General features: G+C 43.9%; 1 protein-coding gene across 1 annotated transcript; it reads left to right on the top strand.

The window, feature by feature from the left end:
• The first annotated feature begins 16,739 nt into the window (after nt 1-16,739).
• Nucleotides 16,740-38,518, top strand: RP1L1 (RP1 like 1). Its single transcript, XM_007938766.1, has 7 exons — nt 16,740-17,348; nt 30,468-30,609; nt 33,264-34,058; nt 34,359-34,585; nt 34,802-34,933; nt 35,462-38,093; nt 38,226-38,518. The coding sequence occupies exons 1-7, from the start codon at nt 16,740-16,742 to the stop codon at nt 38,516-38,518; spliced, it is 4,830 nt and encodes a 1,609-aa protein (XP_007936957.1).
• Nucleotides 38,519-58,113: the final 19,595 nt, after the last annotated feature.

Here is a 58,113-nt window from a genome sequence, read left to right on the forward strand (position 1 = left end):
GGTGGTTCAAACTTATCAGCCACTCCATGGAAGAAAGATGAGGCAGTCTGCTTCCATAAAGATTTACAGCCTTAGAAACCCAATGGGGTCCCTTTAAGTTGGAGTTGACTCAATGGCAGTGAGTTTTGGTTTATAGATATATAAATACGGAGTTCTGGTGGCTTAGTGATGAAGGCATTTGAAAGCTAGTGGTTCAAACCCACCAGCCACTTCCCGGAAGGAAGATTGGGCAATCTGCTTCTGTAGAGATACTGAGATACTGCCTCAGAAACCCAAGGAGGAGTTGCTATGAGTCAAATTGAGTCAATGGCATGTTTAAAGAGTGCTTTAGTTTTTGTGAACCCTTACTGTGATGTGGCATATTCACTATGTATTGTAAAGAAGTGTCCTTTCTCTATTGTGTGTGTGTGTGTGAGAAACACTCCCCTGTCTGGGTATTACTCCCCCAATCCATACTGCTGGTTGATCTTGAGTGATTGCCCCTTTCACTGGGATTTCTCATACTGTGAAATCATGTGGGTATAAAGCCAAGGTAAAACTCTCCTTTCACAAGAATTTGTCTTGAAGCTGTCTCTTTACCTGGCCTTTATAGCCCTCAAACTTTCTGACACTTTTTCTCTTCTCTCTTTAAATATCCGTGATGGCCTAGAGTGTGGGTGGTAATCATGGCAATAGCTTTCTCTCCTGCCTGCTGCTAGGCCATTTCCCAGCTTCCATGCAGATATGGATGGATGGTTGTGAAACAGTAAAGATGCAGGCAGAAGTTATTAAATGGGGGTTTTAGTAAGTACTTTTGCCCTTTTGCCTTTTACCCTGCCTCTTACGTGGATGGAGTGGCATAGAGAAGAAGGATGCAGAGCTGGAGGAAAGCAATACAAGATTCTGGTTTTCAATTCTCAGACTCCACTCCCAACTTGAAGCTCAGTGAGGGAGCAATGGTGGTGGGGTGGGGAAGAAACATCTAGATAAAGTAAGATACACTCTATGGGCAGAAAGCTTTTGCAAAACCAAACTCCATGACATAGCTCTAAAGGGAGACCTTTTTTTGGACTCTATCCCATCGTCTTCCACAGCCCCCACTTCCACTTGGTATAGGGACCCTTCCAGGGGAAAAATGGATTGACAGGAGCCTCTGATGTTCAGCTTTCTTGAGCTCCTCAGTGTCCATGGCCTTTAGACACGACCTTGCAGGAACTGTGAGTTTGGCTGTGAAGCTGTGGTTGGTGATCTGAGCTAGAACAGAGACTATGAGACAGACCATCAGTGCCAGCTGTATGAGATTTCAGCCTAACTGTGGGTTCAGAGCTGCCATCTTGTGACTGTGAGGAGACTTGAGGAGGGAAATCAGCAGTAAGGATAACAGGGCAGAAAAACAGAAGGAGACTGGAATATTGATGGCATCACAGAGACCCCAAAGAAGCTCAAGAATGTCTATCTGTAGACTTTTTTTATGTGAGAGGAAAATAAACTCCTGTGTGATTTAAGCCATTTTGTGGGAGAGTCTCTGTTACTTGTGACCAAATGCAATTCCTGCATTTGGCATCCCAAGTCATCTTGGGACCACTCCAGTTGTTTAAAGATTATTTTTTAATTTGAGCTGAGATCAGCCTTAGAACCCTAGGGAATTCCTGGCCACTTTTAACTCCTAGTTCTGCCTTCTAGGACTGTTCTAGGGGCATCTAGTCCCTTTCTCCTTTCCAGTTTCTCCCCAGTTCTCTCCCATTTTCGTTTTCATTTTGACAGTTTGCAATCCATCTCTCTCCCTCTTTTCCTTTTTTCCCCTGCAACTGTTTGTTTGACCACAGGCCCACTTAGCTACTTTTCTAGCTGCTCAGGGCAATAAGGCAGCCTAAGGGTGCAGTCCCTTTCTATGATTTTACAGGCCCTCCACAGCCACCTTCCACGTTGCTCTTTCCTTGGCTACTTATATGTTCCCTCTGTGCACTGGCCCATGGCAACCAAGTGAACTTTCTGCCCTTGGACAATTCTTCCCTGATTTTATCATTATTCTATTCTTTGTTGACTATACTTCTCACCCCATCCTTATGACTGTACTCCCAAGCATTCTCTTTCATTTATTCTGTACACATGTATCAAGTGCTTATGATGTGCCAGGCACTGCCCTTGACACCAGGCACAGGGATGAACCAACTGCACTTTATATTTTCAAGGAACTCAGGCAAAGCTGCGTCTCCCAATTTGCATTTTGAGCTCTGTAAATCCAGGCTATTCCCATGAACCTACTTCCCTTGTTGATAAATTGTCTGGAGAATATTAGCAACTGTGTATGGGGCCAGAAAGATCTTTGAATGCCTTTTTTTTTTTTTTTTTTGAGACAGCTTCCAAAGATTTTACTTCCTGCATCAATATCAGGTTTCTTCTAGTCCTAAGTCTCTTTTCCTGAGTTGCCATGGATGCATCGTTCTTTTATCACCAGCTAGAATGGAAACTATCTTTGGGAAAAATTAACCCAGTGGCTATAGGGGTAGTGGTGGTTCAGGGGCACAACTCACACCTCCCACAGAGGGAGGCCTAGCTTTCTTTCCCGGCCAATGCACCTCATGCACAGCCCCCCACTCCTCTGTCCACTTATGACTTGTGTATTACTATAATGATGAATCGGTCTCTGTAGAACTTCTGGACTAAGATGGACTGACTAGGAAGAAAGGCCTGGTTATCTACTTCTGAAAATCAGCCAATGAAAACTGTGTGGGTCACACTGGTCTGATTTTGAGTGTGGAGTCAACATGAATAGGGAGCTGACAGCTAACAATACATTCACTCCTTACTTATTGACATGGTTAGGCTCCCAAAGACCAAGTCATTGTGCAAAAAACCTATGTTATGGGAAACTTCAGCTCCTCAGGCTCCAGGAGTCATTTATGAGGTGGCCCTCCAGGGCTGTTCCCTCCCTTGTAGCTGCCATTTATAGCTTATTTTCTCTGCACTATACTTCGTGCTGGTGAGTCAACTGGTGCCATTTCAAACCACAGGCAGAGCTGATTTGCAGCCAGGAGGGAACCTGTTCTACCCCAACCCACATGGAGTTCTTGCTTTCCATGGAAACATTTACCCACCTGGGACTGCCGCCTGCTGGCCCCAGTGTTCCTAGTGTCCCTAAGTATGTAAATGGTTCAGGGTCTGTGAAGAAGAGACTGCCACCAGTCCTGTCTGAATCCCTCTGCTGCTTTCTCCCAGACTCATCAAAGCTGCAGCTCAGCTCACACAGCAGGCCAATCACCAGCTGGGGGCCCAGTCAGGATTTAATGAAGCCTCAGAGCATGTGTGCAGGTTAATGACCTGAGGCTCTAGCATCAGACATTTGTTTTTTTCTTTTTTAACTTTTTCACATTCATGACTGGGGAGAGGGGTGGGATAGGAGGGATCAAGGATTTAGGGCCCAGGAGAGAGGCATTCTCTCCCCCAAAACACATGAGTCCTTACCTGGCCTTAAGGTGATTTAAGCAGATTTTTTTATATTTTGAAAATGCAAAATGTCAAATAAGTGAAATAGCGTGAGAGCTAAAGATGTGTATTAATGCAGCTGGGCCATGATTCTCAGTGAAATTATGATGCAGTCATTCCCCATGATGAGATACAATGTAATCACCTCCATGATGATATCTACTGTGAGCAGCCAATCATTTGAAAGGGAGTTTCTTTGGGGGGTATTGTCTGTTTCCAATATATATGAACATTTTGGCAAAGCATCTCTGGCTGTTTGCTTGATCTGGATCCTGCTTCTGTCTCATCATCATATGCCCTCTGATTCTTGGACTTGAACTAGTGGCCTGCCATATTGCCTGCCAATCTTGGGATTGTTGCCTTCGCAGCCTGTGAACCAGTGGTATGGCATCTTACCTGCCAACTTTGAATTCATCAGCCTCCAAAGCCAGCAGCCTGCTATTGCCTGCCACTCTTGGGTTTATCAGCTCCTGCAGCTATGTGAGTCGGGAGAAGCCTCCAGCTTGACATTTGACCCATGAACTTAGGACCTACAACTTGCCAACCTCTGCAACTATGTGAAACATATCTTTGAGATAAATCTCTCTCTCTCTCTCTCTCTCTCTCTCTGTCTCTCTCGGTTTTGTTTCTCTAGAGAATCCAGCCTAAGACTGTCAGTAAGTGAGGAGTAGGTATAAGAACAACACAGGGTGAACAAGAGAGTTTATATTTACAAACTTAATTTGTTTCCAAGTCAAGCCATCAGTATACACTGGTCAGCCTAGAGTGCCATTATCGTTTTCTCTCTTGTTCCTCCTTGTCTACCCCAGACCTCAATTTTCTTATCTTCAATGACTAGATCAAACGTACTTAACCTGATATCCATGGATCTTTGTGGGGGCATCTATAGGTGGTCTTTAGAGATGCATGTCCCCTGAAATTATACTTAATGTTTTGTGCATATGTGAATATGCTCATTTTCAGAAAGGGAGTTCATGGCTTTCATCATAATTTTGAAAGGAGGGAATGTTATCTGGAAAATTTAAGAACTAATTTCTCAATAGATCTTGATTATTCCACATTCAAGGCTAATCATTTCTAGCACAGCTTCATGTGTTATCTTTTCCTATAAACTCTTAGTTACTAAAATAAACCCTTTAGTTTAGTCCTTTCATTATATAGTTAAGATAACTGAAATGCAGAGAAGTCAGATAGCTTGACCACGGTTTCCAGCTAGTTATTGGCAGAGCCAAGACAAGCTCATGAGGCTGGGATCCCCTGGAAGCAACAGGTACATGCATGCATCAAAAGATGAGGACCTAGATGCAGAAGATCTGTCTTCTTTTCTGGATTATATATATTCTATGAAGCCTGAGCCACAATCTCAATCGCAAATGTCTAGCACTTAGCAGGTGCTCAGTGTTTGCTGCTAGATTGCTTTAAGCCTATTAATTATAAGTACCACTCTTATATCCTGCTTTGACATTTGCTCTTGAATGGAAAGTAACTAAAGCAAATGAAAAAAAAAAATGAAATTAAAGTTAAACAGAAGATTTCAAAGGGTGGCTCAAGAAGACAAGTAAAGTATCATAATGAAATGTGAAAAGACCTACAATTAGAAAGTCCAAAGGGAAGAATACACTTGACATATCTCAAGGTGAAAGAACTGAAGAAAAAATTCAGGCCTCAAGTTGCAATATTAAAGAATTCTATGGGCAAAATATTGAATGATGCAGGAAGCATCCAAAGAAGATGGAAGGAATACATGGAGTCACTGCACCAAAAAAGAATTAGTTAACATTCAACCATTACAAGAAATAGCATATGATCAAGAATCAATGGTACTGAAGGAAGATGTCCAAACTGCATTGAAGAAATTGGTGAAAAACAAGGCTCCAGAAATTGATGGAAGACCCACTGAGATGTTTCAACAATTGGATGCAGTGCTAGAGATCCTTACTCATCTATGGCAAGAAATTTGGAAGACAGCTACTTCGACAATCAATAGATGAAATCAATATTTATGCCAATTCCAAAGAAAGGTGCTTCAACAGAATGTGGAAATTATCAAACCATATCATTAATATCACACACAAATAAAATTTTGCTGAAGATAATTAAAAAATACTTGCAACATTACATTGACAGGGAGCTTTCAGAAATTTAAGCCAGATTCAAAAGAGGACATGGAATGAGGGATATCGTTGCTGATGTCAGACAGTTCTTAGCTGGAAATAAAGAATACCAGAAAGGTGTTTACCTGTGTTTTATTGATCATGCAAAGGCATTCGACTGTGTGGATCTTAACAAGTTAAGGATAACAGTGAGGAGAATGGGAATTCCAGAACACTTAATTGTGTTCATGAGAACCTGTGCATAGACCAAGAGGTACTTGTTCAAACAACAAGGGGATACTGAATGGATTAAGATCAGGAAAGGTGTGTGTCAGGGTTGTATATCCTTTTATTTTACTAAAGTGCTCTGTATGCTGAGCAAATAATCTAAGTAGCTGGACTAAATGAAGAAGAACACAGTATCAGGATCATTAACAATCTGTGGTATGCAGAAGATACAACGTTGCTTGCTGTAAGGGAAGATGACTTGAAGCACTTACTGATGAAGATTAAAGACTACAGTCTTTGGTATGTATTGCACCTCAACATCAAGAAAACAAAAATCCTTAGAACTGGACCAATAAACAACATCACAATAAATGGAGAAAAGATTGACTTTGTCAGAGATTTCATTTTACTTGGAAACACAATTAACACCCATGGAAGCAGCAGTCAAGAAATCAGATGGCATATTGCATTGGGCAAATCTGCTGCAAAAGACCTCTTTAAAGGGTTACAGAGCACAGATGTCACTTTGAAGACTAAAGGTACACCAGACCCAAGCCATGGTATTTTCAACAGTCTCATGTACATGTGAAAGCTGGACAATGAATAAGGAAGAAAGAAGAAAGATTGATGTATTTGAACTGTGATGTTGGTGAAGAACACGGAAAATATGGTCTGCTAGAAAATGAACAAATCTGTCTTGGAAGTACAGCCAGAATGCTTCTTAGAAGTGATAATGGCCAAACTTCATCTTGTGTACTTTGGTCATGTTGTCAGAAGTGACCATTCCCTGCAGGAGGACATCATGGTTGGTAAAGTAGAGGGTCAGTGAAAAAAGGGAAGCCCCTCAACGAGATGGACTGACACAGTGGCTACAGTGATGGGCTCAAGCATATCAAGGACTGTGAGGATGGTGCAGGACTGGGCCATGTTTCATTCTGTTGTACATAGGGTCGCTATGAATCAGAGGTGACCTGAGGACACCTAACACAAAATTGTCTTTATTAAAAATTAATTAAGTCATTCCTCAGGGCGTTGCTGGATGGTTTAAAAGACTAATGAGCTCAACTGCCAGTCAAAAGGTTGGATGTTTATGTCCACCCAAAGGCGCCGGGAAAGAAAGGTCTGGCAATCTACTTCCCCCCAAAAAAATCAGCCAATGAAAACCCTATGGAGCACTGCTCTGCTCTGACACACATGGGCTCGCCATGAGTTGGAGTCAACTTAACAGCAACTGGTTTCCTTACAGCCCATGGCAAACCAGGGTCACTGAACAATGGTATTGATAATGTCTGCTAGGCCCCATCACCATAGTAGACCCCTGTGGCTCTGCTGAATGACAGCAGTCCTGTCCTCTCTGGAGGTTATGTGCTGTAAGCATATTTTTCCTGTGGACTTGTACTATTCCGGTCAAATTTTACTTCTTTCAGTTGCTCATGCCAATGTCAATTAGTCCTTCAAGGTTTCCATCAAAGGACTATATCCCTCTTCTTCCTGCTTACTCCCTCTTAGGTCTAGCTTTGATATTATTTCCACTTGCATTTTTTCTCCTGTAAAGCCCAGCCTCCATCCTGCCTGTGCAGATTTCTCTCACTCTATTTATTCTCTTCCTGAACCCATCCTTCTTGCTGTCAGTCTGGCAGCCATCACCTCACCCTGGCTGAGCCCATTTCCAGGACCACTGACAACAGCTTCCTTTCCTGCAGACCCACCCCCGAAGCAATGCCTCCATAGGAGCTGTCACCTTTCTGAGCATTTCCTGTGACTTCTATTTTTTCTCACTCTGCCCCTTAATCTGTTTTTCTCTGCCTCCCTCCCCCACCACCCACACACAGCTGGAATGCCTCCTCTGTTTTCTTTCCTGGCTTCCTCCTGAAATCCCCTTTCACCCTTCCCCCTCCTTTGCTGCCCTGAAACTAAAAGCACAGTTGCTGACCCCAGCCTCCATCCAGCTCAGATGGTGCTATGGACCTGAGATTGGCTGGGATCCATTCTGCCTGGTAGGCATGGTCTGTTCCATGGTATCTTGCTCACCAAGACCACTTACCACTGCTTTGCAGACAGATTTAGCTCCTGCATGTCCTGTCCACACCCCAAGGGTGCTGAGTACTCAGGAAAACTGAACATCACAACTTCCTGCCAATCCATTTGGGCCCCACATACTTGCTGGGGTCCTGCCCAAGTGGGAGTGGGGGCTGGGCAAGGGGGAGTACAAAAGGACCACTCATGGAGCTTGGCTGGGCAAAAGCTTTCTGCTCTTATGGTGTCTCCCACTTTATCTAGATGCTTTTACCTCTCTCCATTACTCCCCCACTTGACCCTCAGCTGAGTGTGGAGTGCTGGACACCAGAACTCTGCCTTGTTTTTCTCCAGCTCTACACTTTTCTTCTCTTTGACTTTTCTCACCAATAGTTCCTTGCATCCAGAAGGGTCAAGCTCCATCCTTAGTTCCCATCCTTCCCTTACTATCCTCATTTTCCCAAGTGAGTGTTAATAGTAGAAGGGTCATAGTCTCTATTGTGGTGGAGGTTCCACGGTCTTATGGCCAACCTGGCTCAAGATATGGTAAAAAGGATCTCAATGGATTTAGCACCTTCTCTCTGGTAGACCTGGTATTCTTCCTAGCTTGTCTTGTTCAAGAGGTCAAGTCCCCCACTTCTGGTTTTGAAAGGGAGGAGAAAACAATGAGGCTAATAAATAATACATGCAACCTTATGGATCAGCTGATTGTTAATCCTTTGTGCCATATTTGAAGGCCTGTGTTATATTCTCTCCCTCTCTTGTCCTCACTGGAATGTAAGACTTGAACATAGGACTAAGACAGTTGTCTCCTATTGTCCATTACACAAAGTGAGGGCTGGCAGGTGGCCTGACAGGGGCCCTAGCTCCTTCCTCTCCAGGTGCCTGCCTAACACAGAGATCCAACTTCTGAATCATCAGGCACCCTCTGCTGCTCTCATTGGCTGGCCTGCCTCTCAGTGAGGGCTCTTTGTTTTAAGTGACAGAAAACCCAACTCAAATCCATTAATCAAAGAAGAGAATTACTAGCTCATGTAACTGAAAAGTCCAGGGATAGTTCTGGTTTCAAACTCAACAATGCCATCTGAACTTGGTTTCCCATCTTCTGTGATGGTGTCTTTTTCCAGCTCCACATGTAGACCCCTGGCAGGGCCAGTGGAAGAAAGAATCTCTCACCCTGGAGAAGCTGCACAGGCCCCACACCACAGTTAGCTTCTCTGATGGCACCCAGAGGGTTTGGTCCACTCTCTTGTGGACTGTGGAGTTTCCTGGGACATGGTGCTTCAATGTTAAGACTGGGTCAGTCTTAGGTAAACCCGAATGATTTGCCACCCTAACCAGCATGACACCTGTTTCTTATTTCTTCTCTCTTTTTCTGCCAGTCTTTGTTACCATTCCCCTCTTCTTTATTTACCTGTCCTTAGGTTTTAATTTAGGAACCTACTGAGTTTATGTTTGCAATCTTTTAGCCGCTCACACTTCAGTGGAAAAAGGCTTTTGGTTCTATTGTTGAGGTACCTGGCACCACAGCTGGTCTCATTGAGTTTATGGTGTTTCATTCTGTTTGACAAACCCATCATTTCTATTAATAAAGTGGTACCAAGCTTACTAATATACTGTGATCTTGGAGAGAGGATGTTGCTTCTCACCTCTCCCTCACCCCTTCTTCCAAAGTGGGTCCTCCACTCATGCCCTCCTCTGGATTAATAGGCTCTCATTCCCCTCAGTTCCCTAAACTTGAGACTTGCAAACCATCCTGGCCTTCACCCTCTTCCACATCACCACTATAGTCCTTCAGTCACCAAGTCCTGCTGAGGCATCTTCTCAACCTTTCCTGAGTCAGCTTCTGGTCTTCATTACCTTGCAGTTACCCTTGTTCAAGCAATATCTCTCCCCTGCTCTTCTAGGCCCCTGTCCAGCTGCAAAAGGAGACTTTCTAAGATGATTGGTATGAAATCTAAGGGCCTTCATGACCTATCATCTGCAGACCTATCTCATTACCCATCTGGCCTCATCCCCACACACAGCTTTGTGAGTGGTATCCTGAATGACCTTGCTCTTTCCAACCCCCATGCTTTTGACCTTGCTTCTTTTGCACACACTCCCCCTCTCTGAACAACCAATGCAGGGATGGCAGGTATCTAAAAGCTGTGTAGCCCTTCCCTGCCCTGACTCTATGGCAGCACTGATAACTGGTCACAGCATAAAGGCCTCATTGTGATCCACAGCCTATACAACTATGAGACCAGAAGAACTAGATGGTGCCTGGTTACCACTGTCAACCACTCAGAGGGGGATCTATGTAGGAGATCCTGGATAGAGAGGGAGAACATTGTAGAGCAAAACTCAAAATCATTTGGGGAAACAAAAGGGAGGTACCAAGTTTGTGGTCTGATAGAGCCTGGTGGAATCACTGAGACTATGGCCCCTAGCTGCCTTTCAGGTCTGGAATTGAACCCACACCTGTTCAAGCCAAGCAAAAGACAGGCATAGGAGTTGAACATGTACCTGAGATAGATATACTCCTTGGAGAGAACAATCATGGGAGAAAGAAGGGCTGTTTATGCACAGGGAGACAGCTCAGGGGGCAGGGAAGAGGTGACTGTTAGGAGCAAGTGGGAGGGGAGTTGTTGCATTGCGGTGAATTGTGGTCAATGTCATGAGACAAAGTGTATGTGAACTTCTGCATGGAAAGTGAATTTGCTCTGTAAATTTTCAACCAAATCACAACAACAACAACAAAAAGAAGGCCTCATACCTTTTCCTCACATCCATACAAACAACCCCATGTATCCAGGCTACATCTATTTGCCACACCTGTCATAATTTCTTCCTTCTCTGGCTAATCCCTAAATGGTACTTTATCCCTTAGGTCAAAAGGCTCCATATCACCTTCTCCAGGAAATTTTCCATGACTTGCCATTACTCTTCATCTGCTTCCAATCATGTATATCATCATTAGAATATGTATTATTAACATTTATTTTTAATAATGTGTTTACTTTTCACACTAGAACGTGAAAGTTTTGAAGATGAGTGCTATGTCTTATTAATCTTTTTATTCCTAGGACCCAGCATAGAGTGTGGTACACAATAGATATTTAGAAATTTTTGTTGGATAAATGAGTGAGTGAAGGAAGGAATTATCAATGAATGAATACCCTAGTGGGGCCAGGTTGTTTAGAAGGTGAAGGAATTGAAAGTTCATTATGTTTCTTCAAAGGAGAAAACCAGTTTACTTTTCCCTTTCCAGTGGCTGCAAGAGAAGGTCCTACCTCATGATAACTCTCCAGGACAGGGAAGTTACTGGGTGTACTACACTTGTTGAAGTTAGGGAACACTTGCCTCATTTCCCAATGACAAGTGGTGTGGTGTGTGTAGCCTTACATTACCCCATCTTGCAGAGTTCCTGGGTCCAAACCATTCTTGCACCTTCAGCTTGTGCTCCTGGGTTCTAAATTCAAGTTATTTCAGAAATTTATTAAACTTGGCTGTGTGTTTGTGCAAGAGTTCTGGTGGCCCAGTGACTAAATAATTTGGCTGCTAACCAAAAGTTTGGTGGTTCGAGCCCTCCAGCCACTCTACGGGAGAAAGATGGTTCTGTAAAGATTTACAGCCTTGGAAATCCTATAGAACAGTTCTACTCTGTCCTAAAGGGTCACTATGAGTTGGAATGGATTTAATGGCAGTGAGGTTTTTTTTTTTTTTTTTTTTCAGGGTGTGTGTGTATATGTGTGTGAGAGGACCTGCTGAAATTATATACTGAATCTTATCAATTATACCAGTGCAAGTACATTTTTTCAGGGGAGAAAATTACTGTGGTAGTTAAAGTTGAATGTAAACTTGTCAGGGCTGGGGTTTTGAGTGGCTTAATCAGTTGAAGTTTGGAAGGAAGGCTGGGCAATCTACTTCCGTAGTGATACTGTCTCAGAAACCCAAGGAGGGGTTGCTATGAGTCGGGTCCGACTCCACGGCACATAACGACAACAATCAGTTGAAGGAGTGTTGCCTTCTGGGTGTGGCCTGCTTCCAGTATATACAGAAAGGATTCAACATTTTGTTCAGTCTTCATCTCTAGTTCCTGGACTTGAAAGAGTGGCCTGCTGTGTTGAATGCTGATCTTAGGATTGTTGCCTTTGTAGTCTGTGAGCCAATGATCTGCCATTTTCCCTGCTAATGTTGAGTTTGTCAGCCTCAATAGGCAGCAGCTGCATGAGTCAGGAGAAGCCTCCAGCTTGCTCCCATGGGCCTGGAAGGCAGAGCTGAAGCCCAAGGTCAAGGGGCCTCCACTTAGCCCCTAGAGCTGGCACTCTGAATTTGGACTTCTAGCCTCCTAAACTGTAAGGGAATAAAATTCTGTTTGTTGAAGCCATCCACTTGTGGTATTTCTATTATAGCAGCACTAGGAACAAAGACAATTATCACTTTTCATCAGCTACTCTAAGAATTAAGGATCCATGGTGGAACAGTGATTAAAGTACACAACTGTTCACCAAAATTTCAGTGGTTTGAACCCACCAGCTGCTCTGTGGTAGAAAGATGTAACAGTCTGCTTCTGGCTGCTATGAGTTGGATTTACAGCCTTGGAAACTCAATGGGGCAGTTCCACTCTGTTCTGTAGGGTCACTATGAGTTGGAATCAACTCACCAGTAGTGACTCTAAATGTTACGTGTTTCACCCTTAAGAACAATGGCTTGGTGGGAATGTCAAGAAGGAGACTTTGTGCACACTTCGGCCACTAAACCTGATCTTAGGCACTGAGAATCTCTCAGGTCATGCTTCTCTTTTTATTTCAAAAGACTAGTAAGAGATCCAAGAATTCCAGTTCAGAAAATAAATTATTTTCTAGAAAAGCAATCCTAAGAAAAAGGATCTATCAGCCACTTGAGTATGAGCTGTGATGTTTTACTTTTGTCTGGGTCCTCTAGCAGCCACAGAATAGTTTTTCCTTTATCCGGGAAGCCAGTTTTCTGCTGTTGCCTTGAATGTATCCCTTCACTCTTCAGAGCTGCTATTGGGAAGGTTTCTGGAGAGACTCTCTGCTCAGGAGGGGGCTACAAGGAGCAGGAGCACTTGGTGGCAGTGGAAATGATATGAGGACACAGTGATTCCCCTATCAATTCCTCAGTGAACCTAGAAGGATTATCATGATCATATATTAAACTAAGCAACAAATGAGAAGAAAACTTAGTCCTTAGGGAAGAGTGTCCTGAGTAACAGCTTACTACAAACTGAAGGGATGTTAGCAGGAGGTCCAAGAAGAGCAGCTTAAAGGGATTAATTGAGAAGGAGGGTATTGAAGAAGCTAATTATAAAGTTTGTGTCAGAGATGAGAGAGGATTATAGGCCATTTTGTGCACCAAGATTTTGGAAATGAGAGATGTATTTACCTTATGAGTCTGGGGATAAATGAAGAATAAAGGTAAGAAAGGGAAATCTGGGCACTGAATATGCCCATAAATATGTATCAATGGCTGTAACAGGGAAGGCTCATTGTTGTTAGGGGCTGTTGAGTAAATTTTTGACTTATAATGACCTCATGTGGCAAAGTAGAACTGCTGCTCGGGGTTTTCTAGGCTGTAATCTTTACAAGAGTAGTTCTTTCTCTCAACAGAGATACTGGGTGGGTTTGAACCTCCAACCTCTTGCATAGCAGTGAAGATACCACATTAACCAGTATGCTGTTAAGGTTCTGAACCACATGTAAGTGAAGAAAAAGATCCCTTACTCGATCATTATTGCTCTAGTGTAAGGTTATAGAGAGACCTGGGTCTCTGTTATAAGGCAGTGTGGAAAATAAGCATTATAGTATTTTCAATATCCTCATATATGTGAAAGCTGGTCAATGAGTAAGGAAGACCAAAGAACAATTGTTGCCTTTGAGTTGTGCTATTAGCAAAGAATACTTAAAATACTGTGGACTGACAAGAGGACAAACAAATTTGTCTTGGAAGAAGTACAACTGGAATGGTTCTTAGAAGCAAGAATGGCCAGACTTCATCTCATGTACTTTGGTCATATTGTCAGAAGGGACGAGTTCCTGAAGAAGGATATTATGCTTGGTAAGGCAAAGAGTCAGCAAAAAAAGGGGAAAACCCTCAACAAGATGGATTGACACAGTGGCTACAGTGATGGGCTCAAGCATAGCAAGGATTGTGAGCATGAAGTAGGACCAGGCAGTGTTTTGTTCTACTGTACATAGGGTCACTATGACTTGGAGCCGACTTGATGGCACCTAACAACAACATTAGTAACTTGCATTTACTAGATCCTACTCTGTGCCAAGAGGCAGTTATGGTCCAGTGACAGAATTCTCACTTTTCATGTAGAAGACTTACATTTGATTCCCAGCCAATGTACCTAAAGCACAGTCACCACTCATCTGTCAGTGGAGGTTCACATGTTGTGATACTGAACAGGTTTTTGCAGAACTTCCAGACTACGACAGTTCTACTCCTAAAAATCAGCCAGTGAAAACCCCATAGATCACAGTGGTCCAATCCACATCTGCTCATGGGGATGGTGCAGGTCTGGTCAAAATTTTGTTCCATTGTGCATGAGGTAGCCATGAGTTGGGGGCCAACTCCATGGCAGCTAACAAGAACAACTTGTGCCAACACAGAGCTAAGCACTATGGGGAGTGCAAAGATATGTAGGCCAGATTCTGTCTCCAAGGGCTGTAAGTGTGGTTGGCCAGGGAGGACACAGATGGAGGAAGTGGGAAATGAGCTGTGCTGAAAGTGGAGATCATCACAGGCTAGGTGGTCTGGGGAAGGCTCCACAAAAGAGGAAAAACCAAGGCTGGGTGCAGAAGATGGATGTGGCTAGCCATGCAGGGAAACCTCAGAATCAGACCAGCCTGACTGAAGCGGAGAACCTGTGGGAAGAAGTAGAATATGAGGCTAAAGGGGGTGACTGGGAATGAATTGGAGAGGACATTAAAAGGTGCGATAAGGAGCTTGACTTTTTCTGTAGACAATGAGAAACATCCCAGTAAAAGTTTTGGAGCATAGGAATGTTCCAGTGAAAGCAGAGTTTCAGGACAACTAAGCTGGTAGGTGTGCAGAACAGTTTGGAACCAAGTGACTGGTGACAGCAAGAGCCCCTCAGGAGGCTTTTCAAGAGTTCATTATGAGGCAATAAAGCTTCACTAAGAGTTGGGAAGTAAGAATAGAAGCACCTAGTTGAATGAATGGTCTTGATCTTACCACAGAGTCTCAGCCCCAAGTCTTGGGCAGGCAATAGTACTCCCAGGTCTATAGCAATGGGTTGGTGCCTTAGTTATCCAGTGCACAAATGGTGGCTTTAAAGAACAGACATTTATTGTCTCATAGCTTTAGAATCTAGAAGTCCAAATGAGGGCATCAGCTCTAGGGGAAGGCCCTTCCTTGTTGGTAGTCCTGGGAGCTCTTGGCTTATAGATGCATCTGTCTTCACCATCACATGGCGTCTGTCTTCTCCCATGTCTGTGTGTTTATACTCCCCTTTATAAGATAATACGTAGAAGGGATTAGGTTTAGGACCCACCCTAGTCTGATATGCCTGAAACTGCATAACTGAAGAAAACTTTATTTTCAAACAGGGACACAATTTACATGTACAGATGTTAACCAAAACCAAACCAAACTCACTGCTGTCAAGTCGGATCCTACTCACAGCAACCCCTCCTTGTGTTTCCAAGGTGGTTATCACTACAAAAGTAGATTGCCCAATTTTTTTTGGGGGGGGGAGGATACAATTGAATCCATCACAATTGGTGTACTTAAACCACAGGGCACACCACATCTCTTGCAAAATTTTGGGGGGAAGGGGTAAGGGAGTATTATTTTTAATATTAAAGTTAACATTACTATATATGAAGACAAAACACACAATATAAATGATGGCATTCTCCTTGGGTTACAAGCCCAGGCTCCAAGTTCCTTCTCTGCTCTCCCATCTGAGAGTTTGGGATGGATGATTTTATTCCAGCCCTCTCATCTGACAGCTACAATGCAACACATTACCATCAAGTTGGATCCAACTCATAGCGACCCCTCCTTGTGTTTCCGAGGTGGTGTTACTACAGAAGCAGATTGCTCAACCTTCCTTCCAAGGAGTGGCTGGTGGGTTTGAACCACCAGCTTTCTGGACAGCTAGAGAGACTGAACTGAGAGCAGTGGGATAGCACTGCCGGCCAATCTGAGACTGAAGCATAGAAGCCGGGCTCTTGACTTCTGGCTGATGTTCCTGCTTCTGTGTTACATAATCTTCTCTATATTTACCTACCTCTTTAGGACATAGCTCTGGTAGCATAGTGGCTAAGACACTTGCCTGCTAACCAGAAGGCTGGCGGTTCAAACCCACCAGCCACTCCTCGGAAGGAAGGTTGGGCAATCCTACTTCCGTAGTGATACTGCCTCGGAAACCCAAGGAGGGGTCGCTATGAGTCGGGGCCGACTCGACGGCACATAACAACAACAACAACAACTTAGGACATAAGCTACTAAAGTATTCAAAAGAGTTCAGGGCTTGGTAGAAGAGGGTAAGAGAACTAGCAAGGGGAAGAAAAGGAAAAAAGATTTATTAATCTTTGCTCTGTGTCTACGTGTTTTATTTACATGTCATTTGATCATTATAACCACTACGCAGAGAAAATATATCTGCATTTTACAGATGGGGTGCAGCAGATTATGTTTTTAACCACCTAGGTCACACAGCTAGTAAGTGGTGGGGTTAGGGTTTGAACTCAGGTCTGTCCTATGTCAACCCCCTGACTTTCCTTCTATTTTATACAAACATATTAACGTATCTCTACATAGTTGAAAGTGGAGCAAATTTGGTTGGGCAGGAGGCAGCTCTATAAGGAAAGGAAGGGACAGGAAGTACAAAATCCCTGAGTTGCTCTCTTACTCTCCTCTCCCTTTGCTCCTTACAGCCACCTGAGCCTCCAAGCCATGAACAACGCCCTGAGGGATACCGAGGCCCGGAGTTACCGTGAGTGCCTCCTTCCCTCTATGGCTCGGACTTCTTCAATCACCCAGGTCATGCCAGCCAAGAAGATAACCTTCTTCAAGCGAGGGGACCCACAGTTTTCTGGGGTCCGGCTGGCGGTTCACCAACGCACTTTCAAGAGCTTCACTGCCCTGATGGACGAGCTCTCTCAGCGCATGCCTCTCTCCTTCGGGGTGCGTTCTGTCACCACACCCCAGGGGCTGCACTGCCTCACCACTCTGGAACAACTGGAAGATGGAGGGTGCTACCTCTGTTCTGACAAGAAGCACCCCCAAGTCCTCAGTGGATCTGGTAGGTTACAAAGGAGACACCTCTCTGCTCAGCCATTGGAGGATTTCAAAGGCCGGTGTGAGGTGCCAGGAACATCCTCTTCCTGGAAGGACCCTAAAGCCCCGAAGAGAATCATACTGGTTAAGAACACAGACCCTAGATTCCAACGGACTGTGGTTCTCAGTCACAGAAACACTAGGAGCCTTACAGCCTTTCTGAGCAAAGCCTCAGATCTTCTGCACTTTCCCGTGAAGCAGGTGTTCACAATCAGTGGGAAAAAGGTAGGTTCTTGAGTGAGGTATGATATTTACTTAAAATAATTCTTGGGAATTTAGGTAAAAATATTTAGAGGAGCTCTGGTGGTGTCGTGGGTAAGGCATTTGGCTGCTAACCTGAAGTTTGGTGGTTCAAACCCATCAGCTGCTCCACAGGAGGATGATGAGGCAATCTACTTCCATAAAGATTTATAGCCTTGGAAACCCAATGGGGATTGTTATGAGTTGGAAGTGACTTGATGGCAGTAGGTTTGGCTTATTTTCCTAGGGCTCCCGTCACATACTTGGTTGCTTAAAACTGCAGAAATTTTTGGTCTCACAGTTCTGGGAACTAAAAGTCCAAAACCAGGGTGTTGGCTGTGTTTATTCTTTTTGAGGGCTCCGAAGGAGAATTTGCTCCATGCTCTCTCCTAATTTCTGGTGATAGCTGGCAATCCTTGTAATTATTTGGGTTGTGGCAGCAGAATTCCAGTCTCTGTGTTTATCTTCACATAGCTGCTATCTTGCTTCTCTGACTGTGTCTCTTCTCTTTTGATACACCAGTCATATTATATCAGAGTCACTGTACTCCAGTATGATCTCATGTTAACTAATTACATCTGCAAAAACACCATTTTCAAATAAGGTCACATTCACAGGTATTGGAGGTTAGGATTTGAAATGTCATTTTGGGGACATATTTTAACCCACAATGGATGGAATGAAAGAGTTATTCCTTAAAAAGTGGTCACTGATTTCCCTGCTACTAACTTGACGGCAAAACAACAACAACAACAACAACTAAAGGTGACTAGAGGGGAGACATTCAGTTAGTTAATCAAACAAGCTATTGTTATTCACACTTTTAGTTGCCATTTAGAGAACACTGACTACATGCAGGCACTGTGCTTTGTACCCTTTGCATTATTTTCTTATTCAATTCCTCTTAGCAACTATTTCAGTAAGAGTTGTTAGGAGAAACAGACACTACCTGAGATACCTTAAGCAGAATGCAGTTTACTACAGGATGTTAGAAGCTTCCAAAACCTTAGAAAGCCGGATGATTGAGCTCTATCTAGACCTGAAGGAATGACTCCCAGAATCCTGAAAGAAGCTGCTACCTGTGCTTGAGACTACTGTAATTCCAGTGTTGAAGAACACTTCTCTGAGATCCAACAGATGTACCATCTCAGGACCATAGTACTGGGGGACACAAGTCTCAAGTGGCACAACAAAATGCATAAAAGTCTTGTTCCTCATCCTACATTGGTGAGTAGTGACTGGGGTCTTAAAAGCTTTCAAGCGGTCATCTAAGATGCAGCTAATGGTCTCCTATAGTCAGAAGTGAAGAGGAGTGGAAAAAAAAAAAAAAAGGGCATTTGGAAGCAATCAGCCCTAGGACACGATGGCCCTCGAGACCAAATGAACTAGACTGGTTTCTGGCCACCAATGCCAATCACTCAGGAAAGGATCAAATCTGGAGATCCTGGATAGAGTGGGAGGAAAAATGTGAAACAAAATCCAAAAACTCAATAATGACCAGAATTACTGGTCAGATGGAGTCTGGTGAGTCCTCCAATACTATGGTCCTGGGATACATTCTGGGCCTAGAATAAAGCTCACTCCCAGGGACTGGCTCTCAGCCCAATAGTAAACAAGATGTACATGCAGACCAGTCAACCCAGGATGATGCACCCACATACTCTATGGAAATGCATCCCTTGGTGCAATCAACCACAGGGCATCAGAGGGGCAACATTCACATGGATGAAATGCAGGACAAACAGGAGTGCATAACTATGAGGGGCAAGGGAGGGAGGGTTAATGGGCAGGGAGGGGAGGAGACTGGGTTAGGGCTGGGCATGGTAAATGGGGAGTGAAACTAAATGTACAAGTAATGTTGAGGTAAAACAAACTCTTAAAATAAAAAATTTAGAAAATAATAATAATAAGAAGAACACTTCCCTGTAGGTATCCAAGATTATGAAGCTGGGATCGGAAAACTGCTGCAGCTGCCTTTTGACACCAGGAACTCTGGAGTGCTGAGTCTAGTCCCTTCAGCCTTAGCTGTTATAGTCTCCTAATACCCACACACTTACCTGGCAGCAAATACTGTGAGAACGAAGAAAAAAATAATACCTATCTCATTTCTAACTTCCTAATGTTGACCAAGGACACCAAATTGGTGGGGAACTTAATCTGCATCTAGCCCTAACTGTAGAGGAAGCTAGTTAATATAATTTTTGCCTTTCCAGGTCCTTCAGAACATGAATGCCCACCAACGATGGGCAAGAGGAATGGATGTCTCCACACAACCCAATCCTATAGCTATTTAACATCTGTGTACACCACTCTACTAATGCCAACAGCAGCATATTTCCACCTAATGGAGTAACTTTCTCTCAAAAAATCAAAAACATTCTAACTTTCTTCCCCAATGTCTCATCAATTACCATCTAGTTCTAGTTCAGTCACAATTCCATCTTGATATCCTGTATCTGAAGGTCTAATTATCAAGTCCACCACTGCCAAAACACCTTATATAAAATAATATAGGATAACAAAAGAAAAAAAAAATTAAAAGTTGGTTAATATGTATATATGTAGCACAGCTGTGAAGAAACTTAGGTTATCTACCACAATGCCATTATTTGTACTTAAAATTTTCTTCCACTCTCCATTTCATGCTCACTCTGCCCTCAGACAACACTTTAGCCAGTTGTGGTTATGTACCTGGTGCGATGACTGAACTACCATTCTTGGGGAGTCTGAGCTTTTAGTGGTTTTCCTTATATTGTGTTATTGTAGTTTTGTATTAACTTTTACTCACTGGAAATGGTGGTATTAGTTGTTATTGTTGTTATGTGCCATCGAGTTGGCCCCAACTCATAGCAACCCTTCCTTGGGTTTCCAAGGCAATATCACTATGGAAGTAGGTTGCCCAACCTTCCTTCCGAGGAGTGGCTGGTGGGTTTGAACCACCAGCTTTCTGGTTAGCAGTCAAGTGGCTTAAGCACTATGCTACCAGAAGGTGCCCCAAAAGCTTCACTGGGCAGTAAATGTTTTCTTCTCAGTCCTCATTGTGTAATAACAATCCTATTTCCCCTTGATAATCAGAATCAAACATCTCATCTAACACAGAAAACCTCTTTTTATCTATTGGTTCAAAGTCATAAAGAGCTCCATATGGTCAGGAGGTAGTTTCACCTTTCAGATCCATGGAAGCACTGTTGTGTCTCCTGGAGGGAACATCCTCCCCTGGGTTCTGAAACCTCTAAGCTAGCAAAGTCCAAAGTTGCTGGAATGCGAAGGAAGAGTTTTACACCTTGGTCAGTAGCTGCAATAGTGAGAGGAGTCACTCTCTTTCCTGCCCCTTAATTCCCAAGTATCTGTTGACTCTGGAGAAACAGCACTTGTATTGCTTGCTATTTTGGAGCACATATCACATCCTGTAAGACAACACCTTAACATCATAAAGTGATGTCTTCCAGCTGGTGCCAAAGTTGAGTATTCCATAGGAGATTTTATTTTTCTATAAGTATGGCTGCTTTTTGGTGATGAGATATATGGTTACATGGTGAGTTCTATGAGTGTCTTAATATTGTTCTACTTCTTTTGCTATAAAATCAATTATTTGGATAGAAGTAATCTTCCCAAGTTCTGGCAATGATAAATAAGGCATTCAGTAAGTCCATAGATAATGACACTGGCAAAAGAATGATAGGAAAAGAAGGAAGTCTATATCCAAAATAAGTGTCTATTTCAGTGAATACAAATATCTAATACTCTTCCGTTTTGAAGATGTCCGATGTAATCAGCCTCTCACCAGTGGCTGGCTGATTCCCTCAGATATGTTGCAGAGCATAAGTTTTATGATTGGTCTCTGCTGTTGGTAGCTTGAGCCCTCAGCAACCTTAGCCAGATCAACAGTATGAGGTGGAGTTTATGTTGTTAGTTAATGCCATTTTGTCACTTATTCCGTGAGGTGATCAAGCATGTCCTGGGTGATTGGAGAAGAGAATGACTGACATTCACTGAATAGTTAATTTCTCCACATGATTGTTGGGAATCCACCCTGTAGTGGATACTCTTTGGGAAGCATTCAGATAGGCCACATTCTGGGCCTATTCTGAGAGATTATTTCACTACTCTTTTTCTTGTCATCAATTCTCCAGTCTTGTTCCTTCCAAGTTCCTGATTACCAGGTTGAGCCATTAACCACTACCCACAAATTGGTATAGACCTTCCCTCCATTGCTTCTTCTAAGAAAAAGAGTCAATCAAATAACATTTTCACCTGGACTTTTCTTCCTCTGATTCCCGAGTTGGTTAGTAATGTTGAGCCACTCAACTTTTTGCTAGTGTCAGCACATCCTGTGAAACTATCTGAAATCCAGAAGCAAACATTTTCTTCCCCAGCTAACTGGTCATGGGAATTTCCTGAGAAGTCCTAAGTGTGTGCTGAGCAGAGGTGGCAATGCAGTAAGGCAAATGAACTTGAAGTGTGAATTACCTGCTCACACAACTTGTATCTTCAGGATCAGCTTGCCTCTCATCACTAGTACATGTTACCTCCACCTGAGGATTGAGTGCTGTTTCAACACACCTACTATGTAGCTCTGGTAGCATAGTGGCTAAGACACTTGCCTGCTAACCAGACGGCTGGCAGTTTAAACACACCAGCCACTCCTCGGAAAGAAGGTTGGGCAATCCTACTTCTGTAGTGATACTGCCTCGGAAACCCAAGGAGGGGTTGCTATGAGTCGGGTTTGACTCGACAGCACATAACAACAACAACAACACTATGTGACTTATGAACTATATGACACCCAGTTCAGTTGTATTTCAGCAACAAGCAGAAGAGTTGCTGTTACAAAATGAAGACAGGGAGGAAAACATTTATTGCTCAGGGAAATTTTGGGGATGCCCTCCGATGCTGCCATGTCCAGTGGGTAAAAGTTAATATAAGAGCATAGTTACACAATATAAAAGAACCAGCCATGTCCCTATAAGAGATAAAACCAAAAACCAAATTCACTGCTATTGAGTCATTTCTGACTCATAGCAACTGTCATTGAGTTTCCAAGGCTATAAATCTTTAAGGAAGTAGATCTCCCAGTCTTCCTTCCATGTAGCATTTCATGGATTTGAACCACTGACCTTCCAGTTTGCAGTCAAGTGCCTTATCCACTACACCACCCGCGCTCCTATAAAAGAGACTCTTTCATAGAAGTCAGAGAAGTTCTTAGGTCTTCTGGATGACCTTGAACTGAGAATTTAAACCTTGAGCTTGCCATTTTCTTTGAGCTTTCCAGAAGCATCCAGATTATTCCACAATCTTTGCATTTTTTATTCTCATTATAATATCTATCTTGGCAGCCAATGATGGATCAAACTTTTGCTGTTAGTGAGCTCTGCATTCTATCATCAAACGTAATTATTTAAGAATTTATTTTGTTACTGTATATCATGAAATGCAAGTGTCTCATTGTAACAAGATTATTACTGCCTTTAAACCCAACAGGGTGAAATAGCTAAAGTCATCCTGGATGATCTATTGCCTGCAACCACCTCTAATACCATAGACTATATTAGTACAGGTTCAGCACAGGAAAGAGAAAAGTCTCTAAGTGTCTTAAGGAGGAGGGAATTATATACAGAGAGTTTGACGCTTAAAGACACATTGATTTGCATCACAGGTTTGAAGGGAAAAGCAATACAACAAAAGCATGTGACTAGCACAATATCACTAAAGGAAAGGTAGACCCAGAGAAGTGCACAGAAGAAGAAGAAGAAGAAAAGAAGAAGGAGAAGGAGAAGAAGGAGAAGAAGGAAACAATGCTAGAGGAATGTTGGCTGGATTCCTGGAAATGAATCACAGAATTAATTTGTGAGGGTAGACACCTCTGACATAATAAGGTGGGTGTTGGGAAGTACTCACTGGAATTATTGATTTTAGTATCACCCCATCATTGCTATGATCCAGAAAAAGAAAGCTGATGCCATCACAACTGTCTTTTGATATGTAGGAGGCTGGTGACTGGGTACTGGAGCAATGAGTATGGCTTTTGTTGTTCCAGGTACAGATCCCCTTTACACCTTTGACCTTTTTTGCTTTGGCAAAGCAAAAGGAAGAAGGCTTCCACTTTACTATCATTTTCCATTTCTTACACAAGTGCATCTAATTGGTGTAACATTTTTCACATTCAAACCATAGGTAGAAAGGAGTCCAGGAAATGTGTTTATAGCTTTCTGAGCTCTGCTGTACTAGACAGCACACTAGAAAGAATGTGGAATAAATACCGACCAATTGTGTGCATAGTGCCCACCACACAAAATTATGAGGTAGTTAATGTTGTTGTGAGGTGCCACTGAGGAGGTTCTGACTCAGCAATCCTACACACAACAGAATGATGTGCTGCCCAGTCCTGGGTCATCCTCAGAAACTTTGCTATGCTTAAACCTATCATTGCAGCCATTGTGTCAATCTATCTCATTAAGGATTTTCACCTTTTTCACTGCCCCCCCCCCATTTCACCCAGTATGATAACCTTCCAGGGACTGGTCCCTCCTAACAACATGATCAAAGTATGCGAGACAAGTCTGGCCATTCTTACTTCTAAGGAGCATTCCAGCTGTATTTCTTCCAAGACAGTTTGTTTGCTTTTGTGGCAGTCCATGATAATTTCCGTATTCTTCATCAACTATGCAATTCAAGCTCATCAATTATGCTTCAGTACTCCTCATTCATTGTCCAGTGTTCATATGCATATGATGCTATGGAAAAGACAATGGCTTGAGTCAGGTGAACCTTAGTCTTCAAAGTGGGACCTTTGTTGTTTAAAACTTTAAAGAGGTCTTTTGCAGCACAGCATTCTCTTTAGGCATTACGCCACCAGAGTTCCTTTTTTTAAAATTTTTTTTTATAGGTGTTGATTGTGTTTCTAAGTAAAATGAAATTCCTGACAACTTCAATCTTTTCTCTATTTATCGTTATGCTGCTTATTGGTCCAGTTGTGAGGATTTTTGTTTTCTTTATGTTGAAGTGTAATGCATACTGAGGACTGTAGTCTTTGATCTTCATCAGTAAATGTCTCAAATCATCACTTTCAGCAAGCAATGTTGTGTCATCTGCATCTTGCAGATTATTAAGGAATCTTCCTCCAATGCGGATGTTATTGGTCTTCTTCATGTAGTCTCAGATTATTTGCTCAGCACAAAGATTGAATCAGTATGGTGAAAGGATGCAACCCTGATACACACCTTTCCTCATTTTAAACCATTCAATGGTTTAAACTTGTTCTGTTTGAATGACTATTGTTCTATGTACAGATTCCTCATGAGCACAATTAAGTGTTCTGGAATTCTCAGTAATTAATGATCCACACAGTCAAATGCCTTTGCATAGTCAGTAAAACACAGCTAAATATCCTTCTGGCATTCTCCACTTTCAGCCAAGATCCATCTGACATCAGCAATGATATCCTTCATTCCACGCCCTCTTCTGAATCCAGCTTGAATTTCTGGCAGTTCCTTGTCAATGAACTGCTGCAACCATTTTTGAATTATCTTCAGCAAAATTTTACTTGCAAGTTGCTCCAGGAATTTTCCAGGGCACTTGAAATAACAGTTTGGATGTGTTTGGAGAAACCACAAAATCTATCAGGGGGTCCTGTTAACAACATGAGTTTTATTAAGAATAAGAGGGAAAAAACAAAATCAAGAGAGAGGGAGAAAGAGAGAGTTTACAAAGTGCTAGATAGAAGGTAGACACAGGCTTACACAACTTGTTAGAAGCTTCTTTTGATCCAGCATGCTGCTGGGCTGGAATGAATCTGGTAGTATCCACATAAACCCACCCATCTTTTGGGAATATTTAAACCTGAGTCTGAGGGATTGAGGCCGGGGTCTATGTGAACAGGACTGGAAAGCTATGTGACCAGTTTCCAATCTTAGTGGTGCCCAGGCCACTCTGGAGTGGTCCTGCACAGCACTTTAGGAACCATCTATTTTTGCTTTGATAAAGCGCTGCCAGTTTAGGGCTTTAATTGCCTGGGTCTAGCTAAATAGGAAGGTTGGGCAATCCTACTTCCGTAGTGATACTGCCTCGGAAACCCAAGGAGGGGTCGCTATGAGTCAGGTATGACTCGACGGCACATAACAACAACAACAACAGCTAAATAGGAAGGTTAATCCCTAACAGGGAGGAGGTGATCAAAATGTGACAGAAAGGGAGAAGAGAATGGCTAGCAGTTTCTTACAAGCACAGCTAAATGTGATGGGGTTTAAGACCACTTTTGGGGTGTTGTAGTCACTGACCATACATGTGTAATATTAATGATATTGCTCAATAATTTCTGCTTTCTTGTTAGATCACATTTAGATCACATTTCTTTGGAATGAGCACCTATATGGATCACTTCTTGTTGGTTGGCCAGGTAGCTATCTTCCAAATCTCTTGGCATACCTGAGTGAGTGCCTCCAGTGCTGCATTCATTTGTTGAAACATCTCAATGGGTATGCCATCAATTCCTGAAGGCTTAATTTTCATCAGTTCCTTCAGTGCAGCTTGAACATTTTCCTTCAATATCACTGGTTCTTGATCATATGTTTCCTCCTGAGATGGGTAATATGTCAACTTGTTCTTTTTGGTATTGTGACTCTGTGTATTCCTTCCATCTTCTTTTGATATTTCCTGCTTCATTCAATATTTTGCCCCTAGAATCCTTCAATATTGCGACTTGAGACTTGAATATTTTCTTATTTTCTTCAGTTATTTCAGCTTGAGAAATGCTGAGCATGTCCTTCCCTTTTGGTTTCCTAATACCAGGTCTTTGCACATTTCATTATAATATTTCCCTTTGTTTTCTCAAGCCAACCTTTAAAATCTTCTGTTCAGCTCTTTTACTTCATTGTTTCTTCCATTTTGCTTGAGCTACTCTCCATTTAAAAAAAAAAAAAAAGTTTGAAAATCTCTTTTGACATCCATTTTGGTGTTTTTTTCCTTTCCTGTCTTTTTAATGACCTTTTGTTTTCTTCATGTATGATGTTATTTATGTCATCCTACAACCAATCTAGGAGCTCTGATGGCATAGTGCCAAGGACACTTGACTGCTAACCAGAAGGCTGGTGGTTCAAACCCACCAGCCACTTTGTGGAAGGAAGATTGGGCAATCTACTTTCGTAGTGATATCGCCTCAGAAACCCAAGGAGGGGTCACTGTGAATTGGATCTGACTCGATGGCAGTAAGTCTTGTTTTTTGGTTTTTGACAACTCATCTGGTTTTCCGTCATTGTTGTTCAAAGTGTCAAATTTATTCTTCAGAAGGTCTCTAAATTCAGATGAGATAAAATCAAAGGTTTTTTTTTTTATTATTATTATTATTTTCTCCCTCATGGACTTGTTTTAATTTTCTTCAGCTTCAACTTGAACTTGCATATGAGAAATTTATGGTCTGTTCCACAGTCAGCTCCTAGCCTTGTTCTGACTGATGATATTGAGCTTCTCCACCATCTCCTTCCATAAATATAGTCTATTTGATTCTTGAGTATTCCATCTGGTGAGGTCCACATGTGTAGTCACCATTTATGTTGTTGAAAAAAGGTATTTGCAATAAATAAGCATTGGTCTTGCAAAATTCTATTAAGTCGTCTTTGGCAGCATTACTTTCACCAGGGTCATAGTTTCCAACTACTGATGCTTCTTTTCTGTTTCTACCTTTCATGTTTCAATTACTAGTAATAACCAATACATCATGATTGTATGTTTGGTCCATTTCAGACTGCAGAAGTTGGTAAAAATCTTTAATTTCTTCAAATTTGAATAGTAGTTCCATTAACTTGTCTTACTTGCAGATGTATAGATATTTTTCTATCACTGAGGGCATTGTATTCCAGGATAGATCTTGAAATGTTCTTGTTGATAATGAATGTGATGCCAATTATTTTTAATTTGTCATCCTCAGCATAGTAGATAATAGGGTTACCTGATTCGAAATGCCCAATACCAGTCCATTTCAGCTCACTAATGCCTAGGCAGTTGATCTTTATGTGTTCCATTTCATTTTTTAAACAACTTGTAATTTTCCTAGATTCATACTTCATACATTCCATGTTCCAATTACTAATGAATGTTTGCTGTTTCTTCTCATTTTGAGTTGTGCTACATCAACAAATTAAGTCCTGAAAGCTTTACTTCATCTACATCAATAAGGTCGATTCTACTTTGAGGAGGGAGCTCCTCCCCAGTCACATTTCAAGTGCTTTCCACCCTGAGGCGCTCATCTTCCAGGACTATATCAAGCAGTTTCACCACTATTCATAAAACTTTCTCATCTCTAAAATGGGTATGCACTGCCATTGAGTTGGATCCGACTCATGGCAACCCTTCCTTAGGCTTCTGAGGTGGTATCACTACGGAAGTAGATTGCCCAACCTTCCTTCTGAGGAGTGGCTGGTGGATTTGAACATCAGCTTTCTGGTTAGCAGGCAAATGCCTTAGGCACTACACCATCAGAGCTCTTCTAAAATGGGTATAAGTTAATATTATCCCATTTTATAGATGAGAAAATTAAAGCCAAGAGATTAAGTCATTTACCTATAGTTGTATTATGGCTGAAAAATTGGAGAGTCAGCATTAATTATTTAAAAGTCACTATACAATAATACTTCTGAATAATTCTGCAACTGCCATGTGCTAAGCATGTGCTATGTACAGAGTATACAGACAAATAGGGCTAGATCCCTATCTTCAATTAGCTCACAGGTTAGTGAGTGTATTGAGAGAGAGCAGGTACAGTTAATTGGAGAAAGAGATATTAGGGTTCTCACCTTATTTTTCATATAGACTTACTGGAGGGCTACTAAAGTTTCTGCAAACATAATAATCTCACTGCTCCCCAGAAAGGGCTATGTTATGATTATTAATTTTCACACACTCTGCTGATGGGTAACCTTAATAATGATCTTTCATCGTGGATCCTAGACCTTTTCCAATTTTGGTGAAATATTGTTTTACAATTAAAAATGGGAACATCATTTAGTTCTCAATTCCTTTCTCTTCCTGGAGAGTCTGATTCTTTAGTAGCATGGCTATGTCTATACATTGATAGACTTGGATCATGTTTGGCTTTTTTGCTGGACTAGGAATCTAAATCAGCAAAAGTTAACTGCCAGCTTAAAACAAACTTGTAATAAATATATTGAAAGCTCTGGTGTACAATAAACTTATATGCCATGTTTTGGGAAGATGGTGTAAAAATTTTCTCTTTTTTCATGTCCTTATTAATGAATGCACCCTTCTGATTTAAGAAAATGAAAAACAATATATTCTACATTTTAAAGATGGAAATAACCCCTACCTAAGCCTTCTTCTTAAATGTGAAGATGGTGAGACTTCGTCTCTCATATTTAGATCACGTTATCAGGAGGGACCAGTCCCCGAAGAAGAACATCAGACTTGGTAAAGCAGAGGACCAGAGAAAAGGGCAAAGACCCTCAATGAGATGGATTGACACATTATCTGCAACAATGAGCTCAAACATAGCAATTATTACAAGAATGGCACAGGACTGGGCAGTGTTTTGTTGTTTTACATAGGTGTGGTGTAGTAAAGTATCTGTTATGGCTTTTCTAGCCATAAGCCTTTGTAAACTCCAAGGTGGTATTTGCTGTGAGCAACTGAGGAGCTCCTGATTGTTAAAGTTATCCACCTGGGATATTTTTGTTGCGAGTGCCACAAAGCAATGTTCTGGGAAGTTTGCTCTCTCTCAGCTGCTTAGAATTCTGATGTAATGATTGGTTAGTTTGCCCACTCTGCCAGGCTCAAAAGGAGCCCTCCTAGAGACAGAAGGAGTCTCTCTGACTACTGGCTGAGAAAGATGTGCTGCTGAGAGAAACATGATCCTGAGAGACACGCTGCTGAGAAGAGACACTGAGAGACACACATTGCTGAGAGAAACACACACATCGAGAGACACACACTGCTGGGAGAGAGACTGAGAGAGACTGTTGGCTGAGAGAGACTGAGCGTTATCTCTGAACTTGAATTGTAACCTGGTGCTTCCTTAATAAACCCCATAAGCTGTGAGTTCTGTGTGGCCACTGAAGTGAATTATTGAATCCAGCAGAAAGGTGGTGGGTGCTGTGGGAGGAACGGTTGCTGTCAGGGTTCATGAAAGGGCTGGAAGGAGGCAGCATGTTTCACCTCATAGGCCTTGATGAGCTATTGATGGTGATTCTGTCTTCATCTTTTGTGGAGTTAGAGGAGGTCAGAAAATGCAGCCTCCCTGCCCCTTTGGCAATAGGATTGCTGTGAGTTGGAGCCAACTCAACAGCACCTAACAACTGCTATCTACAGTGTAATGCTATAAATAGTGGAAAACCTCAGATGTACAGGGGCTTCTTGCACCAGGTGAGATATTCTAAAAGCAGGGATCTTTTTCCTGGCATGGAATCCAGCACTGTTTTCCTACTCTACTCCTAGCCTAGCAGTGGGCTGGTGAACATCCTGCTGAAGAGGGCAGTAGCAGGTGAGAGTGAGAACATGGCAAAGTATCTGGGCAGGATCCTAGAGAATTATTGAAGGAGCCTGGAAGAGAAGGGCTACTTATGAAGAGAATGGTGCCTGCCCCTCTTTGTTCCATTAAGGGCAGAAATAGAGGCAATGGCCTCGACTGAACTGGAAAACATAGGTCAGACACAAGAGAGGACTCTCTACTTTGGAAAAGAGTAGATAGTGAGATAGTGAATCAGGTCTCCATACAGAAGCTAGAAGGCTTTCTTCTCTGCTTTAAAAACCAAATATTCCTACATAAATGAACATGTAGGAAGGCAGGTAGGCTAACAGGCTTTTTAATGTCTTTTCTATCTGAGGCACCCAGTGTAAATTCTAAATCACAGCCTCATATCTAGTGGAGAGAAGGATGTAGTTAGAGAGAAAATCATTGTGGTGGACCTCAGCCCTCAACTAATGATGGAGGTGTTTCAGGGAGTGAGTGGAATTCTTCCCTTGGATCAGGAATCTGGGTTGAGCCATGCAAAACTCAGGAAGAGGCTGGAGGCAGTGGGTTAATCATCTGCTTGTGTCTTCCTGGGAAGGAGCTAGTTCTGGAGACCAGGACACCTAACTCCACACTCTCTTCTTCAGGTGGATTCCCTGCAGAATTTGCTGAACAGCCCGTTGGTACTAGTATGTGCTGGTCATGAGTCATTCAGACCTCCTTCAATGGAAGATTCCAAAAGAAATGGGACTGAAACTTTATCTGGGCTGACTTCAAGGAACAAAAATGGTGAGTTAGTTTTGTTTATTTCCCCCAAAATCTTATTTGCATTGAATGGGCAGATAATTGCTTCCAGATAGTTTGTTGCCTTTGGCCTAATTCTTGGTTATCTCAGTTGATTTTGGGTCGCTCCTGTCTCATCTTCCTCCTTTTCATTGATCAACTTTAACTAGGTTGGTTATCTCACTGCGGTATGAGGAGTATGGTACGTAAAGGAACTAGAAATTAGAAGATCATCAGCTCTAAGTTTGTAGGTTCTAAAATAACCTTTATAGAGGACATGACATTATGGAGGCAATGGACCATGGGCATATAACACTTGCATGGCTGGGGGTGCAGGCTTGAATATCAACCAAAAACCAAAACACTGCTGTTGAGTCGGATCCAACTCATAGTGATTCCTCCTTGGGTTTCCGAGGCAGTATCACTACAGAAGTAGATTGCCCAACCTTCCTTCTGAGGAGTGGCTGGTGGGTTTGAACGGCCAGCCTTCTGGTTAGCCTTAGGCACTATGCCACCAGAGCTCCCACTTGAATAACAGGACCTGATATTGTTTGTCCAGGTCTTTTAAGAGTCAGTACTCTTTTAGACAACAATGGAGGACTAAAGAGAGATTGAAAGGACTAAAACTAAAAATCTTTGGTCTTCCGTACATCCAACCATACATCCATCCAATATGCCTATTATGTGCCAGATATATTATATGCATTAAATATATAACCAAATCTGGTTTTATATATATAATACATACAAAATTTGCATATATATGTGGCATAGTGCCTAAAGCATTTGACTGCTAACTGGAAAGCTGACGGTTCAAACCCACCAGCCACTCCTCAAAAGGAATATTGGGCAATCTATTTCTATAGTGATACTGCCTCAGAAACCCAAGGAGGGGTCACCATGAGTCAGATCCAACACGACAGCAGTGGGTTGGGTCTATACATATATGTGTATATATATGTGTATATATGAGAGATCTGGTAGCATAGTACCTAAGGTATTTCACTACTAACCAGAAGGCTGACAGCTCAAAACCAGCCACTCCTCAGAAGGAAGGTTGGGCAAGCCACTTCCAAAGTGATACCATCTAGGAAACCCAAAGAGGAGTCGCTATGAGTCAGATCTGACTCAACAGCAGTGTGTCGTTGTTTTATCTATCTATTTCTCTATATATGTTGTTGTTGTTATATGCCGTCGAGTCAGACCCAAATCATAGCGACCACTCTTTGTGTTTCTGAAGCGGTATCACTACACAAGTAGATCATGCAACCTTCCTTTTGAGGAGTGGCTAGTGGGTTTGAACCGCCAGGCTTCTGGTTAGCAGTCAAATGCCTTAGGCACTACGCTACCAGAGCGCTCTCTCTCTCTCTCTATATATATATATATACATATATATATACACACACACTATATATATATATATATATATATATATATACACACACACAAATACAAAAAGTGCAGAATAAAAGTTGAAGAAAATTACTGCAAGTGGCACTGGGCATTTTGGTGAGTGAACAAAGTAATATCCTTTGTAAAAAGCTGTTAAGAAAATACCAATAATTTTTTTGATTGCTCCATGCCATGTACTAGAGGTGCAAAGACACATTAGCCACACAGTGCCTTCTTTGGTTTGGCACTTATGGAATATCAGGGCTCTGCAAAGCCTTCTCCCACCCAGATGCATTCAAAGGCAATCTGTTCTTTTGGTGGTCATAGACTCAGCTTTTGCTAGCACTTCCTGTAGTGCCTAAGGCATTTGACTGCTAACCAGAAGGCTGGCAGTTCAAACTCACCAGTCACTCCTCAAAAGGAGGACTAGGCAACCCACTTCTGAAGAGACACCACTTTGGAGACCCAAGGAGGGTCGCTACGAGTTGGAACCTACTCGATGGCAGAAAGTTTGGTTTTTGGTTTCCCTCTTACTAAACATTAGCTCAAGAGGTGAGATGAGAAAGCACAATGGGCTTCATTCCTTATTAAGGTTACTTTCTATTCCCAAGTGGCCTGTTACGTTTTTCATGGATTGGGTTGCAGGCCTGAATGTCAGGACCCAATATGGTATCTGCAGGCTCTTACTTGAAATCATTTATCAACCCAAGATCTTGATGAGTGTTAGGATAATAAATCACTTCTAATCATTGCAAAGCATTTTACAGCCTACAATCAGTTCATGTGCACCGGGTTATTGATTACCCCTTCTTTGCTGGGGGTGGTGTGAGAAGAGATAGGAGTTAGCTCTGGGCACTGCTGTTCTGCCTGTCATCTTTGCTGTCCAGAACTTACTGTGTGCTAGAAACTGCAGAAAGTTTTACATATATAGCTTCAAGTCATTTAAACAAACAAACAAACAAACAAAACACTACCAAATAGATATTCTTATTTTACAACTCAGGAAACAGGGTCTGCCTAAAGCTATACAGCTATTAAGTGGCAGAGTTGGGATTGAATTCATACTTCATGCTCATCTCATTAAGCTATGATGGTTCACAAACTAGAAGCTCTGTGGATATTCTTTGTAGAATATATTCTGCCCTCCTGCTGTTTTGGAGGTGATGATAGTGTTGGGTGGTGAAAGGCTGGTGACCAGCCTTCATGCTTTTACCACGATGGTTGCTTACCATTTTTCCTCTTTTCTCTTACTCTTTGCTGTGCACCAGGGAGCTGGGGGCTGAAGACCAAGCAGAGTATTATCCACTCGAGGTCCAAGTCAGGCAGCAGATCACGGCGGTTCTCCTTGCTGTCGGAGAAGTCCGGTCTCAGTGACCCATCAGTGTCTTTGCATCACACCTGGATGGGCTCTGCCCTTCATTGGCACCCACGGGATACACCTGTCCACACTGGCCCTTTGGTGGCTGATAATGACTTTGAGAAGAAGGTCCACATGAACGAGGATGGCAGCCTGTCTGTGGAGATGAAAGTCCGTTTCCACTTGTTCAACGAGGACACACTCCTATGGTCCACGGGGGTCAGGAGGGCCAGCACCCTCACGACAGCAAGTGGGGAGCGTGTTGACCAAGGGGAGGTAGACCACCTACATTGTGTGTGGAAGGGCAGCCCTGGTAGCTTCTCAGAGCCTGGGGCACTGGGACTGAAGCCCTGTGAGTCGGGAGGTGAGGAGGCCTTTAACCAAGGCCAGCAAGCATGGCCCAGCTATGAGATCTGGACAAACCCCCTGTACAGGTCCCAGGTAGAGGAAATAGATTCTGGGAAGAGGGCTCAGCTCACCCAGCACTCCAGGCCTTCCTGGAGCCAAGGAGCTGCCAGCAGAAAAAGAACCAGTAAGGCCAGTGTCAGCTCAGCCTCCAATGACAGACCTGCAGCAGGCTCAGAGCCAAATTCCTATTGCCCCAGGAGCCTGGAGGGCAGCATGGGCAGCTGCAGGGAGCATCAGGCCTCCAGGGCTGCCTCCAAGAGAGGAGCTGAGCAGGAAGCTGGCTGCATACCTCAGGCTGGTAGGAGCCCAAACCTGGGACCCAACTCATGTCCAAAAGGAGCAGAGGGTAGCTGGGAGCAACAAGCCCAAGAGGAGGAGAATGAAGAAGCACTGTCACTGGGTTGCCTGGAACCTGGTCCCTGTGGCATAGAGGGTGCTCTTCCTGACTCATCAGTGACTTCCATGTTTCTTGAGCAGCCCAGTGACAGGAGTGAGCTGTGCTGGGGCTGTGTAAGAAGGAGAGAAACTGTGACTTTGCAGCAGGAGCACACCCAGGAAGGCAGCACCTATTGCCGTGATTTGCATCCCTCATCTTTAGGGAATGGAGACCTACAGGCAGAGGAGAGTGGACAGAGCACTGGGAGCCACAAGGCCAGATGTGGGTCTGTGAAAAGGCTGCCCATGGCTTTGGGCCACTCTCGCTCATGGGATGCTGAAGGATGCTCTTTCCCACTTTCCTCCTGTGCCTCAGTCCAGAGGAGGAGGAGAAAGCAGAAGAGCCAAGCTAGTGCTGTATCCTTACCCAATATTTCTGGCTTTGGCAGTGTTTCCCAGAGAAGTTGCCACAGGCAGCACCACCACCAAAGGCTCAGCCATTGCTTACTGGACTCAGTGACAACCAAGCAAGCATTGAGTCTTGCTAATAGAGGAAGGGCCTGCTCAGATGACTCAACAGAAGGTTTTCCTGAAAACTCATCTAGTGCCAGGAAACAGGTCTCCAAGGACCCAGGATCTCCCTCCTCTGGCTCTCTTCACTCCCAGAACCCACCAGCAGTCATCAGTGCCATCATTACACCTGTTAGTAATTCAGATCCACAAAAAAGAAACTGTGCTTCTCATTTCTACCACCCACACTTCACCTCTGCTGAGAGTGATGGGAACCCTGATCTCGAGGTGAGCTCATCAGCCCCAACACCTTCTAACACATCAGACTCCTTCAGTTCTTATGTTAGGGCTGGTCACCTGGATAAAAAGTCAGGAGGCAACATTCCCAAGCTCTCCTCACCCTTGATTCGGCCAGTTAAATGGCCTGACAGAGTGAAATTAGGAGACCACCGAGGCAGCTGCTGTTCCCAGCTTGATACATCCCAGGTCTGCATGACCCATGGTGGTAAAATGCTGGCTCTCCAGGCTTCCCAGTCACAGGACAGGCCACAACCTATCTCTGGGGCCTGCTTGAAATGCAGCAGGTACTGCCCCACACCCCCAAGGAGACAATCCTTCATTAAGAAACACTCTTCAAGCAGCAGCAGCAATGGCAATATCAACCAAAGTGCTGACTGGGGGCCAGGTGGAGGTGAGCAGGGGGAAGAACAACTTAATGGACTAAGAACACTGTCCCTGGGCTCAAAATCAAGGGCCACAGAGAGAACAGTCAGAGCAACTAGGAGGAGCAGCCCCAGCCCCAGTGGGATGTCACAGGGGAAGATTTCTGGTGAAGAGGAAAACCTTGAGGAGCAAGAAGATAGTGTCATGATGCTTAGTGCTCTGCCCCACATCTCACCAGAAATCCTTGTCTATGAATGGCTTAGCCACATACCAGAAGACCCCATACTCCTGAAATATGAAATGATGGAAGAGAGCCCAAATGTGGCTGGAAATGGCCCAGAAACTACCCAGGATGACCCTGTTTATAAGCAATCTCTGGAAGATCTTGGGGAGTTAGCACAGTCCAGAGAACAGCCCCTGGAAGGGGAAACCAGTGACAGACCAGAACTATACGAACCGCCAGTGACTGATGATGCTAGCTCCAAATCAGAGGAGGCTCTTTCTCAAAGAGAAGCTTCCAGATATGTTTCAGATGCATGTGCAGAGGCCAGAGCCAGCAATAGAACCATAGTGGGCCATGGTGTGGGTGAGGGTGTCTTGCCCAGCAGGATTCCTGCCTCCATACAGATCATGAAGACATTGATCAGCTCAAAGCAGGGCCGGCCCAGCAGCCTGCCTGAAGTGTCTAGTGTGGTGGGGCAGAGGCTCAGCCACTCTGCCTGTGCCCTCATCACTTGTCTTGCTAGGCTCCACTTCTTTGATAAAGACTTTGGGTCTCCTTCCAAAGTGAGGTTCACAGACTCCCCTCAGTTCCAGGAGCTCCTAGCTACCTTTAAATCCCTGTGGCCACCGTGTAATGAATTGGATTTGGACCACCAGGAGATCAGGTCATGCCAGGTTCTGCCAGGTTTTACATCTCACGCTGTGACTGAGGACTTCACCCCAACATCCTCCTCAGGAGTGGATGTCAGCAGTGGTTCTGGAGGCTCTGGGGAGGGCAGTGGGCCTTGTCCTGTGGAATGCACCCTGACCTCTGAGAGAATGGAGCTGCCCTTGAAAGTGGTGACGGGCATCATTTCCTATCAGAGGCCTGACTCCAGAACCTCAGAGCACCCAGAGTATCTGAGAAACCAACACCTGAGCTGTTCTAAAGCCTCTTCAAACTCTCAAGCTTTGGCTTGTATCACAAGCCAGGATGAAGCAGGAGAAAATAGCAGGGAACAGATGTTGGGCAATAGCCTAGACCAATTAGTTGAAAACACAGTGCATGAAGAGGGGGTACAAGAAAAGAAAATAAAAGAAGAAATAGAAAAAGAAGAAATGCCAGAAGAGCAAAGTAAAGAGGAAGAGTTTCCAGAAGAGAAAAGCATCAAAGAACAGGAATTATCAGTGAATGATACTCAGGATGGAGAGGGCACACAGGAAGATATGAAAATGCAGAAAGAGGAAGCAGGAAGAGACCCTGATTCTGTAGACCTGTGTCCTCCAGAGATGAGCAATAAACTAACAGAGTCCTGCACTAACCCCAGTGAGAGTGACTCTCATGTCAGTGAGCATCAAAGTGGTCCCACATGTGAGCCTGATTTGAAAAAGCTGCCCAGAAATGCTGAGATGGCCAGGGAACAAACCCAGGTCAGTTCCACTCAAGGGGCTGGGGAGAAGAACAGCTCCATTGCCCACAGAGTGTCCCTGGATCCTGACCCCATCTGGGTGTTCAAGTTGCTGAAGAAGATGGAGAAGGCCTTCATGACCCACTTTGCCAACTCCATGGTCACCATCCGGGCCCGCTGGGGTCTGCAGAACAATTATGAACTGGATCAGATGGTGGCAGAGCTGGAGCAGGATGTGAGCTCGCGGCTCCAAGACAGTGTTAAGAAGGAACTCAGGAAGATTCAGAGCAGGGCCGGAAGGAAGGAATCCAAGCCACTCCGGGAAGCATTACAGTGGGAGACATCATTGCAGACAGAGCAGCGGAGGCGCCGCCTCCATGACCTGCGCAACCTCTCTGCCTTCACAGAGCAGACACGAGTCAGTGGACTCCTCTCCCTCGCCCTGCAGGATGAAATACCCCTCAATTGTACCCCAGGCACTGAGTTGACTGGGAAGGCTGAGGAGGAGGAGTTCTGCCCCTGTGAGGCCTGCATAAGGAAGAAAGTGGGCCCCACATTTCTGAGAGACACAATAGGAACAGGCAGTGCACCAATCAAAAAGGCCTTTGACTTGCAGCAGATTCTACAGAACAAGAAGGAAGGATGTACGAATGGGGAGGCAGCAAAGAGGACTTTTGAGAATGGAGAGTTGGGCCTACTTCACAATTCCCCTGCAAGGACCAGAACTGTCCAGGGAGCTGATGGAGGACTGGAGCCTGGATTAGGCCTTTGTTCTGGGTCAGATGAGGGAGATAAGGATGAAGGGAACCAGAAACTCAGTCGAGTTGAAGATCTTGAACTAAAGGAGGCAGAAGGGGCTAGTTACCAAGAGGGAGAGGAAGACCCAGGGGCTCAGAAGAGAGACAGGAAAACAGATACCAGCATTGGCAATGATCTGGAGGAAGAAGAATGGGAGGAGCAAGGTGTGAATGAGAAGGAAGAAAACTTGAATGAGGGCTCTGGGAATGAGGATAATTTGGAGGGTGAAGTGTCAGGAAAAGGTGAGCGAGGTTCAGGCAGAGAGGGTGATGGAATAGATGCTGTCAAGGCTCAGGAAGCTGAAGGAGAGGAACAGACAGAGTCAGAAGATAAGAAAGAAGATAGTTCTCCAGTTAGCCAAGAAGAGAGTCAGCTGGGTGAGGCCTCTGAAAACAGCAGTCCAGACCAAGAGGGGAGGCCCACACCTCTCTCTACCTCAGGTAGAGACACACCCCACCAAAGGTCAGCCTCCGAAACAGGCACCTCTTCCTCTAGCTTCTCATCTCTAGGAAACTGTTCAGAGGTCTCTCAGAAAGGGTCAGAAGAAGAGCATTCCAGTGGAGACACAAGCAACACTGCAGATGAGCCCAAGGAAGTCCCTCATCCAGATAGAAAAGTCACTCGGATGTACTTAGAAAGCTCCGCCTCTGAGCAAGAAGGAGCCCATTCAGGCCCAAGCACTCTAGACCAGGAAGCAGATGAAAACCCTGACTTAGAAGGCAGGAAGATAGTTAAAAGCCTCACCTTTACCAAGTTAGTAGACAGGACAGATGAATTTGGCCAAGACGATTTAGATTTCTAGAGAAGGTCAAGCTGCAAGATGATCATGAGTCTTGTAACTTTGCTTTTATTAATATTTTGTCTACAAATCTGAATGAGTCTCAGTCACTTGGAAATGTATAAAGAACATGAGAGAAGACCCAATGACTTGCCAAGGACACAGCATACACCATGCTTTTTCTCTGGTTTCTACATTCTGAAGTTTCAGTGAGCCTTGGTGTCCTGGTCCATACACAGTGTGAAGGAGGGTTATCCTCAAAACTGACTTGTATTTGAAGGTCATCCATTCCTCATCCATTCGGCTGCTGAGCCCAGGGTGATGGACCAGATTGGAAGTGTTCCATTAGAGTTTTTGTATGTGTGTTTGCTTTTTGCTAGCAAGTGTTTCTCTTGTCCTTTTGTTTATTGATCTCCTGTTATTTTTCTCCTTGGCTTCTCTTGGTACTCACCTCATTCGACTTTGAGGTATATTTTTCTGGTCTTGAATATATTTGGTGACTCTGCAGATGTGAATACTTGGGAAAAGCAGATAATATAAAGGCCAGTTGATAAAGTTTGTTCTTAGCCTAAAAGTCAAAGTGTGTTTCCTTAATTCATATTTTTGTAATGGAAAAATTGGAAAATGCAAAAAAGCAGGAGAAAGGAAAAGAAGTCATCCTAATCCCCTCACCCAGCGATAGCTTCTGCTAGCAGTTTGATGCATTTCCTTTCCATCCTTTTTCTAAACATTTTATACTTGAGGTAATTTTTTATATACAAATTTATATACTTGTTACAAAACTTAATATAGAAATATTTCTCCCATTTATCATAAAAGTTTTATAAAATAATTTTAAATACCTAAATCATATTCCAGATCAGAATATAAAGTACTTCACTTTTTTCCTATTGCTGACCATTTAAATGGTTTCCATGATTTTGTTCTTAAAATATTTTTTTCTGAACTTCAGTTTACTTCTTTAGGATATATTCCCAGGCATGGAATTACTGAGTCAAAGGCTATCAGCCTTTTTAAGGCTTTGGATATCTTGCTGCCAAATTGTTTTTCAAAATGTCTGTACTAATTTCTATGATCAGCAGCATGTAGGAATGTCTGGCCTACCACATTCTCATCAGTGTTTGATATTATCATTAAAAATTAAAGCTCTTTTGCTAATTCTGTGGGCAAAGAAATAGTACCTCAGTTTAATGTGGTACTGTTTTAGATATATTTGATTGCAAATGAAAGAAAAATTTTCTAGATTTTTAAAAAGTATTTGCATATGAATTATATGGGTTTGCCTTTTGCTCATTTATCTATTGGGACCCAAGGTTTTTTCTCCCCTCCACCCCCAAGTAAATTAATTGCATGGTCTCTTTATAACTTACAAAAATGCTATTTTTTATTTTTGAGATTAAATAATGCTCTACCTCCATATCCTTCTATAGCTTATCTTGGACTGGACCCTATCTGGGTAGAGAAATCTTCAATGGGGAAGGATTTCTTTGATTTTCACTGGCTTCCTGCTCATATGTGACCATTTTGTGTTATGCAAACTTATGAAAATATGTGCTACAAATAAAGACATTGTTACTTCTTGTTTGAATGTATCTGTGCAAAGCAAATACGGGGTGTGTGTTGTATCTGTATGCCTGCAGCATCTGCTCTGCTCTGCTCTGTTTCTGAGCACTGGTGGAGGTGGTCTTAATAAAATATATGTTTTACAAATTCTTTGATAGTGATTCTTTGAGATTTTTGCATGCATGTATATATACATAAGAGCCGTGGCAATGAACTGATTAAGTGTTCATCTGCTAACCAAAATGTTGGCAGTTTGAACCCTTCAACCACACTTGCTGCAGGAAGGTCCTGGTGATCTGATTCTGTGAAGATGATGTTCCAGGAAACCCTATGAAGCAGTTCTACTCTATTATGTAGGGTCGCTATGAATGGCACACAACAACAACAAACATGCATACATATTTTAGCTTTCACATATTTTGGGATAGAGTGTTGCTAGGTACTGGTTACAGGGCTAGTGAAGACTCTGACTCATGAGGCACCTGTCAGACATTCAGAGTAAAATACTTAGATCTCAGCCAGGAGCCCCAAATGGAACAGAATGCACTGTGAACTTGATTTGGACATGGTGATCTATGAATTTGGAGAGTTGTCCAGCATTCGTCGCTATTTTTTGGGGAGCTCTGGTAGTGTAGTGCCTAAGGCACTTTACTGCTAACCAGAAGATTGGCGATTCAAACCCACCAGCCACTCCTCGGAAGGAAGGTTGAGCAATCTACTTACATAGTGATACTGCCTCTGAAACCCAAAGAGGGGTCACTAGGAGTTGGGTCCAACTCAACAGCACATAACAACAACAATGTCACTACTGGTGTACATGGAGCATCCACCATTCAGCTCTTTTATTATTTGAGGTCCCCAGTCATTCCCTGAGATGTTCCAACTCCTTTGTAACCCTAAATGTCACAGCTGTCCCTGACATTTATTGACCTGGCACTTCATTAAAATGGGATTGTCCATCTTTATAAAGAGTACAATGGAAAGAAGACCTGAGTGCAAACCCAAACCACAACCACTATTATCGAGTCAATAGTTATATCACCCAAACCTCAGTCTCAACATCCATGAAATGGGCTAAATAATGTTTTTCTCACTATATTGTTAAGAGAAGTAAATGAGATAACATATGAAACATCACTGAATGTATTTTTGAGAAAATATTGTATTTTAAAGTATTCATATTAATTATAACTGCTACTTACTCAGTGTCTACTCTCTGTCATTGTTGTTGTTATGTGCTGTCGAGTCAAACCCGACTCATAGCGACCCCTCCTTGGGTTTCCGAGGCAGTATCACTATGGAAGTAGGATTGCCCAACCTTCCTTCCGAGGAGTGACTGGTGGGTTTTGAACCGCCAGCCGTCTGGTTAGCAGGCAAGTGTCTTAGCCACTATGCTATCAGAGCTCCCACTCTCTGTCAGATACCATATTAAACTCTTTACATAAATGATCTCATTTAATCTACCCAACAAATCTGTGAAGTAGGCATTATCATCCTCATTTCACAAATGAAGAAATGAAGGGTTAGGAGAGTTACCTAAACTTTCCCAACATCACACAACTAGTTAGGGACAGAGGCAGGGTTTAGACTCAGATATTTCAAACTCAAAAATCCATGTTCTTTTCCATTGCATTATATTTTCTTTGTTTCAGTTCAGGCCCTATAAATAATAAATAATAATAAAGTGGTCAACACATTGTTAAATGAATTTACTACAGAACTGCTGACTTAGGAAAGTAAATTAGATGGGATTTTGTTGCTCAACTGATTGCATTATGTACAAGTATCTGGAGTTGGAGATAACCTGGTTTTATACAGCTGAGTATTAAACTGAAAAGTTATCTGTACATGGGATTCTCCCTTTAGGTACAAACTTACCTGCTTTAATTCTCTAAATAGTTCCGCTGTTAATGGACAACTCTGTATTTTCTTCTGATTTAGAGATAAAGAATATCCAGAGGCATTGGTAGGGTAGGATTTTGTGTCTCCTCCTCCACACTTTTTCTCTATAGCAATATATGGTTATATTGCACAGGCCTCTAAAATATAGTGTCTCTTGAAAATGTTGGCGTTCCTTTAGCTTTAGCCCACCCTGATTCAAAACTTGAGTCATCTTTCACATATGTTGTTGTTGTTTGTTGTTATGTGCCATTGAGTCGGACCCGACTCATAGCAACCCCTCCTTGGGTTTCCGAGGCAGTATCACTACGGAAGTAGATTGCCCCATCTTTCTTCCGAGGAGTGGCTGGTGGGTTTGAACCGCCAGCCTTCTGGTTAGCAGTCAAGTGCCTTAGGCATTATGCTACCAGAGCCCCCATCTTTCACATAAAGTGTTGCCAAAGTATTTATCAGTGTAACTCAAAAGCCCTTTAACCAGTGGGATTTCTCCTTGGAGTAAGTGGGAATAGGGAAGTAGGTGGTGGAGGAAAGAAATTGAGCCCTTTCCCCTCTCCCTACTGCCCGGCTGGGAAGGCTCAGAGACCCAGCTCAAGGATCAGGTTTCAGTGTCCTCATCCCTGGCCACACATGAGAATCATCAGGTTCTAAAGTCAGAAATTCTGATTTTATTGGTTGGGGTTAGGGCTCCAACACAACTATTTTTCAAAACTCCCCAGATGATTATGATTCAGTCAAGTTGGCCAATCCCTGATTTAGTCCAACATCCTTCTTTTCCAGGTTAGAAAACTGTGACCCATCTTGAAAAAGTGAGCTGTTCAAATCACAGATAGTGTTGGAGGATGAGCAGAGACCAGAGAGCAAGCACTGGAGCTAAGAGAGGCTCTGCAGAGAAATGCATCAGACAGCAAGGCTGCTCTCCTCACTTGCACACCACCCTCACCTTGCCTCTGACCCAAATGCCTCCTGCGCTGAGCCTCTTGCTGAGATCCAGGCTTTGTCTTCAGAATGTGTATGGGATAATCTGCCCTAAGTCAGATGAAGCCCTCAGTGCAAGGGCACACTTGGAAGACGAGGCTTACTGAAGTTTCTAAAAAAAAAAAAATCATAGATTTATTCTACTTTTTCACTTTAATAAGCAAAAGTTGCTTAGAGAGCTTGATTAAAATGGACACTTCATTCATATGAAATTCTGATTCTGTATGTCTGAGGTAGGGCCCAGGAATCTATATTTCGACAAGCACCTAGAGGAAAGCTGGCATACAGCCGCCAGACTCCTGTATTCTGTAGTGGACTTCCCACCAGGACTAAAGCTCCTTGTAAAGGCTGACTGTCTCTCACCAGCCTCAGCCCCAACACACACACAAAGACCCTACTGTCAAAAAAACAGCAAGCTTTCTTGCTTTCCCTTCATTTTGTGGCCTCCCTGAGGGACAGTTTGGGTCAATCCAAACCAACCTACCTCTTTCTCTGCCTCCCTCTCCTGAGAGGCAATTAGGGTGGGTAAAGAGAAATGTCCCTTTCTTTGCCTTCCCTCCTCAATCCTAATGTCTAGAGGCAAGGCCTGATGCTCAGGCCCCCTGATTGTCTATGGGAAGAGAGCACACCTGGAATAGCCCTAGGACCTGGGCTTCAAAGGTCCTTGAGCTCATTCCAGGACTAGCATCTGGTGGGGTTACAGCTCTTTCATCCTAAACTTGTTCCTTTTCCCATGCATTCAAATACAGCACCACCAGCTGTATTTGTACATGATCATTATAGAATAATATCCCCCCACCACATCCATCAATCTGGTTTAGTCCATATCATGACCATCACCTGCCTCCTAAGGAGGTGTCTTCCTACTTCTAGACTTGTCCAACTCGAGTTTATCCTTACCACAGCCACCGACTATCCATCTAAAAGATAAATCTCACTATGTAGTTGTTAGTTATTAGTCAATTCCAACTCATGACAACCCCATGTGTGCAAAGTAGAATTGAGCTCCATAGGGTTTTCAAGACTATGACCTTTCAGAAGCAGATGTCCAGGTCTTTCCTCCAAGGTGCCTCTGGATAGATTCAAACCATCAACCTTTGGACTTGTTTGTGCCACCAATGTGCCAAGAACTGCCTATTGCACAGAATCAAGGCCAAGCCCCTTGCTTAGTTTTATTCAGTCTCATTCCTCCCTTCCTCTCTTTCTCTCTCCCTCTTCCCTTCTGTTCTTTCTTCCTTACCCCTTCCCTTTGCTCCTCTTCTCTCCCCTCCATTCTTTCTTGTCCCCTCCCTTCTCCTCCCTCCCTCCTCCTCTCTGCCCTCCCCTTCCTCCTTCTTTCTGTCTTCTCTTCCTCCCCCTCTCCCTCTCTCATTCTTTTCTCCCTTCTTTCTTCCCTTCCTCCCTCCCTTCCCTATTTCTAGTGAGCAAGCAGCTCTGGGGATACAGGCAGTCTGTCCACAAGGAGTTAGACTCTGGCAAGAGACATCTCAGTTTTAGGGCCTTTGTTCTGCAAACTACTCTGCCTCTTTGCTGGGACCCAACACCCATAGGCTACCACCACCATCTTGGTAGTCAGGGTTGTCCAGTGCTACTCTTGCTCTTGACCTGCCCACAAATTTCCCTGCATACTATCAATTTACCTGCTTTTTTTGGTTGTTGTTAATTATTTTGAAAAATCAGAAGATTTTATTAAAATATTTTGCAGAAGCTTTGGCAATAGGCCATTTTCTTCTTGATTAGTTTTCCCAGGATTGTGGCATGAGCACATCTTTGCCTGGACTCTTCGATGGAAATAACACCTGTGAACTGGCAAAGCACAGTGATCAATACAGGTGACATTGTGCATTGTCACCTGTAATCCTTGCCACAGTCCTCCAAGGTTGTCTTATCACCACTTTATCAACCACCATCAGAAACAGATTCCAAATTGGGAGCTCTGGTGGTGGACAGAGGGCTTCCAGTCACCAACCACAGGCTCCACCATAGGCCATTATTTACTAGCTTCCAGGAAATTCTTCATTTGGAAAATGAGGGAAATAATAATATCCAATACACGTGTTCTGCTGTGAGTTGTTGAGAAGGTTCAGAGACATGCAGGCAATATACATGGTGCTTGATATCTAGCAAGTCATTGATACATATCATACATCAGTTGTTGTCATTTTGTTGTCGGTTTGTAGCGGAGTCAGATATGTCAATCAAAGAAAAGCAACTTAGGACACCATTATTTTTAGTGAAGGAGCTTCCCCTAAAACAGAGGCTGGTACAGTCCAGGAAGAGGAGATTGTGGTGTGAATAAAACACTATCAACACTCTAAATGGGAAGGGTCCTTCCCAGCTGGTGGACTCAGGAAAGCACCTTGCCAACAGTATCGCTTGACTTGGGCAAGATGAGTTTTGATGTGGGGAGATAAGGAGGAGGATATTCCAGATGAAGGTGCCTTCAGGAGCAAAGAAACAAAAAACCCAGGTAAAACTTGGGCCTGAATGATGACCAGTAAATAGTTCAGGTCAGTGGAACCAAGAGCATACAAGTGAAGAGGGCATGGGCTGGGCATGAATAGCCCATAGCTTAGGCCACTTGAATCTCTGGCTCCAGGACAGCCTGACCTTTGACCAAAACCAAAAAACCAAACTCACTGCCATCGAGATGGATCCAATTCATAGTGACCCCTCCTTGGGTTTCCGAGGTGGTATTACTACAGAAGTAGATTACCCAACCTTCCTTCTGAGGAGTGGCTGGTGGGTTTGAACTGCCAGGCTTCTGGTTTTGAAACAACCCTGGAATTAATTTATCTTTGATCCAGGTTTGTATTCCAGTAACTTCCCCCCCTGAGCTTGGATCCTAACCTTGGGAACTCAGCTATGTCTGGGACTCCCCTGAGTGGAAAGTCTTATTCCTGAAGGTATCACTCCCCTTCCCCTAATAAAACTTGCTTTCACTTACAGAGCTCCTAATGTGTATCAGAAAAAAGTTCTTATGTACATTGTCACCTGTAATCCTTGCCACAGTCCTCCAAGGTTGTCTTATCACCACTTTATCAACCACCATCAGAAACAGATTCCAAATTGGGAGCTCTGGTAGCATAGTGCTTAAGGCACTTGACTGCTAGCCAGAAGGCTGGCGGTTCAAACCTTCCAGCCACTCCTCAGAAGGAAGGTTGGCCAATCTACTTCCATAGTGATACAACCTCGGAAGCCCAAGGAAGGGTCAACTATGAGTCGGGTCTAACTCGATGGCACACAACAACAACAAGATTGTACAGCTGGTAGATGTTGAATTGAGAATTAGAACCCAAATCTGACTGTCTCCCAAGCCCACGATTCCTCATGCATATGGTCTGGCCCTGAGCTCCAGGGCCCTGAAGCCAGCTCCTGATCCTATAGAGTCCTCTCTAGCCTTGCATTCCCTGGGCTGGGCTCTATCCCCAGCAGGACTTCGAGCCTCCCACTTGCCCTGGGAACCCATGACCAGTGGCTGGTGTAGCTGTGAACTACTAGCTTGGGGCCACATTCATGTCCTGCCCTTGGTTTGCTGGGCTGAGACTTTCTGGGTTTTCACTTTTTATCTCCGGCTGGTGTCTACCTCCTCCATCAGGGCTGACTCTCCTCAGTAGTGTCCCTGACATCCCCACTGGTCTGTTTCTTATAAAGAACAAGGAATCTGTGGTTTGCCACAGTGGGCAGCCCCTTGGGAAAATTAGGAAAAGTGTTGAGTGTTTCCATTGTCACAATGACTAAGAGAGAGAAAGGGAGCACCTGTGATGTGTTGTGCACAGGGGCCAGGATGCTGAACATCCTGCAACATGTGGGACAACTTCTCACAAGGGAAGAATAGTCCCATCCCAAATGCCTGAGGTACTGTTATTGCTCCCATTTTCGAGCTGCAGAGACAGAAGTGCAGGAGGATGGTGGCTTCCCCAAAGCTACATGGCTAGTGTGTGGACGAGTTGTCCCTTGAGCCATGCTATCCTGATTTCTGATTCTTCCCTAGGTCTCAGAAAGAATAGGATCACTTCCCAACAATCTTGGCTGGCTTAGGCACATGCTGCCTTCAGGCAAAGAGATAAACTGGGCAGCCTCTCAAAACTCCATCCATTACAGCAGTTCTGGGAAAGGACAAACTTGGGACAGATACCAGTTGGGTGCAATGGATGGAAAAGTGGGAAGGATGAAAGGTTGGAAAGTGACTCATTTTCTTGGAAATGGTTGAGCCCCACAATCTATTTTGTTCTGCCCCAGCACAGTTCCTCGCCCTGTGAGAGACAGGCCTTGACAGGACAGGCAGCTCCTGAAAATGTCATAGATCCAGGCAGGAGTAAGGAGAATGTTTTATGCTCTTTTCTTTTGCCACCAAGTGGCAATTAGTTCTCTTCCCCTCTTTAATCTCAGCTTTCCAAACTGAGTTCTCCAAATACATATCAGAATCAAATCCACAAAATGTTTGGTTATTGGAGAATGAAAGGGATGGGTGAGGGGAGGAAACTTGTACAGGATAAACTGCAGCTATTGCCTCCTGGGTTCTGGGCTCTCATCCCACTAAGAAGGTAGATAGTGCCAAGTTCATCCTGGCCCTGCAGATGGAGATGGAGATTATGATTTCTCCTGTTGGGATCATTGCAGTCAGATGCCGTAGCAGCACTGTGAAGCTCATTACGATAGTATTTTCCCAGCATCACTGGGACCTGCATTTCAGGGAGCATGGCACACCAAGATGTTGACATTTGTTAGTTCTTGCATGAAGCACATGTTGAGCAGCTGCTCCAGGCCAAGTAATGTGCCAGCTGCTGAGGATGAAGAGATGAGGCCACTATCGTCACCATCTTGATGTGGCCCTCCTCCTTTTGCCCATGTGACCCTTCCCTGGGTCAGAGGTGTTGCTCTCTTGTGGGATGAGTGGGATATGACAGTGTTCCTACTTGGCATGCTCATTGTCAGTAGTGACATCAGAAACCTCAGTGGTGGCTAAAAAACTGGGAGGAGCAGTGGAACTTGTTTCAATAACAAGTATAACAGCAAAAAGGCCAGGTGGTATGAGCCAGTTTGAGCGATGGTAGTGGTAGCCTGTGGATTCTCCAGGAGGAAAGGACTGGAACTGGGATGACGTGTGTCATGTGCTGAGGCTGAGGGTGAGAAGTTTGTAGGATGGAGGTGGGTCTGTTGTAGTGGATGAAAGCCGGAGAGAGAGCTGAGAGTCAGAGAAATGCAGATTAGTGCTGCTGTAGTGGTTCTGATGACTCACAGGTCAGTGACCTGAGAGATCCATTACTGGAAAGCAAGTGAGTTTTGGTGGGAGGATGAGAGTGGGAATATGGAACCAACTTCAGGCATGTTCAAAGACATAAGAGAGTTTTGGTCCATGAGAGGATAAGCCTGAAAGAGTCCTTCTGTGTTCTCTTCCCCCATCCCAAGGAAGACTTCAGAAGCTTCAGATGGCCCAGCTGGAGCTCAAGTCCATCTCTGGCTCAAAGACCCATCCAGCCACCTGGTCCAAAGAGACAGACACAGAAAGAAGTGACTGAAGATCTATGGGAGATGTGGATTGCTTTATAGTGGAAGCAGCTTGTGTGAGGCAGAGAAAGCCCTGGGCAGTTACCACCCCACATTCCTGGGGCAAGGGGTCCTGGCCACCATGAGAGGTGTAGTCTTCTCTATTGCAGGTGTTTCCTCCTCAGGCCAGGCACTTTGCAGGTGAAGATGCCTTTTCTTGCTGTAGCGGCTCTGCTTCCAGCCAGCAGAGTGACTTGGGGTATGCCATGTCCTCAGAGGACTCAGCAATCCTTTTCCAGCTCCAGGAGCCAAGGATTGGTGAGCCCCAGTCCTGTTGTTAGCAGGCACATGAAGGAGCCAGGATAAGAAATGATTTCTTATCTTACCCAGAAACATCTGGCTTCTATGGCTAGATGTCAGTGAAGAAGAGCACTGCTCTTTTCCACTGCTCAGTATCATGGAAGCTTGGAGTTTTAGACCATTTACCTGCTATGTCTTAGCTCTGCAGTACTATTCAAACCAAAAACTCACTGCCATAAGGTGGATTCTAACTCATAGCAACCCTCACTGGATTTCTGAGGCAGTAAATCTTTAGGGATGTAGATTGCTCCACATTCCTTCTGTGAAACAGCTGACCTTCTAGTTTGAACCACCAACCTTCTAGTTAGCAGTCAAATGCCTTAGGCACTATGCCACCAGAACTCTGTGTTATTAGAGCTTACAAGGTAGTCCAATAGCTGCCTTGTTTTAGAGGTAAGAACATAGAAGGGCAGAGATTCAGCCCCCTGTCCAAGGTCACACAGAAGACCCAGGCCTAGAAACTAGGTCCCCAAACTCAGGTTTGACTCCACAATGCAATAGAACATAGGTTTCACTGCTGGGGTTGCTTCCCGGCCTGAATGTGTGGGTGGAGAACCCTGCAGGGAGGGCCCCATCCCAACCTAATTAGAAGCTGTAGAGGAGTGGGGACACAGGGGGCCGTGCTCGGAGATTAGTGCCCCTTCCATAGATCATAAGCACGCCAAGGACATAATAAATAATCTGCCCAAAGGTTTTAAAGGTAAAAATCAGCAAACCATTAATAACGTCCCCAGCACCATACATCAAGCTGAAATCTTCCCATTACGCGCTCCCTGAGCAGATTCGCTTTTTCTGGGTTTTTTTCCCCCCCTTTCCAGAGCGTTTTTTGCTGCGGCTTTGAAGCCCCTCCCCTGCAGCAATGCTGAGCCCAAAGGCTGTGCTGTAAAGATGGAGGTGGGTGCTTCGCTTTTTCTATGGGAAAGCCTTTTGGGTGTCCCACTGAGGTTTTAGTCAGGTGAGTAGAAGCAGCGGGGGGATGAGCAAAAGGGTTTGTGGACTTCTCTTTCTTAGGACCCCATATCTCTTCTTCCATTTTTCCTTCAAATAGATAGAATGGCTCTTCCAACGCCCTCCTCCTACTCTCCCTCCCCCTAGTTTTAAGTAGAAATAATTCTGTGGCATCTCTCTCAGCGAGGAAGGAGGTTTAATTAATTAATGCAACAGAGTCACTTTAAATAAGAAAAGTGCTGATTGCTGCGGTTTCCATATTTTGGTGTGCAAGTGCTCACTGGGAGGACAGCAGGGGAGGCAGCAGAGAGCTCAGGGTCTCTGATTCTAAGATTTCCATGGATTAGAAAACCAAATCAGTTGCCCTTGAGTCCATTCCAATCCCGACTCTGCCTCACCGCAATGGCAATGTGAACAGTTAAGCAAACAATTAAGCACTTGCCTACTAACTGAAAAGGCTGGTCGTGGAAACACTGCCAGAGATGCCTTGCAAGGCAGGCCAGGTATTCTGCTTCCAAACGGCTGCACACAGTGGGTCAAGTGGAAGTGCTTTGTAATTTAAGGGTAAACCTGAAGGAAGGAATGAGGAAAATTAGAAATTCCTTGATCCAGGCTTTTCACTCTGGGCCAGCGTGTGATTTGCAACTGACTTAGCCCTACCAATGGGTTGGCATAGAAATATGGGAAAAGATGGAATGAGAACTAGGGAATTGACTTTGGGTCTTCTTTCTAGCACTGGTGGTGAGACCTTGGCCAAACCTTGGCCACATCCCATTTTGGTCTCAGCTGCAGCAGTCGCTTGTGACGATTCTGTTAATTCTTTGGAGTTCATATGGATTGAGTAGCTCCTAAACTCGCCACAATGAAAGTTGTTTCTCTTCCCTGACAGATACTCCTGGTAACCCAGCATCTCTCTGAGGCTAGTAGGACTCCCAGGCCCAGCTCACCCAGGCACTCTGTTCTTACAGGGAGACCCCAGTCTAATGTGAAGTCTACAGCAGCACCTCAGCAGCTCTTGAGGGCTCAGCTGGTAGACTTCCAGACAGTTGTCTCCAGGTCACATCTTTTTTCCTACAACTTGCAGCCCCTCCTCCATCCTACTCAGATCTACTTGCCACACTCCCACTTACCAACAATGTGATCTGGGACAAGTTATCAACTTCTCCAAGCCTCAGCTTACTTATCTATCAAAATTGACCTAATACCCACCTTAGTAAGTGGTGGTAGGAATTAAATGGTACAGCAAATGTGGACGTGCCATAGTCAATAGTCAATAGTTACTTATTATAGGAAAAAAGTTGAACAGTCTTTGCCTTAGAGGTATAGAATGTTCCTTGAGTTCAAGAGGGCAGGGAAGGTAGAAGGAAACACATTCAAAGTGAAGGGGAGGAAATTAGGAAAGGTCTAATAAAGGAGACAGCATTTCATCTGGACATCTTGAAGAAAAAGCAGGGTTTTGACAGTAGGAGCTGGCATTTGGGGTAAGGGAAGCTCCAGGGGTGACAGACAGAATAGCTAACAACACAGACATTGAGGAAACTGGGAAAGTCCAGCTTGACCAGAGCATTAGGCATGTGAAGGGAAGGGGACAGCATAGCACGTTGGCCTGTATGCTGGACTCTGAAAAGCCCCTTCCTGCACACTGGTCTACACTCCCTGCCGAGGCATCAATTCTGATGATAGAATGCACCTTCTCAGCCATCTGTCCTGAGAGACTCTGGCTTCCCTCAATTCCATGTCACCGTGATAGACCCTCAGCCCCCTCTCAAGCCTTGATGGATGGCGCCCAAGCTGTATTTCATACATCTCCGTCTTCCTTGGAAGCTGTGACACAAGTAATTGGTGTCACCTCAGTTGATTGCATGCCAAGTGCTGACAAAACAGTCTGTAATAGGGAGCTCCAGTGTTCTGCCCTTGATTGGGTGGGGGAGGGGACTGCTGGGAACTGACCCAGTGCAGTACAGAGCTCTTGCTGGATAACCAAAGGTGTGGCAGCTGGCCCAGTTTGACCAAGGAGCAAGTGCAAAAGTATCTTGGTCTCAAGTTGGAGAATGTGCTAGAATCCTTCTAAGTTGACACAGCTCTGCATTGGTGATCAGTGATTTGCCCCACAAAGCACACTATAAAGTCAGCCCCTGATATATGACACACATCCCTCTGGTCAATCCAATTGATTGGCTCCTTGACATCTTGGAAGTCATCATAAGCCTTAGAGTTGGAGGGGTCCTTTAGAGGTCATCTCCTGGCTCCTGTTAGCCAAGCTACTATTACTGCCTTTACAGATGGTGCACCTAAGGCCCAGGAGGTTAAATGGCTTTTCCCTACAAATAAAAAAAGAGGCAGTGGTGAGGGGAGGTGTTGGCGGAATGGGCTTGGGTAGGTAAAAGTCAGATCATCTTTCTCATAATGAGGCATACCTTGAATTAAACCAAACCAATTGCCATCATGTTGATTTTGACTCACTCAGGGTGATCTCATGTGTATCAGAATAAAACCGGACTTCCAGTGGCTGAGCATTTGGGAGTAGATTGCCAGGCCCTCCTTTCTTCCAAGGCACCTCTGAGTGGACTTGAACTTCCAACCGTTTGGTTAGCAGTTGAGCACCTTAACTGTTTGCACCACTCAGGGACTCCATACCTTGCATTAAGCCAGGACAAATTTGGCTGTGCTGTGGGCCCTTGGGTTTGAGGGAGGTGGGATGCCCTCCTTAGACATCTCATCTTTCACAAGAAGATGATAGATCCAGCCACTACACATGCCAGAAAGGCCTGCATTTGACTAGAAGGAACTCCTCCAACCATGGTACTGATACCTAATAATATTCCTACCAGGAGAAACAGGATCGATTGAAGATTATTCAGGATTATACAGGAAAGAGGTCCTTCAAGGCTCAATCATTATTCCCTATGGTCTCAAATTCTGGCCTGGGAGGATTTGATTGTTTATTGTAGACACAATTATGAAATACCTATGTTTGCCATGAGCCGTAAACAAAATGGTGGCAGCACTGAAGAAATTTCAGTGGCCACTCCTGGCGAAGGGCAAAGGATGCTTCTCTTGGTTACCACTTTGACTGCATCTGCAGGGCACTCAGCAGTTGGCCAATGTTTGGCCAAGCCTTAAAATATTTTGTCTCCTTGATGCCCTGATTGGCTACTTGAATAATTGGCAGGCCACGTGGGTGTTTTGGGCTTCAGACAGGTAGAGAAGCAGTAAGTTAGAGGTCTCTGGGCCTCCTGGAAGGTCAGAGCTGTAGCCAACCTGGAACCAGCTCTCTCCTTGCTCCAAATACACAATTCTTGCCCTGTTGCCAATGGGAGGCTAGAAGGAATCTTCTTTGCTAACAATTCTCTCTCTGTATCTCTCAGAATGTATACCCATTTATTAAATACCTACTGTGTGCCATAAGTCAGAAAAGAAAATAGTAGCAGTCTGATGAAATCTCAGTGACTACTTCTCTGCACCTCCCAGTGCAGGGGTTAGAGGGGGAGGGTCTGTGGAGGCTGGAGGAATGCTGGGGCTGCCCCCGAGGAGTGGCATCTGCCCTTCAGTGCTCCTTCCCTGGGGAGTGTGTCCTAAACTCCCAAACGTCCCGCCAGAGAGCAGTCTCCAGCCTGGCCCCTGGGACCTGCAAATCCTTCCTAGATCTGGCCAGACCTGGGAGAGTCCCTGCCGCCAGCTCATTGTCCCACTCCTTCGCCACTTTTCCTCTGCCGCATTGTTCCCGTTATCAGCATCCTACATGCTGCAGCGGCTGCACAGGAAAGCATTGCTGCTGCTGCCGAGGCTGATGGGGCCCAGGTGTCCTGCTGGAAGGGGCTGCCTGAACAATTGGGTCGGCAGCAGGACTGTCGGAGTCTATGGGGCGGGCAGTCTGCTTCAGTGGGGTGGAGTACACCAGCACACGCCGGCCTGTGCTCTTTTTGAGATAGCTTGGTTCTTGGTGCTCAGGGGGAGGGGCAGGAGGCTGGGTTCTGGGTCCAGGTCTCCTGCTTACCAGCCTGTCATATTGGGCCACTTACTTAATCTCTGCCTTTCTGTCATCATCCATGAAGGGAGATGCCCTGTACAAGTTAGAATCTTTGTGTCTTGATGTCCTTATCTGTTAAGCATATAAGGCTGAGGAAATAAAAGTCCTTTGTAGACTGTCATGCATCAGACAAGTGGAAGAGGATGAAGGCTGCAGGGCAAGATTGGCCCACTTTCCAGTGCCAAAGGCACACCTTGCTCATGGTTCTGGAGGCCCTTTATGAGATGAGGGATTTAGATTAGAGTAGGTCTAGTAAAGCAGCTCCTGCTCAAAAGTTTTGGGAAGACATTTCTAGGGACAGGGGAGATGGAACCCTACTTCTGGTCTTCACTTGGCTGGAATATTCTAGGAGTCTCAATGAGAGCTGTTTGCACAGATTTAGCAAATAAAAATACAGGGCACCTAGTTAATTTAAAAAATATAAGTATGCCCCATGCAGTACTTGGGCTGTACCAGTGCCAGTTGCCATCAAGTCGATTCTGACTAATGTCAACCCCATGGATATAAAACCCATGAGTAGAACCGTAGCCCATAGGGTTTTCAATGGCTGATTGTTTAGAGCATATCACTAAGCCTTTCTTCAAGGGACCTCTGAGTGGATTCAAACCTCCAACCTTCAGGTTAGCTGTTAAGCACTTAAACTGTGTGTACCACCCAGGAACTCCACTTGGGACATACTTAAACAAGATTTTTTTCCTTTGCTTATCTGAAATTCAAATTTATCTGGACATCATATTTCCTCTGGCAACTCTATGTAAGACCTTTTTGTGGGGCCCAGAATGCTGCAGGGAAGTCTTTAGGATATTCCGACCAGACTAGTGGGGCACATTCCCAGATCTCTCTCATTCCCTAGGGCTTCACAGGAGCTCCTTTTCCAGATTCCTCTAGAGTAAGCCAGTGGGCTGGGGGTGGTTGCCTGGGGTGCAGGGAATTCTCCAAGTGTGAGATAACCAGAGCAGCCCAAGCCACAAGTTCTGGACCCATGGCTCTTTGTTGCCTCTTCAGGTAAGGCCACCTCCTCAGGGGATGTGGGTACACAAAGGGAAGTGCATGGAGCTGGCCAGGTAAACTGAAGTTAGTAACGAGGCAAAGAAACTTATCTATCTAGGGAGCCACTATAGTCGTACAGGCAGGTGTATCTTGCCCTCTGCTGGCAAATGCAAATATGACAAGTTTTCTCGTTGAGTGATCTTCAGTGGCACAATTACTAGATAGGCAGCATTTAGGGACCATGTTCAACTCTTTACTTGCATGGGGAAAACCTGAATTTTGACTTTTCTGTGAAGAACAGTTCACCTTAATTAATGCTTATTGCTGAAAAACCCAATTTATTTTACTGTAAGCAAACAGGAGCTCAAAGAAAATAACTTGGAACTTTCCGCTAAACGACATCATGTTTGGTAAAGTAGAGGTTCAGTGAAAAAGAGGAAGACACCCCAATGAAATTGACTGATACAGTGGCTGCAACAATGGGCTAAAACAAAGCAATGATTTTGAGGATGGCACAGGACCAGGCAGTGTTTCTTTCTGTTGTACATAGAGTCTCTGTGTGTTGGAACCAGCTTGGCACACCTAACAACGAGAGACCAAAAAGTACACAACAGTCAGTGAGGTGATGTCACCCATTGCCATTAATAGCAGAACAGGATGACCAGCCTAATGGGACTTTCTAGTTCCTTTTGACTCAGATGACCAGGGCAGGGTGTCATTATTCTGTTTGCTGTACCATGAATTTGACTCTGAAGTCACTCCTTTGTGTATTTCACATTTTCTGTTCCTTCTGTTGACCTAGATAATTAGATGTTTCCTGTGGTCTCCTCCTGCTTTAGCCCAAGACACCTACAAGTAAGTGATCGATAACCTCCAGACAAAGTTCTGTATACTCAGGAGGTCAATAGCACAATCTTTACAAATTATAGTAAATAGAGTATAGTTAAGGAGATCTATTAACTCCCGTCAATGAATAGTTTCACTCTGTGTACTGAATACAGGATTTCAGACATAGATTTTCACCATCAAAGTATTTATAATAAGAATGATAAAATGGTATCATTCTAGTGTGAGTTAATAGAGCTGTAAGGGAATGCTACAAACAGGAAAGATTCAAGTTTTGTGGGGGCCTCAAAAATTTGAGACCTTCTTAAAGAAAAGGAATACAAGATTATGAATGTGTATTTAGGCACAAAAGTGAATATTTATTTAGAATGAGAAAATAAATAATCTATTTTTTAAAAGTTGAAAAATTCTACTAGTATCATGAAACCAGAAAAATAATCCAACCCAGTGTCTGGTTCTGTACATTTCAAATCTTTTTTTGTCTCTACTTGGTATATACTTCCAGTGCTGGGAACTCTAAGACCTGTTTCTACTGAGGTACAACTTCTGGCCTTCCACCTGAATCTCATGATGAATGAACCCAGTGGGACTGGGTGTGCCTGGAAACTATTTCTATACCAGGACAGTTGGCAATGTTTAACTCTACACAGAAATGACTAAAGTACATAAATATCTCCCACTAAAGCTAGATTGAGAGCTCTGGTGGCATAGTACCTAAGGCATTTGACTACTAACCAGAACACTGGTGGTTCAAACCCACCAGCCACTCCTTGAAAGGAAGGCTGGGCAATCTACTTCCGTAGAGATACCACCTTGGAAACCCAAGGAGGGGTCACTATGAGTCAAATCGACTCAATGGCAGTGAGTTTTTGAGTTTAAAGCTGGATTAAGAAATCTTCAACTCATCATTCCTTTAGCCAGACCCAGAAAATGCTCTTGGCCATCCAATGCTACTGCGTAGTATGCAAATATTTAAAACCAAATACAAACAAACAAAAACAAACACTAACCCAGTTGCGATTGAATCAATTCTGACTCATCATGACCCCAAGTGTGCAGGTAGAACTGAGCTCCAGAGGGTGTTTATGGGTGTGGTCTTTTGGAAACAGTTTACCAGGCCCTTCTTTCAAAGTGTTTCTGGGTGAGTTCACACCACCAAACTTTTGGTTAATATCCATGTGTTTAACCATTTGCAACACTCGGGAATACACCATAGCAAGTATAACCCATTGCTATTGAGTCAATTCTGACTGTAGGACAGAAGCAGACTGCCACATCTTTCTCCCGTACAGTGACTGGTGGGTTCAGCCTTTAAGTTAGCAGCCAAGTGCTTAAGCACTAGATAACCAGACCTCCTCCATGGCAAATGAAACAAAAGGAGGGGCAATCAGACTGGAAAGAAACAACTGTCTTAAACAATTTATGATTAAAATATCTCACTTTTGCAAATTTCACAAAAACATAGGAATGTGTTATATATTGCTAAGGCCCTTTGGCTAGCAATGAGGGGTCCTGAGGCTGAACCTTGGTTAGTTTGATGGTACACTTCCCTCTGCATATAGACCAAACCCAAATCTCAGATAGTGTCACCAACATGAATAATGGTAACATTTACCACCAAAGTTTGACTAATACTTTGAGAATCACACTATGGATATCTGGTTATTTCCAGTGTTTTAAGTATTTTGGAGGCACTTTTCTAAGAAGCATAGCCTTATAAGAGTGATTATGATTTTTTTTATGTGTTTTATGGAAACCAACCTCCTTATTTACAAACACAATAAAAAATCAAATGCTTTTTATCTACTCTTTATAAGATTTCACTTTATCTTGAACTTTTTCAATTAATGTCAAATTTAATCTTTCAATGTTCAAATTAGGCAGAATTTCTACTGTCCCAACCCTACCCTGTCTCCACTCCCCAGAGATGCCTAAATACAGAGATGTTAACACAGTGATGAATGGCAGGTAAACAAGAATAATAGAGGGAAGGTATCCTAGGGAAGTAATCTGATCTGCTGCAACATGAACACAAGGTTCAAAATCAGTGGAACAGAACTAGAGGAAATGTAACACAATAGATGCAGGTTGGTATAAGAATTTCTTGACCATGGGATTGCTACAATAGGACTGAGTTCCTGAGTAAGGCAGTGGAGCTCACTGTGAACTTACAACCTTCTCATCTTTTGGGCTAGTTTGGATATGGATTTGAGGAGACAGGAAGATGAGTTAAGTGACCACTCTTGGGCGTGAGAATTCTAAGTTCTCTTGTCCAATATTCTTGCTTGGACTTTAGGCAAACAGTGCCCTCTACTGCTAACCAGCTCACATGACAGCTTTCCAGTGGAGTTTCTTAGCGAACTCCTATAGGATAATGAAGGAGCTCTGGTAGCATAGTGCCTAAGGCACTTGACTGCTAACCAGAAGGCTGGCGGTTCAAACCCTCGGAAGGAAGATGGGGCAATCTACTTCCGTAGTGATACTGCCTCAGAAACCCAAGGAGGGGTCGCTATGAGTC

Source organism: Orycteropus afer, unplaced genomic scaffold, assembly GCF_000298275.1.
Source record: "Orycteropus afer afer isolate SDZICR_OR568_19922 unplaced genomic scaffold, OryAfe1.0 scaffold00053, whole genome shotgun sequence".
NCBI classification, from domain to species: domain Eukaryota; kingdom Metazoa; phylum Chordata; class Mammalia; order Tubulidentata; family Orycteropodidae; genus Orycteropus; species Orycteropus afer.

Bases quoted from the DNA above. Each gene is read 5' to 3' on its own strand.
- RP1L1 (XM_007938766.1), top strand. From the start codon at position 16,740: ATGAACAACGCCCTGAGGGATACCGAGGCCCGGAGTTACCGTGAGTGC. The intron at 34,059-34,358 runs GTAGGAGCCCAA...CCTCATCTTTAG, and splicing joins TGGCTGCATACCTCAGGCTG to GGAATGGAGACCTACAGGCA. The intron at 34,934-35,461 runs GTGAGCTCATCA...GGGATGTCACAG, and splicing joins ATGGGAACCCTGATCTCGAG to GGGAAGATTTCTGGTGAAGA.